Source organism: Heterocephalus glaber, unplaced genomic scaffold (assembly GCF_053883595.1).
Source record: "Heterocephalus glaber isolate CG9 unplaced genomic scaffold, H.glaber_assembly_v1.0 deba00001072, whole genome shotgun sequence".
Classification (NCBI taxonomy): domain Eukaryota; kingdom Metazoa; phylum Chordata; class Mammalia; order Rodentia; family Bathyergidae; genus Heterocephalus; species Heterocephalus glaber.
The window spans coordinates 5,630,765-5,696,539 of NW_028258189.1; the positions used below are offsets into that span (position 1 = coordinate 5,630,765).

A 65,775-nucleotide genomic window follows, 5' to 3' on the forward strand; every position below is an offset into this window, starting at 1 on the left:
CCACCCACCCACCCATCCACCCATCCATCCATCCACACACCCATCCATCCACCCACCCATCCACCCATCCATCCACCCATCTATCCACCCATCCATCCACCCATCTATCCACCCATCCATCCATCCACACACCCATCCATCCACCCACCCATCCACCCAACCATCCACCCACCCATCCACCCACCCATCCACCCACCCATCCACCCAACCATCCACCCATCCATGCACCCACCCACCCATGCATGGATCTTTCTACCTACCTATCTTTCCATCCATCCATCATCTATTTCTGTCAATCCATTCACCATTGCAGATCCATGTATTTCTGGATTCATCTACCTGTCCCCTTGCCACGTGTTACCTCTCTTTACCCAACCGTCCTGCTACCAGCATTGTTACCATCAGTGGATCTCTCCAAAGTGTCCTTTCTCCTTAATCCCCGTGCTCGTCATCTGTCTTGTAATTTTCCCTCCCGACTCGACTGTTTCATACACTCACAACACAGTCAGAGGCTTTCTCAGGTGACGCGCATAAATGTGCCTCGTCCTCACCTCTCATTTCTCCATGACTTCCGCCTGGGAGGGCTCCGAGCTGCCCTTCTGCTCGGCTGAGTTTTCCGATTCTGGTGCCCCCTGGTGCCCGCCAAAACAGATGCACAGTGCACATGCACCCCGGGGTCCAGGATGTCTCAGCCCAGCGAGGCACAAGTTAAAGGAGCAGCCACGGCTTGGAGATGCGAGAGTGGACAGAGGACATGGTCCTTCGCAGAAGAGAAGGGGACCGAGAGATGCAGGGAGAGCAGGGGGAGAAAGAAAGAACTGAGATGTGTCAGTGCGCGCACCCGCTCCCCACCAGGATGCGGTCATTGTGCACTGCACACCCAGACCGAGCAAAGTGAAAATACACCAAAGAAAACAGCAGGTCCAAGCGTCAGCCGCACCTTGTCCTTCGTGCATTCGGCCACCAGAGGGCGCCATTGTCCGAGGCTCGCTCAAGGCTGGAGCCGGGAAAGCCCTTTAGGCTGCTGCAGGGTTACCGTGTAACACTGCAGGTTACAGAGCATGCAAATGCGAGCTATGCAAATGCAGGCCATGCAAATACATCGCACGCGGAATGCAGGATTAGGCCTTTGGGACGCAGTACTAGGAGGGGATACATCTCAGAATAGGATGGTGTTAGCCTGCAGAAGAAAGCTATTGGAACAGAATTAAAATAGAAGCTACTTGACCCGTACAGCTGTACGTACAATTCTATACCTTATGTCGGTGTATGTTACACTGTATGTGTAATACAGTATCACATAATTATGTAATGTGATATACATTTACATAATATGCGATGTGCAGTAAAATGCAATAATGTGTGTAGAGTATTGTACCGTTATAAGTACGGTCATATATACTCTGTATATATTATATTATAACATACTCATATATTGTAATATATATTATATATATGGCAGTATATATACTATCATATAGTACATATACTATCATATATTAATGTTGTACTATGTCAGTATATTCCCATTAAGGATTTATTGTTATGTCATTATTATAACAAGTATGACAATGTGTCATTAATAGGGATATATTAATGTATATCAGGTGTAGTGTAATATCTATAACAGTATAAACCAGATTATAATACTACATAATTATGTAGCTATGTATTGTATGGTATATGATGAATATATAACATATTTATAATATATTACCTTATTAATACGCTACATTTTGTTGATAGTATATTTTGCCTATTGTACAGAATTTATAATTATAGCTTCTGTTTCATGATAGTCAGACACAGCTGTTTTTCTCGTAGTGGTGGCAGAGATTGAACCCAGGGCCTTCACACTGAGCTCCATCCCCAGCCCTTTTTAAAAATTTTTTACTCCTTTACGGGGTCTCCGTAAGTTGCTTAGTTGCCCCGGCTGGAATCTAGTTCGCCATTCTCCTGCCTCAGCCTCCTGAGGATGGGGCTCAAGGCGGGCACCACCTCCCCCAGCTGGGGGTGTTCATCTTCAGGCCCTTCACGGCCGGCAAGTGACATGGAATAGAAGAAGTAGGCGTGGGTAAAGGGACCCGGGAAAATCAGACTTTTAAAACTGTGCTTTGAGGAAAAGCCGCAGCTTCCGGACACAAAAGCTGCTCCAGGCTGGTTCCCTTCTCTTCTGTCTGTTCTCCCCGATTCAGTAGTTCAGTTTCCCCTTTTACCTGCAAGTGGCCCTTTCCACCTGAGCATGGAGGATCTCTTCACGCCTGTAAACTGCACTGTCTCCCTCAGGGTGGATCTCCGCTTCTAGCGCCCGCCCCAGGGTGTGCATTCTGACCCAGCCACGTGGGAGGAACGCGTCCCCCCCAACAGGCGCGCGCACACTGTATCCTTTATTTGCTTTTCTGAGGCAGGGTCTCGCCATGTAGTTGAGGCCGGCCCTGAATTCACTGCGTAGCCCAGGCTGGCCTCAACGCCATGGAGATCCTCCTGCTCCGGCCTCCCGAGCCCTGGGATGACAGTTACGCATGCCCACTGTTTTGACTCCCCCCCCATCAACACAAGCAGCTCCGGATCACAGCATGCCCCTCTGTCTCCAGGGCCTGCGCTCTGTGTCTTTGAGGGGACTCTTACGTTTCTGCCTCACAAATCGCTTCGAGCCTCTTCCTGACCATTGGGAACCAAGAGCGACCACACCTGCAGCTGAGTTGCACAGGTGGGGAGCTCTGTGGAGCTTCCGGGACGCCGTCCGTCCGTGAAACAGGGACTGAAAGGGGAGGAAGACAGACGGCTGTTGGGTGCCGCGGAGTAGCTAGTTACGTCTTCGTGCCTTCCCCTTTCATGTCCCTCCTCCCGTCATGATGTGCTGCTGTTTGTCTCCGTGCTGTATTCCCTATTTCCGTTCTTTGTTTTGCCTTGAGGTTTTCCTACTCTTTGTTTTTAGATCGTTAGTGTGCACGGTGTACGGATGACCTTTCTGGGGCAACTGTAAAATGTGACCCCGAACTGTGGCCTGAAATAACACGAATCACCCTCTCCCGGTTGTGGAGCCCAGGAGGCTGAGACCGAGGGAGACCCTCCCGCCTCTGCCTCATCCTGGGCTCCAGGTGGCCCTGGGCTGTGGCCCTGTCACTCCCGCCTCTGCCTCCCAAGTCTGCACGCGGCTCCTCCTCTGTCTGCGTCTCCTCCTCTGCCTCTCGTGAGGACGCTGCCGTTGGATTCAGGGCCACCCCGACCCTGGATGGCTTCGTCCCCAGATCCTGCTCCAATTCCCTCTGCAGGGGCCCTGTTTCCAAATCAGGTCCCGTCCCAGGTCCTGGGGTCAGGACGTGGACACATCTTTGGGGGCCCCCATGACACCCACCAAGCTCTGTTCTTATACCAGCGAAATTCAGGAAGTGATTTGCAGTCTGCATTTTGCCCGTCGTACTTTGTAAGCATCCATCAGGGTTCTGGGTGGAGACTCCGTGCTGCCTTTCCCTGCAGCCATACTTTTTGTTCATGACCGTGCTGCGGGAGACATCATTGTAAGTGCCAGTCTTAGGCCAGATGAGAAGATTTCAGAAGGGCAGTTGGTTCCCGGGGACTCGCAGGAAGCCGAGATGTGCTATTAGTTAGCTTCTCGATTTCCTCAGATTTGTATATGTTTTCATTACAGTTTTAACTTTAACGATCCCTTAGTTTCCTTAGGAGATTCCTTCAGGACCTTGCCAAAAGGAAATCTGCAAATGCTCAAGTCCATCCTAGAAAATGTCCTAATAGGTTGGGGGTGGTGGCACTCACCTGTCATTCTAGGGCCCAGGGAGGCTGACGCAGGAGGATCCCCAGTTTTAGTGTAACTGAGGCAAGTTAGCAAGGTAGTGAGATCCTGTCTTAAAACAAAAAATCAGCTCGGGCTGTAATTCAGCGTGAAGGCCCTGGTTCCAGCCCCCAATACTGCAAAAAAAAAAATGTGGGTTTTTTTGTTTTTTGTTTTTGCATGGGAATAACTAAAAGCTTTATTAGATATCATTTTCAAATAACAGCAATGTGAAAATTGGAAGTATCAATTCAAAGAGTAGTGAAGTCTGAAATTTTAAAAAGTAGACTATCATGGGACCAGAAAAAGGAAGACAAGAATCTTAATACCGCTCAGTGCCCAGTAGCTCCTACCTACAGCTGCTCCATTTTTATGTCATTGATTTTATAGAATAATGAATTCCCTTGAAGCAACCTAGGGTATGCAGTTGGTGTCCAACATGGGGGCAAGGAGTAGAAACATTTGATCATGAGCTTTTTACCCACACATTTTAGCCAGAGTTTTTCTTTCTGCTGAGATTTTAGTAATAAATTCATAAATTAAGAAATGCTTTCATTCCTTCCTTCAGGGTTAAAGTAGAAAACGGAACGGTGCCGACAATAGTGGCTTAATTATTGGCATAATAAGAAAAACACAACAGATTTTCTTAATTATGCATTTGAAATATCAATGTGTGCATTTCATTTTTACAGTTACAGGTGTTCTAATCTGTTTTAGACAACAGCAGGTAATAGTTTTCGATTGATTGAAATGTTGCTTTCAACTTGAAATCTTGTGAATAGGTGTGTATAAAAAATAAGTCAAAGCCGGGTGTGGTAGCACACACCTGTAATCCCAGCACTTGGGGGGCTGAGGCAGGAGGATCACCGTGAGTTCAAGGCCAGCCTGGGCTACATAGTGAGTTCAAGGCCAACCTGAATTGTATACTGAGACCCTGCCTCAAAAAAGAAAGGCCGGGGATTTAGCTCAGTGGTTCCGGCGCCTGCCTTGCAAGCGCAGGGTCCCAAGTTCGATCCCTGGTACCAAAAAAAAAAATAAAATAAGCCGATATCTGACTCATCTGACAGATGTTTAGAGATCAATAAAGGGTTATTTTTGAACATGCAGTTAGGAGGAGAGGTAAGTGGGCCAAGCTCACTACAGTGTCTTGCTGCTGGCTTTTTTTTGCAGCAGTGTCAGTAGTGGTTTTTGGAAGAAACAAAACTATCCAAATCAAGGCATCGTAGCCGAATTAAGTTCTTTTTCATGGATTGCTTTTATAGATGCTTAGCCATGCTCTAAGATTAACTAACCCTTTGAGAGCAGGATTTTATATCCAATTTACATGTCTTAGGTGCCACCTTATTTGTTACAGTAAGGTCTTGTACCCAAATATCTACCTACCATATACTCAGAGCTTTAAGAAAAAATCAGGACACAGAGGGAGTTGCCATTTTTAGCACCACAAATTCAGTAGGTACAAAATTGCTAGTTCATTTTTAAATCAATAACTTGAAAATACCCCCATTATACCCCTTTTATAAGCAGCAGACATCTTGCAAAAAAAAAAAATGTTGAAAAAAAAATTTTAAAGGCGTAGTATTTGAATGTAAACTATGCACATTCTCCCACATACTTTAAATATTCTCTGCATCACTTATAACACGTGATAATACCTGAATCCCCTGGAAATAGTTGTTAATCTATGTGCTTTTCTTGCCAAGAAAGGCAAGAAAATTAGTGAATTTATAGAGCTGGAATCTGCAATTATGAAGGACCAACTGTATATTTCTTTTTTTGAGCCGATTTCAAAAATAGTTTTGTCATCTCCACTATTAGACAATACAGGTCTGTTGGTTGATTTTTCTTTTTCCCCCGTTTTTGGGAATCGAACTCAGGACCTGGCGCTTGCAAGGCACACGTGGTGGCCCAGAGCTAAATCTCGGGTTAGGTCTGTTGGCTTCTATATGAGGATCGTAATCTTTTTCCAGTGGCAGCGAGCAAGATGTAGTAGGACTGTCTTTAAAGTTAGGGTGACCTCTTGAGCTTTAGCAGTTATCATTCCTCTTTACAGCTCTCTCAGTGTAGACTGCACTTCCCCAAAACCGAGGCCTGGTCTTATGGTAACCACCCCCCCGCCCTCAAGACACAGTAGGGCTTATTTTCAGGGGATATCGTTATTTTTCTCATGTGCAAAAATCTACATTTATTCCACGACGGTCGTGCGATCTCTTCTCGGAGCATGGGCATAATTCAGTGTGTCCGTCGTGGGGAGCATTGGATGCATTGCTCAGGCTGACCTTCTTAGCCGTGGCTTCTGGGTGCTCAGGCTGACATGGTGAGCATCCTGGAAAATCATGCTGCAGAGACTTGGTCTCAGTTTAGGGTTTATTCTCAGGGAAACAGGCTTCTCATCTTTCCTGCATCACACGCGATCACAGCGTTCTTCACTGCGGTGAATCAGAAAGTGTGTGCATCAGCCTTTGGGCACTGTAACAAAACACCTGAGACCATGAGGTCGACAAGACAAGCCTTTCTTCTGGCCCAGAGTCTGGGATCCCAACATCCCCTTTGGGGCCACGCCCCCATGACATCACTTCCTCCTTGAGGCCCACCCCTTCCTGTAGGCCCTGCTTAACACGTGAGTCTCTGAGGACATTCAACATCCAAATGGTAGCATTGAGGAAAAATATGTAGCTGAAGACCACACAGTCTCTGTCACCACAACCACATCTTCCTTTGGTCCCTCTGAAGCAGCTGCAGTTAGTATGCAACCAAATGAGCAGAACTGTGTGCCAATAAAACTTTATTGACAAACAGAAGCTATGGGCCATATATTGCTAACCTGTGGGAATTGGTCTTTGCTGTCTAAAGGTACAAGATAAAAACAGAGAGGGCTTTCCCTGACCCTCCCCTCGATAGGCATGGTTTAAATTCATCCGTATCAGATACTGGCTTCTATAATAGTATGGAATATAGTTATCATGCATGTCCAACCATGTGCATGTAACAAACTGTAACCCCGTTGCCTCCGTTTGCCCTGGGTACATTTGTTGAACACCGACTGTATGTGTCTGTCAGGGTTTAGATCCAGAACATCACCCAAAAGACTCCTGGCTTCAGAGCTGGGGCTTTGCAAGGTGACTGGCTCATGGGGCGCTGTGCTCATCAGTGGATCATCATGGATGAGCTCCTGGTGAATGAGCTGTAGGAGGTGGGGCCTGGCTGGAGAGGTCACTGGGGTGGGACCTGGAAGGGTGAGTTCTTGTCCCAGCTCCTCCCTGCTCTCTCTGCTTCCTGGTCACCATGACGTGAGCATCTTTCCTCCTCTATGCCCATCCACTGTTATGTTCCTGCCTTGGAGCAGCCGGCCATGGACTGAATCCCCTGAGACCACTGGAGCAGCCGACCATGGACTGAACCCTCTGAGACCACTGGAGCAGCCCACCATGGACTGAACCCTCTGAGACCATTGGAGCAGCTTATCATGGACTGAACCCTCTGAGACCATTGGAGCAGCCAACCATGAAACCTGAAACTGAATGAAATTAAACCTGTTCTCCTTTAAGTTGTGAGTGTTGAATATTTTGTCTAGTGACAAGAAAGCATCTAGACAGGAAGCTATGAGGAGTACAAAGGACCTCTGTTGTCAGCCAGTGTGCTTGATGTTTCTCATGCTGTACTGCCTGTCTCAGTGTGGTACCAGGAGATCTTGAAGGCAGAGAAGGTCCTGCTGGGAACAGAGGTACAAGGAAGCCATCGGAAATCTCTTATTCTGGGCCAGAGCATTGTGTTCACACTAACCTCAGGAGAGCATTTCCATAGGGTACTGACTTAGGGAAGGGTCTAGTGTCACCACTTATATGAGTCACTCCCATTGGTGGGACAAACTACCTGAAACCCACTCTGAAAGAGGAGAGGCTGATTTTGACTCATGGTCTCACAGGGTTCAGTCCATGATCGGCTGCTCCAGTGGTCTCAGGGGGCTCAGTCCATGGTCAGCTGCTCCAATGGTCTCAGAGGGTTCAGTCCATGGTCGGCTGCTCCTGGCTTCTGCCAGGCAGAAGTTTCTTCCCGCTGTGGCACCAACCGACCCCTGCCCTTCCGACCAACCTTCTGCTTCAACTGGGGCCTCTCTGTGACCCAGCACCATCTCTCTAACTGAAAATCGATGTTTGTTTTCCTCTCAGGTTCCCTCCATTTTTCGATGACAATCCATTTGGCATCTATCAAAAAATCCTTGCAGGCAGAATCGATTTCCCCAGACATTTGGATTTCAGCGCAAAGTGAGTCCGCTGTTTCCCCGTCCTCAGTGTGTTTATTTTCGAAGAGTCTAGGCTGTGTCTGAACCCTGTCGGGGTCTCCTCCGTCCACCGGAACAGAGAAGGTTTTAATGATGCCCTGTTAGCAACATTTGACCTGGGGTGACCCTCTGTCTGCCTGCCTTCCTTTCGAGATAAAGAGCATTGGAAATTAGCCACTGAAGGGTTCCTCGGGGATTTGGTGAGAGAGCACCCTGGAGATTTGTTTGCTTCTGCTCAGTGGTTTTTGTGCTTGGCAGAACTGTGGATGTCTTTAGCAGAGTTTATCTTTGACTTTTCCTAAAGTTATGCTCATCCAGAAAGAACTCTTGAAGCCAGATATCCAGAGCCCTGGGCACTTTGCTCCAAGAATGTTTGCATGTGCTGAATTTTAATAACACTGAATGTGCATGTCCTTAAAGTTGGGGCGGGAGGGTAGAAAAACATAACTTTTTTTGTGGTATATACGCTGTTTTGATTGTCTAGATGATCCCTGTTGTCCTCTTTTGGGCATTTTTTTTTTCTTAAACCATGATGAGCTTTGATGTCTACTTATTTCGCTGTGTTTCTTCAATGAGTGGATGAGTTTGCCGATACCTCCTGACCAGGAAAAAGCTCAGGGCATCGAATGGAGAAATGAACTGTTTATTTTCTTGGTTATTATGTAAAAAAAGAATTGGGCGTGATGGCACATGCCTGTCATCCCAGCACTAGGGAGGCTGAGGCAGGAAGATCATTGCAAGTTTGAGGTCAGCTCGGGCTGCAGAGTGAGTTCAAGGCCGGCCTGAACTACACAGTGAGACCCTGTCTCCAAAATAAGAAAATGGGAAGAGAAGGAAATTGGGAAAGAACTCTAGGAAGAAACATAGACGATTCCGTGAATCTTTGTCAACACCCAGACCCCACCCTAGCTGGGTAATATTGTTTCCCACAAACCAAAAAGAACTTTTAACGACTCCAGGTACACATTTATCCACACCGTGGCAGTCTGTTTTCCCTATTTTAAAAAATATTTGTGAGTCCCTGTTTGCAGGACACAGTGTTACGTTCCTTGTGAGCTGTTGGTGCAGGGACATAGCAACCCTAGTTCTGTTTTCATGCCTTCCACTCTCCCTCCGTGTCCTGGTCCCCACCTCATATGAGTTAGATCTACCTCCATGCTTCCTGTTGTCTGTTATTCTGTTCTTTATTTATAATTGGGGTTTCTCATGTAAGAAAAACGATGTGATATTGAAGCTTGTGAGTCTGATTTATTTCATGTAGCATTATGGTCTCAGTGCATCCATTTTCCTACATGTGCCTCAAACGTATCCTTGTTCACGGCAGACTAGTATTCCCTTGTGCATAAGTACCGTTTCCTTGACCAAAATTTAATCAGAGCTCTTCCTCTGAACTCTGTCTGTGTGCTCAGACAACCTGGCCTCACGTGAATGATGTACAGGGGGACGAAGACAGGAAGAAATAAGTTGCTAGGGGTGGAACTCAGTCGTAGAGCATTTGCCTAGCATAGGTCAGGCTCTGGGTTCCAACCCAGCATCGAATCACAAAAAAGAGAAAGAAGGAAAGGAGGAAGGGAAGAAGTGGGCAGAAGGATGGAAGGGGATGGAGGGGGCTGTGGGCCAGATGCGCATGCATCCTCCATGCCTGAGGCGCCTCCTTCCCATTTATCTCCCCCAGAGACCTCATCAAGAAGCTGCTGGTTGTGGACCGGACGAGGCGGCTGGGGAACATGAAGGTGGGTGTGTGGGGCGTGGGGCCGCCTCAGGCAGATGCTGCCCTGTGCACCCCACTGTCTGCAGCTGCAGCCTGGGCTCGGGGTTTCTCCCTCTTGCCTGCTAACTCGCCAGGGGCACGTGGTGCTTTTTAAACTTACCATTTACATTATCTGATTGAATGATTTCTGAGACAGAGTCTCGCTGTGTGGTCCGGATGGCTTTGGATTCACGATGTAGCCCCGGCTAGACTCGAACTCACAGTGGTCCTCCTGCCTCAGTTTCCCCTGAGTGCTGGGATGACAGGCACGCACCACCAAGGCCAACTGTCGTTATTTATATTTTTAAAAAAAGCCTTTTTGGGGTCGAATTCAAAAACTAAGAACCAGTTAGTTCACTTAAAGTAATTAATGCATAAGTACCTCATGATGTTTCTTTTCTTCTGGGTTTTTTTTTTATCGTATTGGGAATTGAACCCAGGGCCTTTGCACTGAGCTACATCCCTGGCCATTTTTACTTTTTATTTTTGAGACAGGGTCTCACTAAGTCATTGAGTTGGCCTTGCTGGCCTTGAACTTGAGGCCCTTCTCCCTCAGCCTCCCACGGTGCTGAGAGTACAGGTTTATGCTACCACTCCCACCTTACTGGCTTTTCACGTAGGCACAATATGTAGACCCCTCACCATGGTCAATTCTAAGTGATTTTCAACACCTCAAGAAAATAAATCCAGTGCCCGCTGTCTGTCTGCTGTGTTTTCCTCTAATCCCCCTTCCCTAAGAAACTACTGTCTACTTACTGTCTCTGTAGATCTTGTTATTCTCACTTTCCTGTAAATGGAGTCATATAAACATGGCTTTTCTGTCTGGCTTCCTCAGCTTAGAGTGCTTTCTTGGTTCACTCTTGTCTGATATTGCACTCCTTTTGATGACTGAATACTATTCCACAGTGTGTTTTAATCGCATTGCCTTTACCCAGTCATCCGTCGTGGACATTTATTTCCCTCTTGTAGATGTGCTAGATATCATCTTTATTAGAGTAAAAGCCACGAATCCCCTCAAAATCCTCCCCAGCTGTGCACACCCTCCTCCCACCGTCCTGGCTGCTGCCTTCCACACGCAATGCATGGCTCGAGCGCGGGCGCGGCCTCCTGTCCACCTCTCCTGTGCGCTCACCTGCATCTCTCTCTGTTTGAAGAACGGGGCCGAAGACGTCAAGAGACACCGCTGGTTCCGGGCCGTGGACTGGGACTCCGTGCCCCAGAGGAAGCTGAAGGTCGGTCCCACCTCACGGCGGCGGTGCCGGGGTCTCCGGTCGCCTGTCGTCCCTGCTCTCTGGCAGGGTGAGGCGGGAGGGCGGGCAGTTTCAGCTCAGCCTGGGCAACCGAGCAACCTGGCGACTTCCATGTCTCCAGAAAGACAAAGGAGGCTGGGAAGGCCGCTCAGTGTGAAGGCCGCGGGTTTGATCCCCAGTCCTTAACCCTCCTAAAAACACCCTTTTGGGATAGATGAGATACTAGGTGGCTATTTCCCAAGCCAAAACCGCATGGAAAGTTATTCCTGGCCCACTTTGGCTTTTTGCTTCCAAACCACCTGTCGGCCATCGCTTTTATTAGGTTCTTCCCTGTCTTCTTCCGGTTCCTTTACACTAATAAAACTCCGTGTCTGTCATTTTCCCCCGCCCGCAGCAGACACCAAAGAGTCCTAGCCTTGCTTTTTGACAGCTCTAATCTGGACACTTTTATCCCTTCCTGTAACCTTTTCCCTTTTCATTTTATTTTATTTCATTTTCTTTTTTGTGGCCCTGGGCCTTTACGCTGAGCTACATCCCTGGCCCTCAAGTTTTAAATTTTGAGACGGGGTCTTACTGAGTGGCCCAGGCAGGGCTGGAGCTGGCGATCCTCCTGCCTCGGCCTCCCGAAGAGCTCGTTGTTCTCCAAGAGCATCCTGCGCCATCACGGGACTGAATGTCCGGGCCTAATCGTGCCTCAGTTGATGGTTGAAATAACTGAGTTCTTGGGCCATGTCTTCCCACAGCAAGTACCTGTGGCTCATTTCATGGAGACGAAGAGAAATTTCCACACTTCAGATCCTGGGCCCGAACGATAAACGCTCCTGAAATCTGACTGGCTTTGAAACCTATTTCTCCATAGAGACTGTGTTTACGTCCTCTAGGGAAAGAGTTGCGAATCCTCTCTTCTCCCCAGTCCCAAAAAAGGGAGCTGTGCACTTCCACCCTTTTGCCAAACTGGTGGTCAAAATGAAGTGACTTGATAAAATTTTACTCGTTTAATTTGTCCCTGTACTGAAGATTCCATCTGGGGCCTTTGACCTGAGCCCCATCCTTAGCCTTTTATTTTATTTTATTTTTAAAATTTTGAGACAGGCTAGGCTCGAACTTGAGTTCCTCCTGCTCAGCCTCCCAGAGCCTCCCATAGATGCCAGGTCTGCTCTACTATGCCCAGCCACGTTCTGGTCTTACTTGGGGGCCCTAGCATCACCTCATAATCCTTGTCCTGAATTAAAGAGGGCTAAGGGGAGAAATGGCTTCCCTCACACTCAAGAGAAAGCTCTCAATAAAGCATAAGACTTTTGTGGGAGTTTAGAAAATTTAGTTGGGATCTGTGTGCTTCCCAGAATCTTTGGGTTGTATGGGGCTTGAACCGTGATCGATCCAGAAATCAGCAAACTATAAACTGCAGTCAAAACCTGGCCCTTTGCTTTTGTTGATAAATAAAGTTTTATTGACACAGCCACATCCATTTCTATGGGAGCATCCGTGCTCCAAGGGCTGATTTCAGTAGTTGCAGCAGAAGTCCCAGTGCCTGAAACACTGAAAATATTGGTACTAGGGATTGAACTCGGAACCTTGCGCTCGCGGGGCAGGCACTGGAACCACTGAGCTAAATCCCCAGCCAAAACTGAAAATATTGACACACTGGCTGTAGTTGGGAAATGCCTCTACCTCACGGGTCCCTTTAGTAATGTTGGATTAGACTGATCTTTCATTAATGCTGGCTAATTATATCACAGTCACCTGAGACAAAAGGCCTGACATCCTCGGCTTAAAGGACAAAAGATTTAAATTGGCTCATGGTTTCAGAGGGTTCAGTCCATGGTCAGCTGCCTCAGTGGTCTCAGAGGGCTCAGTCCATGGTTGGCTGCTCCAATGGTCTCAGGGGGTTCAGTCCATGGTCAGCTGCTCAGTGGTCTCAGGGGGTTCAGTCCATGGTCAGCTGCTCAATGGTCTCAGAGGGTTCAGTCCACGGTCAGCTGCCTCAGTGGTCTCAGAGGGCTCAGTCCATGGTCAGCTGCTCAATGGTCTCAGAGGGTTCAGTCCATGGTCAGCTGCTCTAGTGGTCTCAGAGGGTTCAGTCCGTGGTCGCCTGCTCCAAGGCAGGAACATCATGGCCACAGGGTTTGGTGGAGGGAAAATGCTCACATCATGGTGGCCAGGAAGTGGAGGGGGCTGACAGGAAGTGACGAGACATGAGACATACTCCCCAAGGTGTTGTACACAATGTCCAAGACCCCTCGTTTCTTTCCAAGCATGACTGTGTTTTCGTGGGATTCCCACAGCCCCCCATTGTACCTAAGTTATCCGGCGACGGCGATACCTCCAACTTTGAAACGTACCCGGAGAATGACTGGGACCCGGCTCCTCCTGTGACAGAGAAAGATTTGGAAATCTTCAAGAATTTCTGAGGGTGGAAAGTCACGTCTGAAAGGTATGTCTTTATTTTTAGGAATTAGCAAAAAATGAGGTCGATGCTACCTCACATCAGGGTAAGGTATTTACAGAGTACAGAGTACATCTTTTTGTTCATTCAGGTAGAAATAAAGAAGCAGAAGAACTGAAAGTATAAACTGAGCATGGTGGAACATACCTGTAATCTCAGCTACTCGGGAAGCCGAAGCAGGAGGATCCTGAGTTTCTGGCCAGCTTGGGGAAGTTAGCAGAACCACCTCAGACTAGAAAACATTAAAGAAAAGGGGCTGGGGATGTAGCTTAGTGCTCCCTGGGCTCAATCCATAGTAGCTCAGACAAAAAAAGAGCATGCAGCAGTCCCATCTAATCTGAAGTGTTTGTACCAAAATATTAAATGGAAAATTTCAGAAATCAAAAATGTGTAAGATTTAAATTGTGGTTCTGAGTAGCACTACAGAAACTCAGGATTTTGTGCTGCGTTGTGGCTGGGAAATGAGTCAAGTCTTTCTCATATACACTACCCAGCCATTGGTCGCCATCTTGGTTATCAGACCATTTGTCATTGAATGGATACCATTAAGAAACCTTTCTGTAGTAGCTTAATGCTAGTGCCAAAGCATTGGTCATTCACCATGTAGGCTTGGTCCTAGCTCCCATTATTATGAAAACAAAGATGGCAGTAATTTACTCTTCAGGGAGACAAGACCCAGACATGGTGGCACATGCCTGAAAACTCAGCTACTCAGGAGGCTGAGGCAGGAGGATCGCCAGCTGAGGCCTAGCCTAGACAACTTGGCAAGACTGTGTGTCAAAATGAAAAATAAAAAAAGGGCTAGGTGTAACGCTCAGTGTGACAGTCCTGGGTTCAGTTCCTGGTAGAGGGAGACAGAGTAGGAGCACATTCACATAACTTATTAGACTGTTACATTCTACTGTTGTTAATCTCTTAATGTGCGTAACTTGTAAATTAAGCTAGCATAGGTATGTATATGCATAATATACCATATATGGTATGTAATATATAATATATACTAAAAACACTATACACAGAAGTTATTTCATTCATAATCCAAAGCACTTGTATATCAAAGCGAGCGAGAGAGAGAAACAGTTGTAATTCTGAAACATTCAGCATGACATGCTACTTGTATTGGAAGATCACGCTTGTTTATCAAGTTAAAATTTCTTAGAAATGTTTGGTCTTCTTGCGGAACACAGCATGTGCAATCCAAAGTTTGATTATATATGCTTTGGGACATTGTATTAGTCATCTTTCCATTATCTTTGTAAAAATACTTGAGGGCCAGGGATATAGCTCAGTGGCATAGCACCTACCTGACCAGCCCGTGAGGTACTAAGTTCGATCCCTAGTTAAAAAAAAAAAATACTTGAGAAAAATCAGCTTGAAAGAGGAGACTTTCATTAAGCTCATGGTGTCAGAGGGTTCAGTCCGTGGTCAGCTTCTCCAGTGTTCTCAGAGGGTTCAGTCCATGGCCAGCTGCACCAATGGCTTCAGAGGGTTCAGTCCATGGTCGGCTGCTCCAGTAGTTTCAGGGGGTTCAGTCCATGGTCGGCTGCTCCAGTGGTCTCAGAGGGTTCAGTCCATGGTCAGCTGCTCCAATGGTCTCAGAGGGTTCAGGCCATGGTCGGCTGCTCCAGTGGTCTCAGAGGGTTCAGTCCATGCTCAGCTGCTCCAATGGTCTCAGGGGGTTCAGTCCATGGTCGGCTGCTCCAAGGCAGGAACATCATGGTGGACGGGAAGCAGAGAGAACTAGAAAGGAAGGAGTTGGGGGCTGGATATTGTCCCCAGATTCACACCTCCATGATCTATTCCTTACCTGCGTTTCCCTCACCCCCAGTAATGCCATCAAAATTAATGATTCATTGGTGAGTTAATCTATCTATGAAATCAGAGTCTCATGATCCAATCAGCTTCTAGCGGCCCTACCACATCAATTTTTTTTTGGCAGTTCAGTATCGAACCCTGCGCCTTTGCCCTGAGCTCCACCCCCAACCTCTTTTCATTTTTATTTTGAGACAGGGTCTCTCTGAGTTGCTAAGTTTCCCAGCCTGGACTTGATCTGGACATCCTCCCGCCTCAGCCTCCTTGTGTGCTGAGACCACAGGGTCTGCTCCACCATGCCGGGCTTTATCATTTTCAGACTTTGTGGCCCCTGAGGACAGAAACTGTGGAGAAGAAAACCAAGCCTTAAGGGGGTTCCTGTCTTACCAGTGGCAAGGGAAGCTGCACATCATTACTAAGATGATGAGAGTTGGAAAGTGGACCCTGGTGTTTAGAAAGCAAACACACCCAATTCCCACGTGTCGGTTTCTTTTGCTGTTGATCTCCAGTTATCGGCACTATGGTCTGATAATATACAGGGGATAACTTCAGTTCCTTTGTACTTACTTGAACACCTTCTGCGAGCGAACATGTGGTCTATTTTGGAGAAAAAGAATGTGTCCTGATTTTGAGGGGTGGAGCACTCTGTAGATATCAATCAAGTCCATTTGTTCAGAGGCTCGGTTCAGTTCTAGTGTTTCGTTGGTGATCTTCTGTCTAGATACTCTCTGTTTGTGGCAGTGGGGAGCTGAGGTCCACACTGCTGTTGCATCAGTGCTTATTTGGGTTTTCACTTCCACTGAGATTTGTCTTGTACAGTTGCAGGCATTCGTATTTGGTGCATATATAGTTATGAATGTTGTCTCTTCCTGTCTCACTTCACGCCAGGAACACGGCGATTTCAGCCCAGCTGTGCTGAAGACCTGGACACACACAGAATAACCGGAGAAGAAACCTTCCCTCGGGGTGCTGAAGGTCCCTCGATTTCGTGCACAGCCGCGTCCCTGTAGAGAGACAGTGGGGAGCGGTTGAAATCTGCGCCTTGTTCTTACTTCAGCAACTGGAGATGCACTGCACTGCGGCGGGTTTGCCAGGCGTCTTTGGCCATCCAGTTTCTCCCACCTGGTAGTACTGCTCCTCTCACCTTCTCTTTCCGAGGTTGAACTGGATGCGTTCAGCTGTGACCATGGCCTGTGAGTGTGCGCACGCACGTGTGTGAGAAACAAGTGAGCCTCCTGCAGAAATTATGCGCTTTTGTACTGTTCTTACCTTGTGCAGCCTCTGGGGTTTGTTGTTTCAGCGGTTCTTCTTCTCTCTCTTGGGGACAGAAATCTGCAGCGTGTGATGTATGCATTTTAAGGGAGAAAAACAATCACCTCATGTGCATTGTACAGACAAGTGAAGAAAATAGTACAAACAGGTCTACGTCGAGTTTCCACCTGGTGACTCGAGACCCGGAAACAAGCAAGAAAAAAGGGGAGAAGTGGGAGTGGATTTTCACCTATGAGGAATCGGGGACATTCAAGGTGCTGGGTAGGAATCATCTGTCCCCCAAAAGAAAACCGCAGCGCACAGGCAGCTGGCTCCCCACGAAAACTCTGGTTTCTGGATCTTAAGTCAGTTGCGCTGCCCGAGATTCACCAGGACCACTTCTTGCTTGCTTTCCCCTCCTCTTCTCTGTTCTCCCTCCTCCTCCTCCTCCTCCTCCTCCTCTTTCTTCTCATGAACTCTTAGAATCAACCCAGCCACGTGGACAACTTTTGCACAAAGATAATTTTGTACCTTTACCTTTGCAGAAAGTAAGAAACACCTGACCTGTAGGTTGCGAGCCTCTGGTGCTGTCAGAATCAACACTGATTTCCCCTCTGCTTCCTCTTTAATTTTGGACCATCTGGTCACTGACGGTGCTGGATTGTACACTTCCTTTTCTGTTTTTCTTTTTCAGACAGGTGTGTAGTCCAGGTTGGCCTGGACCTGGAACTCACTGTGTAGCCCAGGCTGGCCTCCAGCTCCCAGTGATCCTCCTGCCTCAGCCTCCTGAGTGCTGGGATGACAGGCGTGTGCCACCACGCCTGACTCCCTGCCCCGATTCTGACCTTTGGTGTAAAAATCTCCACAGTTTCCCCGTGCTGTGCGTACTGAATCTTGGCACCAATATGGTGTTGCTAAAATCTGTGGTTTTGCAGCTCGTGCTTCCTCAGCTTTGCTGGAAGTCAGTGCATTTGAAAACAAAAACAGATTTCTGAGTCTGTCGTCGCTGTACTCCGGGAGGCTGAGGCAGAAGGGTCGGAAGCTGGAGCCCAACCCGGGCACCTTAGTGGCTTAGCAAGACCCTGTCTCAGAATTTTACAAAAGAGCTGAAGATGTAGCTCAGGGCAGAGGCCCTGGTTCTGATCCCCGGACTTGCACAGAGAAATGAAAATCAACTGAGACAGGAGCCAGGAGAAGAGGACAGGTGGATGCCATTCGGAGCCTCTGCTTTCTCCAAGCTCTGGGGTGCGTCTCCCCGGGGAAGTTTCGTTTTCCTGAGCAGCAAAATAGCAAAGACCATGTGACCCTGCTGTCGGTTTCCCCCGGGGTGTTGGAAGGCGTGGAAAAGCGGTGGGATTCCGAAAACCCAATGCCCTCCTGTTGTCCCATGACTTTTGTTTCTGTGTTTTGGTTTTTTTGCCTAGAAGTCAGCTGGCTTCACGAGGCGTGAGCAGCTTTGGCAATCTAAACTCTCGGCCTTGAAGGACGTCAGGAAAGTTCTGTTCAAGTGCTGAACCCAAATTGCCTAAAGTTTAGCCTGCAGTCTTTGAACTGTTTTCTGTTTGTTTGTTTTTGTGTTTTGGTACCGGTGATCGAACTCGGGACCTTGTGCTTTCGAGGCAGGCTCGGAGCCACTGAGCTAAGTCCCCGGCCTTTAAACTGTTTGTATACCTATACTGTTGCTGTGTTTCGCTTTTAGTCATTGCTGGGGACGGTAGGGTATGCACTAGCACCCAGCTGCAGTCTCTGCACTTTCCTGTCAGGGAATGTCAGATGCTCCTGAGAAGCAGACAAAAGAAAGGGGCCAGCTCGGGTCCTCTGCCTGTGAATGGTGACTGAGCCGTTTGCTTCAAGAAATAAATGGAACTCCACCCATAAATGTAGAGAAAGCACAGACTTTCAGGGTTGGGGTTAGGGTTAGGGTTAGTTTGCGTGCCTTTCAGGTCTCACTCTTAGGGTGTTGAGGTGGAAATTTGCGTGCAGAGACCTGCAGTGCTTGGCCTTCATCCTGAATGGCAAGAAGAGGCAGCACGTGAATCCCTTCTTTCCAAGGCCCCTGCAGACACAACCAGTGAACAGTGGAAAGCAAACCCGGGGAGAGGAGAGGGTGTGAACACCAGCTGCAACGGTCGCTGGAGTCCTGGCTGTGCCTTCGCTTCCATAATTTCACGATTGCATCGTGAGATCGGTTTAATCACAACGAGCCGGGCACATGGATCGGTCGCCGTGTAATCACAGCCTCATTTCCTTGAATTCCATTCTGGAAAGTTCATGGAAATCATCAGATGGAATCACTGTGTTGACGCTTGAGGGTAATCATGAAAATTTGTATCCGCCAGAAAACAAAAAACAAAAAACAACCCCTAGATTCATCTTGGTTCCTCTGATTTTAAGAGTCGGCAGTATATCCTTAAGTAGGAATACCATCGCAAGACTGTTTCCAGGAAGTGCGCGTCTTAGAACAGAGTATAATGGGGTAGGTTTCTGTCTCCTCAGGGAAAAGGCCAATTACTTTCTTGGACGTGCTCCTAGGACGTCAGGGGAAGGACAATCACAGCTCCTCACAGCATATTTACTGCACCTTGGCCTTGGTCCATTTCTAATCTCTTCAGAACCGAATTCCAGCTCCTCAACAACTATCCTTAAGCATTAGCCTGTCAATGGGAAAATCGCAGGTTTTTATTTTTATTTTTGCTCTCTGCCTAAGGCCATAAGCAAAGACTTTCCTCACGCAAATAAAGCACAAACAAAAATATACCACCCCCAAACAATCCAGAACCCAAACCCAAGTGACGGGGAGATGGGACCCTTGGCACCCACCCCCAGATCCAGGCAGACTTCGCTTGCCCTCATGCCGGAAAGCAAAGCACCAGTCACTGAGAAGCGCGTTCCTAGCGCAACGTCTGCATGCTGTGGTGAATCTTTGCTTAACGGTTAAATTATTCACCATCCCCAGGACAAGGGCTAAGCAGCTGCGCAACATCGACTGCATTTGCCTTTTCTGTCTCACCCGGTTTCCCGAGACCCCGGGGCTCCACACTGTTCCCTATGAGCCCCGGCTCTGCAGGCTCCGTGCACCCTGGCACTGTGCACCCTGTCTCACCCTAAACATCAGGTCCTTGCTGCAGCTCCTCCCGGAGCCACAGGCAAGAAAAATGCCCTCTGGGTTTTATTTTTGCATCATGTAGACAGTGAAGAGAGCCATTCCTGCAGCCCACTGTAGAAATCCACATAAGGTGCTTCGTTATTTCCTAGCCTGGCTAAAGCCCACGCCTTCTAACCAGGCTGCCTTGAGAGCTGGTTGGTGCGTCTGATGAAATGGGAGAAGCACGTGGATGCTGCGTGTGTGCGAGCGTGCACGGTGGGCAGAAGGGATGTCCCCAAGTGTTACACGTTTTGGTACTGAGCAGCTTTGCAAACCTGACTCCGACAAAACCGCCCTTCATCGTAAAGCAGGGATGTTTGTGTTCATCACTGCACGTCATGCTGTCGTCAGAACCCCTTGACCCTGGCTTTGCTTTTCCTTGCCAGGCCACGTTGGCTATTTCAGAGTCAATTCGTATGTTTTTCTGTTTGGTTTTTTTCAGCCTGTCCTTGAACGTGCTGGGTAGCCCAGGCCGGCCTCGCTCGACCTTGCAGGGACCCCCCTGACTCAGCCTCCCGAGTGCTGAGATGGCAGGCACGCACCACCAAACCCAGCCCACTTGGGTTCTAGCAGACGGGGGACTAGGAATTTTCCATCACCTCCTTCCTTCCTCTCTGCAGATCCACGTTTTGCTTTGCCCAACTCTTGTACCTTTAGAGTGCGTGTGTGCGTGCGTGCGTGTGCGTGTGTGCATGTGCGTGTGCGCACAGCAGACTCCAGGCAGGTTCTCACCATGTTGCCTCTGTGTCCCGTGTCCCCCGAGTAACTGCGGTGGCTGCCGTGTACCCGGGCGGCATGACCTTTGCAGCCCCCCAGCGAGCCTGACTTGGGGCCGCCTGCAGGGCTGCCGAGATTCTCCTGTGGAATAAGAGAAGCCTGTTCCTAACCCTGCCCACCCCTTGCACAATGGGAATCACTGTGATTTGTACAGATACCTGCATCCTATATATATAAAGGCCCTAGGAAAGTTTTGTTGCCGTCTAATTTATGTAATAATTCTGCTGATTCCAGGTTTGTTTAATAAAACTTTGTATCTTTTATGAGGTCAGATTCTGCTCTGCCTTTTAGTTTATCTGTGTATGTTTGGACTCTGAATAGGTCTCCCCCCTCCTCCTCCTCCCCCTCCTCCTCCCCCTCCTCCTCCCCCTCCTCCTCCCCCTCCTCCTCCTCCTCCTCCTCTTTCTTCTTCCCAGGCTGTCCTTGAGCTCACAGCGATCCTCCTGCCTCAGCCTCCCGAGTGCTGGGATGACAGGCGTGCACCACCACGCCTGACCAGAAAGCTCTCCCGTTTTCACTTCCATCCAGTCTCCAGGTCGTGGTCTCTGTTGCAAAAAGCAAATGGAGACCATCTCTAAAAAGAGGTCGTGCACGGCTGTGTCGCAATAGTTTTATTGTCAAGAAAAGTTGGAGGGCCGGGTGTGTGTTCTTGGTGTACATGACAGTCCCTGGGAGGAGGAATTAGCGGGTTGGCCCCAGATAGCAGTGGAGCCACAGTGGACAAAACATCTGCACCCACTCCAGGCATGCTCCTGGTCTCTCCCGTTTCCCACCTTCCCGTCCTCTAGCCCTTCTGACCCACCTGCTTCTAGCCATGCCTACATTCCTGTTTTTGCTTTTCGGTACCAGAAATCAAACTCAGGGCTTTGCTCTTGCCAGGCAAGCAGTGCTGCACCACTGAGCTGCATCCCTGGCTCCTGACAACCTGCTCCTTCCAGCAGGCCTGTCTCCAGGGGCCTTGAGCATCCTGGAATACAACTTTGTAGCTCGGTTTTCCTTTGTGCACATAGCATGGCTCTGCCCAACACAATGGCTTCACCACCCTGAGGGGCTGCAGACCTGAGAGCCCGCTGTCTTCTGTCCACAGCGCCAACTTCCGTCTTCCTGAGCTCCTAGACGGACATCTACACCTCCCAACTGTCCCCAAGACCCCCTCCGGAATTCACAGGGGTCCGGGTGTGGAGCGCACGCCCATCTTCCCAACACTCAGGAGGCTGAGGCAGGAGGACAGGCACCTGTTCAAGACATGCCTCGGCTCCTTAGCGACACCTGGCTCAAAAAACAGTGCAACTGACATGGGGAGCGCTGTGTGTGCTATGGAAGCGCCTGAAATCTGGGCTCTGCCCACCACCCAGGGACGGGGCCTCGGCCCAGGTCGGGCAGTGGGTGGGCTCTGTCCAGCTCAGCCAGGGTCCGGGGCCCGCGGGAGGCGGGGACCACAGGCTCTGCGTGGGACCTTGGCCCACGGAGCCCACCTCTGCCACCACGGTCTCCCCATTTCCTTCTCTCTTTTCCTCCCATTGCTTCTCCTTTGTCTTCCCGTCCGTTCTTTCCCGTTCTCTCCTCCCCTTCCCTTTGCCTTCTTTTCCTTGATTTCCCGCTTTCTCTCCTCCTTTGCTTGTCTTCCTTCCCTTCTTTCTGTTTCTTTCCTCTTTGCTCATTCTCTCCTGCCTTTCCCTCTCTTTACTTCTGCTTTGCCTTTTCTTGGCCTCTTTTCATTTTCTTTCCCTTTCTTTTTCCTTCCCTTCCTTGCTATCCACCCTCTCTTTCTCTGTCCATCTTCTTTTCTTTCTTCCACTTCCTTCTCTTTGCTGCTTTCCCTTTCTTTACTTTCTTCCCTCATTTTCTTCATCCTCTGACTTTCCTGCACTTTCTCTTTTCCCCATTTCTCTCCTCCTTTCCCTTTGTACTTTCCTTCCTCATTCTCTTCTTCCTCCACTCCTTTTCTCTCTCCCTCCGTGCCTTCTCCTCTCATTTTCTTTTTCTTTTCTTGATCTCCATCTCCTTCATCTCCATCTCTTCCATCTCCTCCTCCATTTCTTCTGTTTCCTCCTCCATCTCCTCTTCCATCTCCTCCTCCTCCATCTCCTCCTCCATCTCCTCCTCCTCCGCCTCCTCCATCTCCTCCTCCTCCATCTCCTCCTCCTCCTCTTCCATCTCCTCCTCCTCCATCTCCTCCTCCTCCTCCATCTCCTCCTCCTCCTCCATCTCCTCCTCCATCTCCTCCTCCATCTCCTCCTCCTCCATCCCCTCCTCCTCCATCTCCTCCTCCTCCTCCTCCATCTCCTCCTCCTCCATCTCCTCCATCTCCTCCTCCATCTCCTCCTCCTCCTCTTCCATCTCCTCCTCCTCCATCTCCTCCTCCTCCATCTCCTCCTCCTCCTCCATCTCCTCCTCCATCTCCTCCTCCTCCATCTCCTCCTCCATCTCCTCCTCCTCCATCCCCTCCTCCTCCATCTCCTCCTCCTCCATCCCCTCCTCCTCCATCTCCTCCTCCTCCTCCTCCATCTCCTCCTCCATCTCCTCCTCCTCCTCCATCTCCTCCTCCTCCATCTCCTCCTCCTCCTCCTCCATCTCCTCCTCCATCTCCTCCTCCTCCTCCTCCATCTCCTCCTCCTCCATCTCCTCCTCCTCCATCTCCTCCTCCTCCTCCTCATCTCCTCCTCCATCTCCTCCTCCTCCTCCTCCTCCTCCTCCATCTCCTCCTCCTCCATCTCCTCCTCCATCTCCTCCTCCATCTCCTCCTCCTCCTCCTCCATCTTCTCCTCCTCCATCTCCTCCTCCATCTCCTCCTCCTCCATCTCCTCCTCCATCTCCTCCTCCTCCATCTCCTCCTCCTCCATCTCCTCCTCCTCCTCTTCCATCTCCTCCTCCTCCATCTCCATCTCCTCCTCCATCTCCTCCTCCTCCTCCATCTCCTCCATCTCCTCCTCCATCTCCTGTCTCCATCTGCTCCTCCATCTCCTCCTCCTCCGCCTCCTCCATCTCCTCCTCCTCCATCTCCTCCTCCTCCTCTTCCATCTCCTCCTCCTCCATCTCCTCCTCCTCCTCCATCTCCTCCTCCATCTCCTCCATCTCCTCCTCCATCTCCTCCTCCATCTCCTCCTCCATCTCCTCCTCCTCCATCTCCTCCTCCATCTCCTCCTCCTCCTCCATCTCCTCCATCTCCTTCATCTCCTCCATCTCCTCCATCTCCTCCTCCATCTCCTCTGTCTTCTCTGTCTGCTCCTCCATCTCCTCCTCCATCTGCTCCTCCATCTCTTCCTCCTTATTCCCCCCCCCCCCTCCCCGCTCCCTCTCTTTCCCCATTAGTTCTCCAACAGCGAACCGTATGTTCATACGTGAGTCAACATCAGCTGTAGTTTACTAAAATTCACCCTGGATGAGCCCCACGTGAACAGAGGCATCCTGAAAGAAATGAAGCACTATGACTCTGGGGCACTGAAATGACTTCTTCAGAGAACAAAAAGTGTAGCATATTTTCAATGCCAAATAGTGATGTTACTTTAGGGTTTGGCTACATAGATATAATATACGTTGTTCTTTTTTGTTCCCTTCATCACTCTCCCTTCTCTGACTTCCTGAACCACTTCCCCAACTCTTTAAGATTTTACCTTTAGTTTCCTGTCATGTATTTATTTATTGATTGATTGTTTTGGGTTTCTCATATAGAAGGAAACATACTAATTTTCACAGTCTAGCTCATCTCACTTAGCCTCCTAGTGTCTGTTTCCATCCATTTTCCTCCAAGTGATGACTTTATTCTTTATAGCTGTGTAGTGTTCCATTGCATACATATACCACATTTTCTGTACTCTTTCATCTAAGGGACATCTAGGCTTTTTGCAGAGCTTAGCTCTTATGAACTGTGCTGTTCTATCACATGGGTGTGCAGGGATTACTACAGGTCAGTGTCTTTGGGGAGCACACGTACAAGAGTTACAACTAAGTCAAGTGGAAGTTTTATTTTCAGATTTTTGAAAGTATCTCCATACTGATTTTCATAATTATTTTACATTCCCATCAATAATGTAAGAAGATTCAAAGCTTTGACTTGTGCAGTGTTTGATGATGAAACAGAACTCATGAAAAAAAATTAGATATGACCAAATACGACTCAGACACAACTTTTTTTCTTTCTTTAAAATTCATGTCTTCATATCATCTCTTCCACCAAGTCATGAACCACAGCCACCAGAGAGCACTCTTTTTTTTCAGTTTTTAAAATATCACGTATTGATAACATCTCGTCCACCAAGGTACGCACCAAATCAAAGGCTAGGTCTTCACTAAAGTTTTCACACATGCAAAGATAGGAATGCAATTATTCACTTCCCTCAGCGCTGGAGATAATCTGGTAGCAGAAATTCGAGGCGTCTCCTACCCATGGCTCCATCTCTGGCCCCCCATGCTCCTGCAATTCCTAGGGCTGGGCCCAAATCTTCCAACACATCCCCTAGCACTTGGTGTCCTCCAATCCAGTGCTGGCTTGCTGCCTAAGTGACCAACGGGTCAAATTATGCTGCTGCTACCTTCCATTCAAACATCCGTTTGTTTCCTTCATGAAAATCATCTCGCTCCATTCCCTGTCTCTTTGGTATTTCCTGCACATGCTAGGCTTTGGAACTGTCGGAATACATACATGTTAGCCCTCTATTTCACGTTCCATCATCTTCCTAAGGAATGTGAGTTTTTTCACATGAGGAGGGCAATGTTTAGGTAACAGGATCCGTACATGTAGAAATATAAGACCGAAGAAGAAAGATACAGAATTACACAGGGTGGTCCAGACAGGATAAAAATGTGAAGATGGGAGTTAGCTGTGGTTGGTGGTCCTGTATTAAGAGTAGTGTTTTGTGCCCAGTTTGCCTTGAAATAACTGGGAGGAAGGGAAAAGGACCAGTAGGTAGGCATGTAGCTTAAACACGGTCTACCAGAAACAGATACCTGGGAGTTTATTTATCTCAGTCTCTTCTCTCCTGCCATATTAATAATAGATATGTGCATTTCAATCTATATTGATACACTACTGATCAATGTAGAGCGCTATAACATTTCAGTATACATTAAAATCCCCACGATAAAACAGTTTCGAAGTAATATCGTTAGGAACAGACAAACGGTATGACCATATAGGAGCCTAGAAACAATCCAGCTTAATAGCTGATGAATTAGACAATGTATGTGCCTAGTGATGAATCAGATTGGCAAAAAGAAAAATAGAGACAAAGGTATTGAAGATGATCCCTAGGAAAATGAGAACTAATCAATAAAAGGTCAGGGTAATAGTGTCATCATAAATAAAACACACACACACACACACATACACACCGACATCTTACATCAAATCCCAGGTGGCTTAAAAACATTTAAATGTCAGGTCCTGAGTTTGATTCCCGGCACCAAAAAACAAAAACAAATAACATTTAAATGTCTATAGTTAAATAGGAATAAGAAGTTCTGGTATGCTCTTGCATAGGGCAGCTGTACACAATCATAATGCATTTTTGTGAAGCTAGAAGAAAGATTTTGCGTATTTTAACTGAGATGAAATGATACATATTTTACAGGAAAAATCCATTTAAGCATGACACATTACACATGTATATGGGTATTGCAACATCACACGGTATCTCATAAACGTTCAAAATTTTTCTTTGTGTCACTTAAAATTTACTTTAAAAATTAAAATTAAATAACAATATTGAAATATACATAAAGCAAAAAAGTACTTTTTGTGTGAGTCAGCCATGAGCTCCTGGTGCCTCCCATGCAAAGGAACTGGGGAAGAGAAGAGACAGAGCTTCAGAGTGAACCCCACTTATGCCCAGTCAGATATGGGGTTTCAGCGTGTCTGCATGGACACAAACCCAACATGGAAACCACCAACTGGAGAAAGCTCTGCTGGGATCATGGTACTCAAGCCCAAATGGATATTGAGGTCCCAGATCCATAAAGGGGAATCCAGTATAAAGGAAAAAGGTTTTGTTTCTATTGGAGGTTGCCCTTCATGCATGGGTAGACACATTCCTTCTGTGCTCTGTTGGGGATCAGGACATTATGGCGGCAGTGGGTGGTGGAGTGAAGCTGCTCACTTCATGGTGGCTGGGAAACAGGAAGAGGAAGTGACTGGGGTCCCAATATCCCCTTCAGAGCCACGCCCCCAGTGACCTCATTTCCTCCCACTAGACCCCACCTTTTAAAGGTTCCACCACTTCCTAATAGTTCCAACCTGGCAATCTAGCTTTTAAGTTTGTTTGGTTCTTTTTGGTACCAGGAATCCAACTCAGGACCTTGTGCTTGTGAGGCAGATGCAACACCCTTGAGCTACATCCCTGGCCCCTATGGTTTTTAATACATAAAGCTCATTTGCCTTTCTCCTTCTGGCCATACTTACATGAAATTCAGAGTTTTGTTTTCTAGGCTGTTTAATCTGAAGTGAAATGTAACACACACACATGCACAGACACACACACAAAATGGAAAATTAGTTCACAGTGTTTCCTTTTGTCCAAGGAACTCCACCTGTACAAATACTCTGCAAAAATAGAAATGCGTTCTTAGGGTTATAAAGCCTTAAAGATAGCAGGAAGGAGATTTTTGTGCTCATTTTTCAAAACAGCAATATTTAGATCCATTGCAACTTCAAGAGTGGAGATGCAAGACTCTAAGTTAATAGAAACTTAAATGATTTAGGGCTGGAGATGTAGCTGAGGGTTTCCTTCCAATGTCCAAGGCCCTGGGATCCATCCCCATCACTGCAAAAATAAAAATTTAGAAAGATTGCTAAAATAATATGATCATGTCTTGCAGTAGTTATTCCACATAATGTGGAACTCCTTTAGGATTTTTTGTGGTATGGTGTTTGCTTGCACCAAATGTCCTCAAGAAATGTCTGACCATTTCTCTCTCTCTCTCTCTGTCTCACCCTCTGCTTCCTGGCCACCATGATGTGAGCATCTTTCCTCCTGCATGTCTGTTCACTGTGATGCTCCTGCCTTGGAGCAGCCGACCATGGACTGAATCCCCTGAGACCACTGGAGTAGCTGACCATGGACTGAACCCCCTGAAATCTTTCCTTTATGTTTTTTCCCCTCAGGTATTTTTCACAGTGACACAAAGCTAGCACACTGTTCACCCCTTGGCTTTAATGTACGGGAGCTTTGTTCTCTTATTAAGGTTCAGTTTCTTTCAGTCCATCCTATTTAGGCTTCTTTCTTAGTAGAAGCGTACAAAGACAGCTCAGTGATGACTCACCAGCCACCATGTCCTGTGGACCTTTTTACCAATGTAGGTTGACTCAGCTGATGAAAATACAGGGCTCCCCTCTGGGTAAGTATAATCCCAACACCATGTGGGATACACTTATCCTTAAAACAGAAATTCTTGTTTACCCCAAATTCTAAGTTAGCTGGTGTCCCCAGCTCTGTCTTTCCACCCTGTTTTTATGAGCTGAAACAATGGTTGTTTTGTTTCCCCAAATAAGGAGCACAGGGTCCTATAATTATTCTATTTTAACTCTGGAGAAACAATCATTGGCCTTCAGAGGACGCTTTTGAAAGCCAGGCATTATGTGGGCCCAGGCGCTGAGTGCGGATCCAACGGATGTCATTTCCCAGGGTTGGCTCCACTGCACGTGTCCACACCAATTGCAGATGGCTACACACGCCACTTTCCAGGCCTGAAATGTGACCTCCCATTGTTTCAACCTCTGGAAACGAGAATACATCTCTTAAAAATCCTTTTGCTTTATAGTTGTTGTTGTCTTGAGACAGGGTCTCACCGTGCCATTCAGGCTGGCCTTGAACTCACTGTGGAGCCCAGGCTGGCTTCAAGCTTGGGGCGATCCTCCCGCCTCAGCCTCCCAAGTGCTGGGATGACAGGCACGCATCACCATGCCTGGGTAAAATCTTTTTTTAAGATCATTTTTAACTGGCATGTAATAATTATACGAGAACCCGTCTTTTAAACGTGACTGGCTGTGGAATCGAAGTGGATTTCAGAGGTACAAGTGGCCTTGACCTTCCACAAATCCCAGAAACAAAGTCAAAACCGTTGGGTGTCTGAAACGCCGTAACCCCAGCCCCTCCTGCAGTCCCGGGGAAATAATAAACAGACCTCACGAGGTCCAACAGGCCCCGTTTCGAAAAGAAGCCAGGAAAACACAGAGTCGTAATTACTCTGTCCTCGGTGACCCACTGCCAAAGTGTAGTCATTCCCGAGACTCCTGTCTTTACAAATGTTGTCGCCGAGATGCGTAATTACGTGGAAAGTACCCTCTGCATAATACTACTCCTCCAACGGTTCTGTTTTTGTGTCTTTTATTTTAGTTTCTGTTGCCTGGGCCACCTGCCAGGGTTCTCAGCTCGCCCAAACCTAGCCCGCCCAAGCAAAATTTTGGCTCATTGTGAGAATTCTAATTCTCCTTTTCCTCAGTTCTTCCCTTTGGCGAATATACTTTGAGTGCGTAACCCAGGTTCCTAGCTGCCCAGTGGCAGGATGGTGGGGCTGTAAAAATGTAGGTGTCCAGTTCTGCTGGAACTGAATCAAAATAACAGTAGTGCAGTCAGAGGGTATTTAAGGCCATTTTTATTGTCTGTGTTTTCAGTGCACACGGGTCACACTGCTTGCATGGAATGTGTGCATCCACAGAACATGTTTAATTCTCTTTCCATCCCTTTCCCTTTGAGAAAGATCTCTCCCTCTTTCCCAGCATCCGTCTTTTCCTTTGCTCTTTATTTAGATTCAGGTTTCTCACGGAAGACAAACCAGGCCGTGCTGAAGCTCGTGTGCGTGATGTATCCCACTGAACACCTGCCTCCCATTGTCCTGCTGGAGTTTGTTTTCATGGGAAGGAGCAGCCAGGTTGGGGAAAGTACCTCTGAAAGCTTTTCCCCCAAAGATCACAGCTGAACTCGGGGGCCAGACCTTAGAATAAAACACAGGAAGCCCCCCCGGGGAGAACTCAGAGGTGGGACTTCAGCCACGTGGCCGGGTACTGCAGTTTCGATTTTGCTGGCGATGTTTGCTTTGGCTTCATTGTCAGAATTCACAGGATAAAGAATAGAAGGGTGTTTTTCTCAGCTGTTCCCTGCCGGTGCCTGTATCTTTCCAGTCTCTTAAATGGACACAGAAAAATGGCAAAGTCTCCCTGGTGTTTCGTTTTTATCTAAAATGACTCACATCGAACTTGGGGTTCAGCTGCTTCATCTTTCACAATCAATGTGTCTTCGGAATCTCTTTCATCTGGAATGGACTCTTTCTGCTTTTTAAAAAAACAAGTACATCTGGTTCTTTATATTATATGTATTGTGATTTATTTTCAAATACGCACACCACTGTTTTTTTTTTTTCTTTTTAGTACGGAGATTGAACCCAGGGCCTTTGCACTGTGCTGCATCCTCCCCGCGTTTTTATTTTTTACTTTGAAACAGGGTCTTACGAAGACTCTAAGTTGCCCTGGCTGGGCTCGAACTTGAGCCCCTCCTCCCTCAATCCCCCACACTGTTGGCATTACAGGCATGCAGTATCGTGCAGGGGCGGGACATCGCCACTTAATTTTATAGTAATTTCTCAGACCATTTTTATTCTTGTTCTAGTTAACAGCCTATTTTTCAATAAAGAAATGTAAAAATAAACAGAACTGTCTGATAATCCCACCGCTGAGGAACTGCTGCTACTGATTTTGGGGGGGGATATGGGCAGTTTTTGAGAGGTATGTTATGGAGTTGAGGCAGGCCTTGAACTCACTCTGTAGCCCAGGCTGGCCTCAAGCTCAAGGCGATCCTCCTGCCTCAGCCTCCCGAGTGCTGAGATTACACGTGTACATCACCGAACCAGGCTGTCGCTGTCTTAAAATCAGCGGTCTTAGCACTGGGTAAGAAAAATTCCAACAATCTACCCTTTCTGTTTCTATGATTTGCATTGTGCAAGTGAATCAGTAAAAAAAAAATGATGATAAGTGATTAGCCACCTGCATATTTCAAAATATCAAATGATCTATCAGTGGCTGGTGAGACACATATTTTTCAATAGAAAATAAAAGGAGGAAAAGAAAAACAGGCAAGTTGCAGGGACAGCTCTGTCATGCATCCAAAACACGACATGTAGGAAATGACAGAGAGACGAACTCCAGTCACTCACACAGGCAAATTCAATGATTTTTCACTCACATCGTTGGCCACAGAGCTTCACATAAAGCTGCTCGCAAAGTGCACTAGCCCTGCAGCAAAGGTGCGAGAGGAAATCTTGTGTGCGTGTGTGTGTGCATGCACATGCGTGTGCAAGCCATTGCCCCAGCGTGAACAAGACGCATGCTGTCCGGTTGCCTGCGTGCCAGTCTTTGTCCAAATGCAGAACGTGCAGAAGGCAGAGGTTCCAGGGCAGGAAGCAAGCCAGGAAGGGTCCTGTCTTTCTTCTTGGGTTAATGTTTAAAGAGTGGCTGGCAGAATTCCCGGAATCCACATTTTTGCCACATTCCTGAGCTGCCTGACTCTGGCCCTGCAGTTTCTTTCTCTCTCTCCCAGCAGGGAGCAGGCGGGCTATTCAAGGAGGAAGACAAGAAAACCCCAGAGGAAACCCTGGAAGCCGCAAGTCCTCCCAGAGCAAAGAGGGCCCAGCAATAAAAAGGGAGCAGTGGTCTTTCTTCTACAAAGAGCGAATGAGACGCAACGTGGGCCCAGCCTGCTCTGCTTCCACCTCTAGCTTGAGCTCTTTGTCTTCCATTTGCATTTGCATTTTGCTAAGTCTGTGTGTGTAGTGCTGAAGTACCCCAGCGCTCCTGGGGACCCGGCACAGTGTTATTTACAAGGATTGCCTTATCCACGAAGGGATGATCATCATTTCTACATCATCACTATGGGAGGATCCAACACTGCTTCACTTCACTCTGGCCTCAAACGTGTGCTTGCTAGGGGTTCGAGGAAGGTCAGCGCATGCAGGTCTCACAGGGCTGCGTAAAGTCGGCTTGGGGTCTTTGCCGAGCCCCAGCTGAGATGTAGTCTGAAGGAAGCGTAGAGTTATTTTCCATGCTGGACGGTGACTACCTAGTTTCCTTGTGAAAATGGGGAAGGATTGGATGGGAAAAGGAAACGGAAGGAAGAACAGAGAGAGAGAGAGAATAACTTCCTTGTCTTTCTTTCTTTCTTTCTTTCTTTCTTTCTTTCTTTCTTTCTTTCTTTCTTTCTTTCTCTTGTTCTCTCCTCTCTTCCTCTATTCCTTTCTCTCTTTCTCTCTCTCTTTCTCTTTTTCTCTTTCTTCCAAAGCACTGGATTTAAGCAGCCTGTGCACAAAGTCCTGATCCATCCTGAAGAATCGCTCCCGGGCCAGCTGCTCTCCGGAAGACGCCTGCACGGGGGTGGTAAAAGCTCCCTTTGCGGCCCGCTGACAGCCAGGTGTCTGGGAACTGGATGGGAGAGGAGGAATCGCTTCTTCCCGTGTCCTTCAGAACTAGGAACAGTGGGACCCTTGGGAGGTGGCTGTGCGTCAGGGAGCAGGGACATTGGGAAGGGGCTTCTGGTGGGAACCCACTGCCCCTGACCCAAGACGAACCCGTCCTAGAACCCAGAGTGCAACAGTGTGACACTGTTGAGCACATTCTCCTGCTCAAGTGGAAACCGGCCGAGACAGCACATCTCTTCCCTCATGTTTTCATGGTGATTTATTTATTTATCTGTTTTTGAGACAGGGTCTCGCTATGCAGTCCAGGCTGGTCTTGAAACTCATAGTGATCCTCCTGCCTCAGCCTCCTGAATGCTGACATTACAGGCATGCGCCACCATGTTTGTTCACCATGTGGAATCCCACAGCCCGGGCGGCTGACAGACAGCAGGGCTTGGTGCCCAGTCCTGGAGGCTGAGGTCCAAGGTCCAGGCGTGGCAGAGCCCGTGTCTGGTGAGGCTGCTTCCCGGGTCACAGGTGGTGCCTTCACTGTGTCCTCACCTGGTGGAAGGCGGGGGCTCTCTGGGGTCTGTGAGGAGGACGTGGATCCCATCCGTGCGGCTCCACCCTCAGGACCCCAGCACCTCCCAGGGCCCCAGTCCTGACACCACCTTAGGGCTGAGGATTCCACATACAGATTTTGGAAAATGCAAGATTTCAGACCAGAGAACTAGATGACTGCTATTTTTCAGATGTGGAAGTAGTTTATTATTTTCTCCAAGCATCTTCATTTTGATAATGTCAACCAAATGGCAGCAGTTCTTTGAAGTCTTGGTAAATCGGTTGCATTCTGCCTAGTAATGTGGCTCACTCTGGGTGATCTATGGATCTATACCCCCAGCATCACCCTTTCAACTCATCTAAGAATTTGGTTCGTATTTCCATATTCAGGTGTCTCCATTTATATTATATATGATGTGAATTTTACACATCTGATAGTGCCTTGAAATATGATGGTGGGAAAACAATACAAATTCAGTAGAAACTGTCCCCCAAATTTTGAATTTTGATCTTTTCCTGGGCTAGGGAAATGGAGTACAATAATATCCCACAACGCTTATCAGAAGGTTACTGGTGGGGGGGAGGGATTGGCACTTTACAGGATATTTTGTTTTGCTGAGCTATGGTGCTTTATAGGTTCGTGCATTTAGAGAATTGTGTGTGTGTGTTTACAGGAGACTGAACCCAGGCCCTTCCTGCTGAGTTACATCCCTAACCAAGTTTTTAAAAAGTTTTAAAGTTTAACAGAGCACCTTTGTAAGTCGCCAAGTTGCCTTGGCTGTGTTTGAACTTGAGATCTTCCTGCCTTAGCCTTCCAGAGAGCTGAGCTTGGAGGAGCATACCACCCTGCTTGTCACTAATGCATTTTTTACTTAATGATGTTTTCAGCTTGTAATGAGTTTATAGGGATCCAACCCCATCCTAAATCGAAGAACTACTGTATTTATTATTTATTTATTTTGGTACCGGGGATTGAACTTGGGACCTTGCACTTTCGAGGCAGGTGGCGGAACCACTGAGCTAAATCCCCGGCCCTCCTGTACTTATGTTAATTCTTATTTTTCTTCTGTGCCTACGATATAGTCACAACTTAACTATTTTTGCCCTAAGTTAACTTAGAAAAGGGCATTGCTTTTATGGGATGATACAGATCTTACTGAGAAGTACTGTCGACTTACCTGATTTTATGTTTTCATTAAACCTCCTATCTTTTTCTTTATATAACATGCAAGTGTACATGCGCATTATGAATAACGAGGATGCTTATTTTTTTCTTTCTAGTACTGGGGATGGAACCTAGGGCCTCCTACATGCCAGGCAAGGGCTCAACCACTGGGCTACAACCCAACCAGAGTTACTTTTTATTTATTTATTTATTATTATTATTTCTTTGGTACCGGGGATCGAACTCGGGTCCTTAGCTTGCAAGGCAGGCGGTGGAACCACTGAGCTAAATCCCCGGCCCTGTTACTTTTTATTTTTAAGCAGGGTCTCACTCTGAAATCCTCCTGCCTCAGCCTCCCAGAGTGCTGGGATTAATGAACACTTCACCACCCTTACCTTGAGTCTCTAATCTTTCCTCTCTAAACGTTTCTCCAAAATATTCCCTAATTCAGGCCAGACATCACTCTTTGTAATGCCTACATTATTGCATTTATAATATAATGATAATAATATTAAAGTACTAATGCTGTGCCACGTCAAGAAAGCCCTGCATGTTCCTCTCTCTGTGCAATCACCACATCATGTGCTAAGGCCTCCGACTTATTTTTTTTCCTGGAGAACAGCCAGTTCCGTTGAACCCTCAGTGACAGATGGCATGAACAAGAAAATATTCCATTTCACCCTTGAGCTGAAGACAGAGCCTAACCTATTCTTGATCAGACCCCACTGGGTAAAAACTTGCTCGTGTTCATGAAAACCAAGGGTGGAAATAACTTCAGCACATACCATTTGCTAAGGAAAGAATGAGACAAAAATAAGATTTCAAGGCCCATTCTTTCCTCTGCCACCCACCGCAAATCGATCCAATCGGAATGTAACTTGGCGTCTCCAACGCTGTGAACCTCGTGGGCTGCGACATCAAAATAAAGACCCCCAGAATGGCAGATTCTGGGACAGATGCCTCAGGAATAGATTACACACCTCGGAAATGTGGTTGGTGCCAGCAGCCACGAGCGGCTGGCTCTGCCCATGCCTCTTGCAGAATGCTGAATCACGGTCCAGGCTGTACGGGGCTTAGGTGTGGTTTGCTCAGACACATGCATTGTCTGACTTTATGATATCATGAACACCAGTATCAGTGAAGGGCGGAGGCCACATTGATACAGAAAGACTCGGTCGCTGAGACTGGTTTTGACTCTTTCCCTGCCTTGCCTTTTGTGTGATTTGTGGCTATTTTAGTTTCACGACAGTTCCTTGGATAAGACTGTTTCTGGCCTGCATCACCAGGGTGTGAAGCCCACAGAGGCTACAGAAGACTCAAAATTGTTCTAAAAATTGGGACACATCCATGGAAAACGTAAAACTGCAGATTCCTGTTTGCAGACAGCAATATCAATATGCAAAGGAAAATTCATTGACATGTTCCAAAAGGCTGCTGTTACTGTCATGGAGCATTCCCCAAGAATGCTGGTTTCCCAGGGAGAAAACGTTCCTGAGTTCACAGTCATGACACATTTCTTATCTTTGTCAAGGCGGTGTTGATGAGGGTGTGCGGTAGTCAGGTTTTGTCTCTGTGGCATATACTTGAGATCCTCAACTTTAAAACAGTAAAGGTTTACTTTGGTTCTCCGTCATGGAGGTGTAAGTGCAGGATTGGCTGTCTCTGTAGCTTTCGTCTTGTTAGGGTTTAGATCTAGATGTCGCCCAAAGTCTCCTGTGCTCAGAGCTGGGGCTTTGGAAGGTGATTGGATCATGGGGTGCTGTGCTCATCATGGATTCATCATGGATGAGTTCATAGCTGAATATGCTGTATGAAGTGGGGCCTGGTTGGAGGAGGTCACTGGGGAGTGACCTGGAAGGGTGAGTTCTTGTCCCAGCTCCTCCCTGCTCTCTCTGTTTCCTGGAGATCATGATGTGAGCATCTTTCCTCCTCCACACCCATCCACCATGATGTTCCTGCCTTGGAGCAGCCGACCATGGACTGAACCCTCTGAGACCACTGGAGCAGCCGACCAGGGACTGAACCCTCTAAGACCATTGGAGCAGCCGACCATGGACTGAACCCTCTGAGACCACTGGAGCAGCCAACCATGGACTGAACCCTCTGAGACCACTGGAGTGGCCAACCATGGACTGAACCCTCTGAGACCACTGGAGTGGCCGACCATGGACTGAACCCTCTGAGACCACTGGGGCAGCTGACCATGGACTGAACCCCCTGAGACCATTGGAGCAGCCAACCATGGACTGAACCCTCTGAGACCATTGGAGCAGCTGACCATGGACTGAACCCCCTGAGACCACTGGAGCAGCCGACCATGGACTGAACCCTCTGAAGCCATTGGAGCAGCCGACCATGGACTGAACCCTCTGAGACCATTGGAGCAGCTGACCATGGACTGAACCCTCTGAGACCACTGGAGCAGCCGACCATGGACTGAACCCTCAAAAAACCGTAAGCTAACTAAACCTCTTCTCTTTCACCTTCTAGGTGTTATTATGTCCCTGTGATGAGAAAATGACTAGGACAGGTCCCACATTGGGTCTTCATGGGGTGGGGGTCGGGAGGTGGGGTGGATGGCAGATCAGAACAGCTCACCTCCGGGACACAAATTGAAGGACAGGAACAGAAAGAGCCTATGTTCCCACAATCCTCTGCAAGGCCATGCCCCCAATGACCTTACTTCTTCCCTTAAGCCCCTCCCATTAAAGGTTCCATAGGCTCCCAGTAGCTCCAAGCTTCAGACCTAGCACTTACTCATGGGCCTTTTAGGCACACTCTAGATCTTAACTGTGTCAGGTTATGCCATGTTGAAGCTACCGGCCTGCTGCATGTCTAATCTAAAGAGTGTCTTTGAGAATGTGGGATGATTAATCAAAGCACTCCACACAGTAAATGAAAATGTGTTCCTAAGGGGTAATTACTAGACTGGGGCTCATCGGGAGGTACAGGAGGGAGATGCAGGGACGTTTGGCATTCCATTTTGTTTTCCTTTAATATTTCCCCTCATCTTTATGACATGGTTTCAATACAGGATGGGCTGGATTTTCAACATGTGAATATTTGAGATATCCCCATACGAGAGTCATTCCCTTTGAACATATGGAGATGCAAACCGCAGCACGACAATGTGTATCTTCAGCTCACCAACAGAGCATGTGTGTAAAGCCATCTCTTCACAATTCGAAACACACACCATGAGCCCCAGCGGGAGCGGCCTGGGATGTTTGGCTAGGGGTACAGTGACTCACAGACACACAGGATGAGAAGCAATTCAGAGAGCACACAGCCAAGTGTCCTCCAAAATCTATCAACAGTGCTCACGCACACCAGCATGGGTCTGAGGTGTGGACGCCCCACTTGAAATTTGGCATCGTGATTGGATCTGAAAGGCTTCCCCGAAGCTCATTATATTGAAGTCTTGTTCCCCACAGAGCAGTGTGCAGAAAGGTGCTGTTTGAGAAGTGATTGTGTCCTGAGAGCTTTAACTTCAGCAAGTTGATCACCCCGTCCATGAGTTTGTAGGTCAATGGCTTTATGAGGAACTATGGGGATGTGTAAAGCGGGTAACCGGGAGTGGACCCCAACAGACCATATCTGGCCCCCGGTCCTTTCTTATCTCTCTGTCTCTTTCTTCCCTTTTTAGTCACTGTGAAGTGAACAACTTTGCTCCACCATGGCCTTCCGCCATGACGTTTGTACTTCACCACAGACTTAGCAGCTGTACAGCCAGGCAACCTTCTGAAATCATAACCAACATCAACCTTTCCTCCTGTAAGTTGGTTTCCTCAACTATTTCAGCATAGCAGAAAGCTAACACATTCCATTTGCTCCCACATTAGAGACTTGAATATATTTATGTAGCCTTATAGAATGAGAGGTCTGGAAAGAATCTCAAGTAAGTCCTGTTTCCCCAAAATTCTATCTAGGAATAAATGCATGAACCCCAAGGTACATTTGAGAATGTGTGGCAATGATGATATTTGCCTAAGACTTCCCACTGGGGCTTAGACATGCCTTAACATTTAGCATCCACTAAAAAATGTCGTATGCATCACAATGATCTCAGTGAAAACATAAAGCAAACATGAAATTAAACCTGCCTATGATATATTAATGCCAGGTAAAGATTTAATATATTTAAATATATTAGGAGGTAGAAGCACCAATGATCAATGTTCTTTGATGGCTTCCAGTTTTCAAAAAAATCAAATACACACTTGTAAGTTTCTCAGCTAGGGAGCTTTCAATTGGTGGGACGAAATACCTGACATACACAATTTAAAGGAAGACAGGTTAATTTTGACTCATGGTTTCAGAGGGATCAGTACATGGTTGGCTGCTCCAATGTTCTCACAGGGTTCAGTCCATTGTCAGCTGCTCCAATGGTCTCAGAGGGTTCAGTCCATGGTCGGCTGCTCCAATGGTCTCAGAGGGTTCAGTCCATGGTCAGCTGCTCCAATGGTCTCAGAGGGTTCAGTCCATGGTCGGCTGCTCCAATGGTCTCAGAGGGTTCAGTCCATGGTCGGCTGCTCCAATGGTCTCAGAGGGTTCAGTCCATGGTCAGCTGCTTTAAGGCAGAAGCACCATGGCAGATGGGTGTGGAGGAGGAAAGACGCTCACATCATGGCATCCAGGAAGCAGAGTACAGAGCCAGAAAGGAAGAGGGTGGCAACAGATAGACCTTTCCAGGTTGTGCCCAAAGAGAATTACTTCCTCAAAAAAGACCCCACTTTCTAATAGACCATTCAGGTAATGGCCTCACCAATGGGTCAGTCCACTAATACATTTAGAGCCCTTATTATCCAAGCACCCATCTAGACCCCATCTCTGACAACTGCCACAGTGTGGACCAATCCTCAACACATGAGGAGGACACTTCATATTTAAGTGTGACAATTTTCCTTGTAAAAAGCTCAAAAACAGGCCGTTTCTTACACTGACAGTTTATTAGTTTGGTACCCTGATCTGTAGGACACCCAATGAAATTGTTTTTCTGAATACCTGTTCTCATGCCTTGCTTACTTTACAACACGAATGTCTTCAGGCAGTGGATTCTTCAGTTGTTGGTGTACAAATCTCCACTCTTCAAGCTGGGCATAAAGAGGTCTTCTTCATAGAGACTTTATGAGTTCACCATTGAGGAATCTCTCTCTCTTTTTTCCTCTTTCCCCGTTGTGCACAGGGAAAAATATTGGTTGCTAGCTTATAGCATAGATGCTCGTTAATGTATGATGAGGTCCCATCCAATAAAGCCATCACCAGTTGAAAAACATTATAAGTCAGAATGCATAGGGTAAACTTAGCCTGATAGCTGATTAGCATAGTTTAGCTCAGAACCCTCCCATTAGCCCACAGTTGAACAAAGTCATCTAACAAAAAGCCTGTTTTGTGCCTTGCAACCACAAGGTCCCAAGTTCGATCCCCAGTACCAAAAAAAAGAAAGCCTGTTTTGTAATAAAGTGTTGATGGCCTCAAAATCATCAAATATTGCAGTGGTTGTGGAAAACAGAATGGCCAAAAATATCATGAAAGTAGAACCCTAATCAACCGGGGAGTGCCTGTCCTCATTTGTGGCCCTCTCTTCCCAACACGCTGTTAACTCCGTGTACACAAGGAAAGAGATGGCTCTAAAAGTTGTTGAAACACCAGTTGAATCCATCGAAGACATATCTCACGTTTTAAGAGGGGCGTCGTGAACACCCGGTACCCAGATGTATGGGCAACGTGAGCTTCCATTTTTACAATTTGCTACGAGTGTGGAAACTAACCTCCAAATGTGTGGAGCTTATGTGAGGCCTATTTATAGCCAACAATTTGGGCTCAGTATATTGGGGGATGACTTCACTCGCTAACCATATACATATCCAGCACAGAAAGCAAATTCCACTCGGGCTGCCTCTAAATCGCTCCCTGGTGGTTTCCTTTCTGCCACGTGGAATCTCCTCTTTGACGTGCTCTGGCTAATTTATTATATATCAAAATTCCCCCTGTATATCTATGGCAAAACAACAAAACGTTCCTTCTGGTTTATCTTTCAGGTGCTCCGTGGATTTTGTATTAGGTTGATTCATGGGGATTTTTTTTTGGATGGTCAAATCCTAAATGTAAGGTGGTGTAGTGTTTACACACAATGTACACACATGCTCCAATGTGCTTCAATAGATGACTTATAATACCTACTGCAATGGGAGTGCTATGAGAGTGCTATTCTTTAGAGAAGAAGTATAAGAAAGAAGTCTGTAGCTGGACTGAGATTACTGCTACACAAAAATATATCACCAAAATATATAGGAGAAAAGGCATGCTTATATCAAATAAAATAGTGTTCGTACAAGCGCAAAAGGAAATTTCCTTTTTTTGTGACCCCGAGAACAAAACCTGCAATATTTTGGTGCGTGCTAAGCAGTCTGATTTTTATCCGGTGAATGTTTCCTGCCATAAACTAACGAAGACTGATTCACCGGAGAAAAGACCCGTGTGCATGTCGCATGACAGGAGGCAGTCGCGTGCTGTAACTGTCCACTTCGCAAGAGGATTCTTCCCATCCACGCTCCTCTCGCTAGAAGGCACAGTGAATGTAGGAGATGTGGGTGACTTAGGAGCTCATGCACGGTCATTTCAGCAGCTCACTGGTTCTGAAGGTAGACGGGAGTACTTGGTCAAATGATTCTCTTTCGAAATTTAAATGAAACCAAAGGAAAGATGCTATCTTTGTGACAGTTCATCCTGACTTGACTGGATTGGCTGGGGAGATGTCAGGGAGGTCAGCAATTCGTAGTGGGCTGTGGATGTGTGACCATGGGTTGACATCTTCTCCTGGTCCCTTTCTCTCTTTTCTGGGTCCCGTGAATTATGCATCATTTCTTCTGCTGTAGTTTCTGCCCCAAACGTCTGAATCTCAAAGCTAAATAAACCTCCCTTCTTTTATATCGTGAGCGGTGGGTATTTGGGGAAATACCGACGGGCAAGCTGCCCAGTAGAGTCCTTCTGGGGGAATTTAACCCAGCAATGATCCTGTTGGCACGTCTTCCTTTCTGACCCACATCGTGAGGTTTCCAAACCGGGATGTGAAGGGATTGTGTTCTCTTTCAGGGTTTGATGCTTGTGCCAATGAGAAAATTCCAGACAACTTCGGCAGGTTGGAGGTGAGAGGAATAAGACAAAATTAGAAGGATATTCCTCGTGAGCTTGTTTTTTGAAGACTTTTAAATTTCCTTTAAATCTAATTGCTCAACATGCACCAAACAATATCTTTTGGGGCTTTGCTTCTCAGAGTTCCAACCTTTGTTTAAAGCTGGTAAATGTTGGGGTTGGTTGTTAGGCAGCCATCGACAATGCACCTTTAGTAACAGGTCATGTGGTGGAAATTTCAAAGCTCCCACCCACAAGCTTACAATTTATTCCCACACCAAAGAGAAGCACACCAGCTCTGGGCATGGTGGTGCCCGCCTGTGATCCCAGCACTTGGGAGGCTGAGGCAGGAAGATCGCCACGAGTTCGAGGCCAGCCTAGACTACATGGTGAGACCCACATCTTCGGGCGTTCACTGAGCTCCTCAAGGTCTCATTCATTGGATTTCCCAACGAAGGTCTCAAACTGGCCACAGTCAAGATTTCTTCAGGTTTTGACTTTTGTTAGGAAGCCTTGTTCCGGGCTCTGAGGTTTCCAAACATTTCTCTGCTGGTGACAGAGTCCGTTTCCGCTGATCTTCCGGCTGCTGTGCCTTCTATTCCTAGAATTTAAATGCTTCTGTCATGCAAAGGCAGATGCACTCTGTTTCTGATTTATTTTCTATTAACTCACTCAGTACTTTTTTTTATATGTACAAGAACTCTTCTGAGACCATTTAATATACTATTTTGATCTTTCTTTCCTAAAAGCATGAAGCCGTATACATATATACCCCCCCCACACACTTAGGGTAGAGATCTGGAATAGATTTACGTGATGATCCAAACAGCCAACTCATGCATTTTGAATGGTACCTAAACTTGGAAAAAATAAATCCCCTAGACTTTTTTATTTTCTTTAAGAGAAAAATCTGATCTTGACTCTCTGGCCTCGCTCAGAATGTGCTTTGTGTTTGTTTTTTCATCATTCCAAATAAGCTTCAATATTGTACAGTACAGCATCCCTCCCACTGGTTATATTTAACCACTTCGAAGCTTTTCCAAAACAATGAGAATGAAGCTTCTGCGAATGGAAATGGGAACAAGACTTGGAGAGAGCAGGAAGGGAGGAGAGGGAAAGAGACAAAAAATCAAAGAATTAAGGTGTGTAATGTACATGCACCAAATCCACACACAGACTGAAATCATTATGCAGTGCCAACATGGACTGAAATACACGTAACCTAAAATGTAAACATGGGTGAGTCGTCTAAATGATAATTGTGATCCCCCAAATGGCACAGGGAAATACTAAAAATATCATATATGATTTGAACCTGGTGATAATTTTCTAGGAAAACTTGGTCATGTTGGGAAGTGGGAGGGGAAGGGGAAAGGAAAGAAGGGAAAGGAAAAAATATGAGAAAAGGAAAAATGGAAACCAAGTCTCTGTAAATAGGGAAGGGGGGAGGGGTGAAGGGAGGGCTAGGAATGGGGAAAAAATAAGAACCAAGATCCATCATGTAAAGGTACAAGATCCCAATGATGAATGTAACTGTACTGTATACCTAAATTAATTTCCTTATAATCCTCTGCCTTGCTTTGGACACAGTTGGATAACCAAGATACATCATGTAAAGGTACAACTTCCCAGTGATGAATGCAACTGTATTGTATGCCTAAAATGCACCAATAAACTTAATGGGGGAAAACAATTAAACAAATGAAGGTGAACACAGACAGAGACATGAAAGGTGGGATTATATATATCGTCAGTTGGGAGACTGGTTGCGTCAGTGGTACAAATCGTCCCCTGGCCCCAGAAAATATGAGTAAAATTCCCTCAAAGCGCCCCAGCTCCGATATAAGCGTATGTGCATGTGCAAGAACCATGACGATAAGACGCTTAACTTCCCGTGCCCTGAAGTAGAACCAGATCCCCGATGAAAGAGCAGTAGACAAAATCTGGCAGGACGACCCCTATTGTATCGCACGTTATGCTAAAGGGAATTCGAGGCATGGGGCACCTTTCACCATCTTGGTTTTTCCAGCAAGTTTCTGGAGCTGGAAGAAAGGAACCAGTTTGGCACCTCCCCTCTGATTTCCTGGATCGTAGTCTGTAGACGTCAGCACTTTGATCACCTTTTTTTCTCACGTGGCTGCCAGGAAAGGAACGAAGTAGGAGGACTGTTCGTTTTAGGAAACATTTACTCAGTGGCACCGGCTGCCAGATCGCACCAGGTGTGTGTAGCGGGGAGGGAAGGTGCTGTAGGTCTCAGCCTGCAGGGGCTCAGAGCGTGTGGGTGAAGAACTGACGCTCTTGAGGGGATCCCAAAAGAGGGAAAAGACAAAGGGATGCTCTCCTCGGAAATGTCCCCTGGGAACCATGACCTCACTGTCTAAATCAGGGTGAATAAAATGTAAATAAGGGCAATGTCTGAATGTCTGTGCTTGCCGTGTGACTCGTTTTCTCAAAAATGCCTTCCATTGTAAATATTTGTTCATTTTATAAATCTTTCATTCTCTCCCTGTATCTATCAGTATGTATGGTATGATGATAAATACACGGTAAGAACAAAGAGAATAGAGAGAAAATAATATATTAGAAGAGAGCATGTTTAGATCAATCAGAGAAATAGTGTCAATAAATGGATAGAATTCATGGATGGATAGAATGCATGGATGGATGGATGGGTGGGTGGCTAGCTGGATGGATAAATAGATACAATAGATGAATAGATGGGTGGATGGATGCATAGGTATGTAGATGGATGGATTGATGCATGGATGGATAGATGATTGATAGATTCAACAGATGATGAATGGATAGTTGGATGGACAGATAAATGAATGGGTAGATGATCCAACAGATGAATATATGGATGGATAGATATATAGAGAGATTCAATAGATGGATGGGTGGACAGAAAGATGGATAGATTTAAAATAAGAATGGATGGATGGGTGGATGGATAGATAGGGTCAATAGGTAGATGAATGGATGCATAAATAAATTAAAAGGTAGATAAAAAAAATCTCAGTTTGCTTTCTGAGCATAACATTGATTTTAGACAATAGGGGAGTTTCTGAGACCACTGAGTAATATACCATGTGTATGATGCCATGCTCCAGTTCATTTCTGTTTTAATAATGAATTTATTTTAATTGACAAAATTTGGATGTATTTATGGTATATGACATGATCTCAAGAAAGATGCATACATTGAAGAATAGCTAGATTGAACTAATTAACATATGCATTACCTCACACACTTATAATTTTTTTCTTTGTGGGGAGAACACTTTGAATGTACATTCAGCAGTTTTCAAGAGCCCAAAATATTGTTATTAATGAAGTCATAATGTTGGCTCTCAACTCTCTGGAACATATTTCCACAGTGCACCAGTGAGCCACACACACACACACACACACACACACAAACGGTACTGTCTCAGAATAGCCATGGAACTGTGAATGAAAAGTCCCACATTTAATTATTCTTGGGTGCATTTCCAATCTGAAATTCTATATTTTGTACGAAGGATGAGTGTATTTGGGGGCAGGAGACCAAATAGTCTTAAACATACACTCACACCAAACTCACCCGCCGAAATGACAAAATTGCCTGTAGTAAGATCCTATTGTTTATTTCATTATTTTAAAAAAATTTTATTTTTATTTTATTCATTTATTTATTTTGGTACTGGGGATCAAACTTGGGACCTTGCACTTGTGAGTCAGGTGGTGGAACCACTGAGCTAAATCCCCGGCCCTAAGATTCTATTGTTTCTAAAACACTTGCTACACATTTATCTGAAAATCTTAGCTGACTTAGAAATTGTCTTTTGAAAAAAGTTTCCAGTTTTATCAGCAGATGACTGCAAATTAAAATTGCGTCTATTTAAGGGGAAGAAAGTGTTTCTTTCATCTCTCTCTGCCTTGTGGAGTGATCACTCAAATCAAGCAAATTAGTATCTCCATCACCTCAGATAATTAATTACCACTTTTAAAGATGAGAACATTTAATATCTACTCTTTCACCAAATTTCAAATTTATGGTACAGTATTATTCACTATGGTTGCAAAGCTGTCTACCCAGCATTCAAAATTTGCTCATCTTAAAGAGAACTGAAAGTTTGTACCCTTTGACCAGTATTTTCCTCTTCCCCTGATCTTTGAAAAATCATTCTATTCTCCCTTTTTCTGGATTTCCATGTGCCACAGAAGGAATCTGGACCCCTTCCTATCTTACGCCGTATTAAAAAAAAAATGAACTCAAAAGGGATGACATACTCATAATGTAAAACCTGATACTACAAAATTTCTAAAAGAAAACAGGAAAAGAGCCCCTTCATATATCCTGGGCAATGAATGCTTTTTTCACAGAGAACAAAAGTAAAAATAAAAAAGTAGGACTACATCAAACTAAAAATCTTCTTCACACCCAAGCAAATAAGCAATGAAATGAACAGACAGCCAATAGAGTTGGACAAGATATTTGTAAATTACATGTATTCATGAATATCTCACCACTGGGACAGCCACAATATAAAGGAGGAGAAGTTTATTAAGTTCATGGTCTCAGAGGGTTCAGTCCATGGTCGGCTGCTCCAGTAGGCTCAGGGGGTTCAGTCCATGGTTGGCTGCTCCACTGGTCTCAGAGGGTTCAGTCCATGGTTGGCTGCTCCACTGGTCTCAGAGGGTTCAGTCCATGGTTGGCTGCTCCAATGGTCTCGGGGGGTTCAGTCCATGGTCAGAGAGAAGGGAGGAGCTGGGACAAGAACTCACCCTTCCAGGTCACACCCCAGTGACCTCCTCCAGCCAGGCCCCACCTCCTACAGCTCATTCACCAGGAGCTCATCCATGATGATCCACTGATGAGCACAGCGCCCCATGACCCAGTCACCTCCCAAAGCCCCACCTCTGAATACAGGAGCCTTTGGGGACATCTAGATCTGAACCCTAACACCAAATACATACCGGATAAGTGGGTAACACTACTCCTACAACCAAATAGCAAACAAACCAAAACCAACAAAAAACCCAATGAAAACATTGGGCAAAGGACCCTAATAGATTATTTTCTAAACAAGATACACAAATGTCTATCAGGTATTGAAGTGGTGTTCAACGTCACTAATCAAGAAAATGCAAATCAAAAACAGTGAGATATCTCCTTATTAAAAAAATTAAAAATACTATCAAAAAGTCCAAAAGAGGGCCAGGGATTTACCTCAGTGGTTCTGGCACCTGCCTCACAAGTGCAAGATCCTGAGTTCAATCCCCAGTACCAAAAAAAAAAAAAAAGTCTAAAAGAATTCTCTTACGCTGAAGGAGAATAAAGCCGTATGTGTTTGTGCTAGGATGAATGCTTTACAGATATCCTTGTAGGAAGGTGAGCTGATAACTCCAAACTATGAAGAAGGAGAAAACATCAGTCAACCTAATGTCTTTGCCACTGGTGGAATGGGTTAGGGTTAGAGTTGATGTTTGTCTCATATGGATTTGCAATAAATGACACCCAACATTCAAATACTATCAAACTGCATTGCTGTCGAGATTTTTGCCTGTGGGATTGTTTTTATCAAGGATGCAGAGGTGCATATATGTAGGAGAAACATGCCTAAAGATGTAGAATCCTGTCTTTGTACAACTACAAAGATGAAGATGGTGGATTGTATTCAAGATTTTCCCAAAATATGTAGATTGGAGCTGCCCGAGATAGGACAGAAGATGAATACATAAGTGAGGTGATGGATATATTAATTTCTTTTACTACACTGTTTGATTATTTATGTGCACCTTGTAGAGTCATGTTGTATATCTTAAGCAAACACAATAAAATTTATTTTTAACAAGCTTCACAATTCAGAGAACTATATCACTGATTTGCATTGCTTCTGGTTTGTACATTGTTTAAAAAAAATTTGCCTTTCTTTTTCTTGCTGGGGAAGGAATCCAGGAGCTCATGCTGGCCAATGTGAGCTACATCCCTGGCCCTTTTTTTAGGTAATCCTCAATGCAAAATAGACTGAACAGATGTGAATGTTTGGCTCCTATTTTTGGAAAGGCTCTTTTTTTTACTGATAAATTTTCTTTCCAAGTAAAATCTTGCAATCCAAAGGCCAAGAGAGTTCCAAGGATGTTTATTTTTCCATTTTTCTCTGTCATCCCCCCCTCCCACAAAATCACATGGAATCATAATAGCACAATTCCAGATGCCCACCTTGACATTTTTTACAGCAATTCCTCAAGTGGTTTTTAAGCTTCTCACTGTAGGACCTAATAAGCTGGGCAAAACCAGGTAATCATCAAGGGAAATACTGTGTGTAGTTTCTCCCTACTTCTGTGGCCTGGAAATGGTACTGCCTTAGGCCTCTCTTCCGACATTCCTTGTGCCAGCACCACGTGGGACAGAAAATCAGGCTTGCAGGAGAGTTTTCTTGCATCATCCTGAGTCCGTCCGTCTGTTTCCTCGGATTTCGAGAGTCCTGTGATTTATTAGGCAGCAGGCCAAGGAGTCAGTGGCCTTACACACTCAGGGCTGAAAACCCGAGGGTTCAGTCCCATGTCGGGAGGAGGAAGCAGAGTGTCCTGCTCTTGGGGATTTGAGAAATCGGCCGTGTACAGTTCTCTCTTCACCGTAAAGACTGGGTGAATAGGTTAGGGAAAGAATGAATGAAGGGGGAAACAGGGAGAGCAGCGGAAGTGGGAAACAGTTGTGTTCTCCCCACGAGGGCGTTAACGAAAAGCCTGTGCTGATGAGGAGAGCACGGGGTGCTCTGCAGCAGGCTCCAGGTTTTCCTAACAAAGCCAAACCTCACTTCTTTTCCAGTAAAGCTGTTTAAAAAATGAAGGCATGGAGGTCTGATCCTTGCTTTGGGGAGGAGGAGGAGGAAGAGGAGGAAGAGGAGGGGGAGGAATTCTGCCAACGCCAGGCTGTGTGAAAAAAGCCAGACACCCCAGACAGCCTCCTATCTGATCGGGCTTACAGGAGGGACTGGAATTCGTAAATCCACAAAGTGATAAGTGGCTGCCAGGGCCTGGGGGTGGATAACAGGGAGCCAATGCTGACTGCTATCGGGGACATGCCCTGGAGCTACGTGCTGAGTGTGAGCAATGCCACACAACTGAGCTCTTTCAATGGGTGCTTTCTGGCTTAGGTGAATTTCCATCCCACTCCATAAAAACCAACCAACCAACCAACGGGTGCTTCTCTTCTGCCTCCATGAAGACTTTTAAGACAAAATTGAATTTCGACACAGGTTCTTGCTAAATCTCTAAGCTGCCCGGGCTGCAATGGAACCTGCAATCCTCCTGGTTCAGCCTCCCAGAGTCCTGGAATGACAGGCGGGTGCCAGCATGCCTGCTCGAAGCTCCGTGTTTGTATCTGTGTCTGTCTATCCACGTGTGTGTCTGCACGATGCGTGTATCTCTAGATATCTATATCTCTGTACTACATTCATCCATCTACAGCTATTCCATATTTACCTATCTGTACCGGTACTAGATCTTTATCTCAATCTACATGTTCATATCTGTAAAGATATTCAATCTATACGTCTATATATTTGATATATTTATATCGAATCTGCTTATGTCTATACATTGATATCTATATCTAGACGATATTCTACATATACATTTGTGCCTGTATCTATATTTTTATCCATGTCTATACATTTATTTACTTATATGAAAATACAACATAGATATACATAGTATAAATACAGATGTAGATACGGTGTAAGTATCAAAATATATAAAATACATAAATATATAGAGATGTATAAATATAAAAGAATAAACATATATACATAGATATAAATAGGGAAATATGGCACCAACATAGATATATAGATCAGTAAATATTATGCATGTCTGTATATCTGTATTTATAGCTGTCTATATCATATACTACATTTATCTATCTATATGTAGACCATATTTACATATCTGTATCTATATTTATACTATAGCCACATCTGCATCTCTATATTTATATCTACAAATATTTATATATTTATATCTAATATCTTTATATCTTTGCATGCACAACTAATTTATCTATATTTATATTTATAAATCTATGTCAGCATGTATATCTGCATATTTACAGTTATCTATACTGTGTAGACAGTTATCTTACTATGCTTATCCATCTGTCACCTCTCTCTCTCTCTCTTCATATATATATATATATATATATATATTTTTTTTTTTTTTTGGTACCGGGGATCAAACTCGGGACCTTGCACTTGCAAGACACGCGGCAGAACCACTGAGCTAAATCCCCAGCCCTCCCACTGCTATATTTAAATCTATACCATATTTACCTATTTATACCTGCATCTTTATTATATCTACAATTGAATCTGTATCTGTATATTTATGTTTCTCTCTGTATATCTATTTTGTATCTGTAATTTATCCACATCTATTACTATCTATAGTATATCTATGTTCATATATATTATATATAGCATATTTCCTGCTTGATACATTTATTTATAACTATATCTATATCATATCTATAGCTGTAGCTATATGTTTGTATCTATGTCTGCATATATCTATATGTTTTTATGCACTATATCTGTATCTATAGCTATCTATATTGTATCTGTACTGTATATATATCTGATATATTTATATCTTTGCCATATATGTATACCTACCTATATATCTCCATCTATATCATATTCATCTATCTATATCTATTTCATATTACACCACTTCATTGACCTGTATCTGTATATATATTTATATAGTTATATCTATATCTGCATTTATACTATATATATTATTTTCATAGAAGTAAATAGTATGTACAATATTACTGTATGTACTATTGTATATAGTGCATTTATCTATATACTATACATATATATCCTTATATCTACATTATATTTAGCTCTATCAAAATATCTATATTTATTTGTATCTACATTTCTACTATATTTATCTACATTTATCTCTATATATGTATTGTATTTCCTTATAGGCATAACCCTACTGTGCTTATCTATGGATCTAGCTATATCGTATGGTCACTCTCTATACTTATGCTATTTTTATCTATGTCTGTGCCTACATCTATATCGTCTATCTATATATCCACATCTATGCCTGTGTCTACATTTATATCTACCCCTGCATTGTTCCATACCTGTATTTATAACATGTTTCTGTCTGTATCAATATCTGTATCATCCATCTATGCCTACATCTTTGTGTCTGTATTATCTATCTATCATCTATGGATCTGTAATCTACCATCTCTCTATCATCTGTCCACCTCTACCTCTCAATGTGTCTACCTGTGTGTGATCTATATCTTTCTGCATCTGTGTCTGCGTTCTCTATATCTTTATCTATACCCATTTCATCTGCTGTCTCTCTATTTCAGTGTCTATACATCACCCATCAATACCTGTATCATGCTTATCTCTTTGTCTGCATTCCCACCCTCCGAGTTCCTCTATGTCTGCCTCTGCCTGTATCATGTCTGTCTCTCCCTGTCTACGTGTTTCATCTATTTTCTCTGCATCTGTGCAACCCATTTCTCTCCATATCTGTGTCTGTTTATGTCTCTGAGTACGTGTCTCACCCACATCTCTGTGTCTCTCCTCTCTCTCTCTCTCTCTCTGTCTCTCTGTCTCTCTCTGTCTCTCTCTCTCCCTGTCTATGTAGGTGTCTCTCTCATATCGGTCTCTCTCCATCTCCATCTCTGTCTTGAACGCGTCGCTGAGCTGTGCCAGCCTTTGATGACTCTTCTTGCTGGGCTGAGGTGGAATCTCAGCATTGCTTCAGTTCACATTTCCCTATGGAGACTCCTCCAAACAACTGCAACTAGAAATTCCACTGCACCCAGCTGTTCCGCTCCTAGGTGTCTTCCAGAAAGAGTTAAGGACATCATGTGACAGTGATCCGTGGGCACCTGTGTTTATAGCACCACAACTCATGATAGCTAAATCTTAGAAGCAGCCTCAGTGTCCATCAGCAGGTGACTGGATAAAGAAAGTGTGGTGTTTCTACACAATGGAGTACTACTCTGCCACGAAGAAGGATAAACTTCAGTCATGTGTGGGAAAGTGGATGCACCTTGAGGCCACGATGTTAAGTGAAACAAATCAGACACACACCTTTCAATATCACACAGTTTCTCTTATAGGAGAAACCCAAAGTGGTAAATAATTTACAGAGCAAAATAGAGAGTAGGAAAAGGAAGGCGAGCGACAGACAGATGTAGGGAGCGGAGGAAGCAAACACTGCAGCTGCGTTCAGGGCGCGCACCAAGTCCCCACCAGAGCTTGGTCGTCATGTGCTGAAAACGTGGACAAATCAAAATAAAGAATCATAAAAACCCACCAGGCCCCGTCCTCTGCTGCTGGTGCCTTTCCCTCCGTTACCAGTCCCAGGAATTCCTGCCAGACCTTCAGAGATAAGCAGACCAAACATGATAAATCAGAGCGTTTGAAGAAGCAGAGTTCCACCATTGCCTAATCCTCAGAAAAAGAAACCGTTGACTTTAGCCGCGGGACGCTCCACCCCTTCGGTCACTTGCATGCCATGCGAGTTATTTGCTGAGGGTGCTAATTGCGGTCGTGTGGCTTGTTAGGCAGCTGCGATGCATCCAGTGACAGGGCCGAAGGATTAGGTGGCTCCCCGACATCACCACACGCAGCCTCGGAAGACGGATTCCGTGGCAGACGCCAGTGGGTGCCGATCTTGGTTTGCAGAAGGTGCGGGGCTGCATTCTAGGACGCTGTCCCCGGGGAGGCGGGTGCGTGGGTGTGTGCGTGTGTGCGTGCGTGCAACAGCTTCTCTGTGCTTCCAGTAGAACTTCCCAAAGCCAGGCGTGGGGGCACGTGCCTGTCATCCCAGCATTTGGGAGGCCGAGGCAGGAGGATCGCTGCAAATTCAAGAAAGAAACACAGAGTTCTCTCAAAAAGCCCACATTGCTTCTCAACCAAAGCTTGTGTTTCCTACGTGACGGACCCAAAGTGTAAGTCATTTTAAGACCGAAATAAAAGCTGATCAGAAGCAGGGAGGTGGACCTTCTGTGGATAAGGAGGGAGGAGGAGGGAAGGAAGGAAATGAAAACAGAATGAGATGACATGAGTGTACGCATGAAATCATTAAGTACTACAAACGTACACTAATAAAAATGGGGAAAATTGAAAAAAAATCGTATCTACGAGGTAGTGGAAGAATCTGGTTACAAAACAGAGTATACACAGTCTCCTTTTTCCTTAAAAAAAGAAAATAGAAAGGAACCAAAAGTCCACCAAAAGCCGAACAGCAGAGTCTTGGTGAAAATGCGCATTTCAGATGGTGTGAGAACGTTTGATGTTCAGCTCAGCTCGTGGGGAATTTTGTGATAGCAGTCTTTATCTTCTTTACACAAAAGCTCATCTATGCCAAGTATAGCTATGGTAGGTGAGAAAAGTTCAGTCCTGGATTCCAGAGCATGTGCGAAAGAAGAAATGAGTTATAAAACAGAACGTGAGTTATATTTTTCTATAAAACACACAATCGTACGTTGTGAGGTATAAATAAACAGAAACAATCACGCTGCCTAGGGAGAGTTTTTTTGTTCTGTTTTTATAAAATTTGTTTCTTAGATTTTTGAGACAGGGTTTCGCTATGTAGCCCAGGCTGACCTAGAACTTGAGACCCTCCTGCCTTGGCCTCCCCAGTTGGTGGGATATCAGATGCATGCCATCACGCGATGGCCCGTGTGCTTGTTTCTAAACATCGGATCCCCTGGGCTGATAAAAGCTTCGAGAAATGTCTCCATAGTGCATGAGGTGATGGTGAGAATCCGTGGCACAGGGTGAAAGGCTTCCTTGTTACTTTTTGGTTATTTGTGCCAAACAAAACCTTCAATTGATTGCATGCTGTGTGATTGAATATGTTTGGCTTGGTGGAACCTCTGGGTTCCTGGCCATGACTCAGTTTCCAGCTGTTTCCTATTATCCATCTTTATCTTGCTCTTTATTTATGTATTGGAGTTTTCATATAAGAAAAACCGTGTGATACTGAAGTTTGTGAGTCTGACTTATTTCACTTAGCATCATGATCTCAAGGTGCGTCCATTTTCCTACAGGTGACTCAAGTTTCTCCTTTTTCATGGCAGAGTAGTACTCTGCGGTGTGTAAACCCCACATTTTCTTTATCCATTCATCTGCTGATGGACATAGAGGCCGCTTCCACAATGTAGCTCTTGTGACTTGTGTCGCTACAAACACGTGTGTGGCCGGATCACTGTCATATGCTGTCTTCAATGCTTTTGGGAAGAAGGGGAATCGCTGGGTCGAAGGGAATTTCTAGGTGGAGTTTTCTGAGGAATCGGCCTGGTGATCTTCTTGGCGGACTCATTTCCTTCGCTCCAACAGCGCAGAAGGGTCCTATTCCCGCAGCCTGAGCCGCCCACTTTCTGCAAAAGACACAGTGCTCTTCTTGTTGCTGTCAGATGCCCTGTTTTTCACGCTAAATGCTGTCTCTCACCTGGCCCAGGGAAGTAGAGATCTGAAGCTACCGGTCCAGGTTTCACTTCATTCCCAAACACCGAATAAAACTCTGTGCGTTCTCCTTTCCTGGGACCCATCCAAGTGGATTTTACTTCTCCACCAAGATGTCCAGCCAATCTACCTGTCCTCATTTCAGGTCTGCTTGCTCCTGCTACTTGCAAAGCATGCCCTGCACGTTCTCCTTCTAGATAACACGCTGCAGGCGTTCCACGGGATCCTCCTGGCTATGGTCATCAAGAGCCAACATCCATATTCTGGGAAGAGAAGGAGGCTAAGCCTTGTGCGCATCTCACCTGCGAAGTGCCCGTGCTGGCCGAGACCCTCAGCCGTCCCGGCCCCGGCCCCTGGCTTCTGCCAGTGAAATAGCTTAGCGTCTTTAACTCTTGAGAGCTCACAGATTTAACGTCACTGGCTGGAGATGTCTTGCGTCTTCTTGTAAATTGCATTTTTTTTTTTTTATTTGTTAGCAAGCGTCATTTTGTCACCCACACTTCTTTGCCTGGAACTTGACAGCATCGAGGTTACATGTGTCTGCACTGATCTCTTGTGGATGCCTTTTTCTTCAGGTAATGTCCCTCGCAGATCAACACAGCCCGACAAAATGCTGGCCATAACCTGAATGCCAGACAATGAAAATATTAAGGGGAAACAGAAGAAGAAAGAAACTCACTGCAATCCTGAGATTGTAAACGGAGATTGACTTGTGACAAGGAAATGTGTTTCCACTTTCTGCTGTTGGAAAATTGGCCACATTCCCCAATCTGCCTGAATTTCCATTCATTTAAACATAATGTGCAGACAATAGGCAGGTGTGCTGCTGGCTTGTAATTCTAGCACTCTGGGAGGCTGAGGCAGGAGGCTTGCCAGTTCGAGCACAGTCTGGGGGACTTGAAGACTCAGCAAGAGCTTCTCTCAAAACTAAAAACAAAAGGGCCGGGAATTTAGCTCAGTGGTTCTGCTGCCTGACTTGCAAGTGCAAGTTCCCAAGTTCGATCCCTGGTACCAAAAAACCCACAAAAACCTCCCTAAAAACAAAAGAAAAAAGAAAAGAAAAGAAGAGAGCTGAGGATGTAGTTCAGTATGAAGACCCCAGGTTGAATCCCAGTACTGCAAAAGAAAAAAGATAAAATGATGGTCACAAATACACCATAGTAGCGTTGGGGACAGTGGGATGTGATATAGCTGAAAAGCTCAGTACTTTGCTTTGGAAATATAAGGGAAACCCAAGGTGTCACGGTGAAGTTGGATTGTGTCAACCTGATCGATCTGAGAGACACCCAAGGAACACATGCTGCACACTTATGGCGTGTCTGGGTGGGTCATGGGGTCTTAACTTTGGAGATTCTATCTGATCCCTAACCCCTTCCTCTCTGGCACTGTTTTACTCTGCTTCACAGCCACCATGACTAAGCATCTTTCCTCCTCCACACCCATCTGCCATGATGTTCCTTCCTTGGAGCAGCCAACTATGGACTGAACCATCAGACACCATTAGAGTAGCTGACCATGGACTGAACCCCCTGAGACCACTGTAGCAGCTGACCATGGACTGAACCCTCTGAGACCACTGGAGCAGCCGACCATGGACTGAGCCCTCAGACCACTGGAGCAGTCGACTATGGACTGAATCCCCTGAGACCACTGGAGCAGCCGACCATGGACTGAACCCCCTGAGACCATTGGAGCAGCTGACCGTGGACTGAACCCCCTGAGACCACTGGAGCAGCCGACCATGGACTAAACCCTCTGAGATCATTGGAGCAGCCGACCATGGACTGAGCCCTCAGACCACTGGAGCAGCTGACCATGGACTAAACCCTCTGAGATCATTGGAGCAGCTGACCATGGACTGAGCCCTCAGACCACTAGAGCAGCTGACCATGGACTGAACCCCCTGAGACCACTGGAGCAGCTGACCATGGACTAAACCCTCTGAGATCATTGGAGCAGCCAACCATGGACTGAGCCCTCAGACCACTGGAGCAGCTGACCATGGACTGAACCCCCTGAGACCACTGGAGCAGCTGACCATGGACTGAACCCTCTGAGACCACTGGAGCAGCCGACCATGGACTGAACCCTCTGAGACCACTGGAGCAGCCGACCATGGACTGAACCCTCTGAGACCGTGATCCACAGGCAATCTGTCTTCCTTTACATTGTGCATGTCAGTTATGGTGTCCTAGTGATGGGAAAGCTGACAAATACACCCAAAGTTATAAACTTCAGGATATCATCACTCAAGTGGAAGGGAAGATTATCCTTTAATCCCCAGCAAACTAGAGAGCCAGTGAATGAATGGAAAACAAAACATTCAGACTCCTTCCAGGGCGTTACTTACTAAAAATCACAGCGCAGCTGTATGTCTCCTCCTCCTCTTCACCTTCAATTGTTTCTTTAATGGGCTTGTGAATTCTTCACAGCTCAGTATTTGCCCTTTTGCTGAAGGTGAAAGTTGGCAGGAAAATAACCAGGACCATGAACCAGATGTTAGGAAGTGCACATCTATAGTTATAAGGGACCAAGAGCTTTTTACTATCCACATTGGGGAAATGGTGCTGGGTCACGGGTTTCACAGCTGTGCTGAGGAACTGCTGATTTTTTTAGACTTTTCTGGCCAGTTCTGATTTAGAAGGGAATGTGAGCAAGAGGCTCTGGGAAGAAAAGGAGAGTCTCTTCCCTTTTCTTCCTCTTGCCCGACTCTGTCTAAATATGCACAAGCACACATACATGGGTAGTGCTATTGGTAGCGTATATACACCACAGACTGACAGTTACTCAATTCCATTTGTGGACCCAACTTGGAAATTGTCAATGTCATTCAATCACAATAGTGTTGCACAAACCAGAAGCTTGAAAGCTAGAGTGAACAATCTTGAGAAACACAGTGACTACAAAACTGAAATCACAACTGAAGAAAGACTAAGAAAGTAGGCAGTGTACACTTATCCCAGGCAGATGTTTCTGTAGGATGCACAGCATAGATTTCCTTAAGATTATAAATAGACAACAAGTGCCATTTGTAGAGAAGGCCAAAATAGTGAAGGCAAACAACCACCAAAAAACTCCAAAGAATTCTGGGCTGGGCGTGGTGGTGCACAAGTATATCTCAGCCTTTGGAGGGGATCTTTCTTCCTCTTCTTCTCTGCTTCCAGCCACCATGATGTGAGCATCTTTCCTCCCCCATGCCCATCCGCCATGATGTTCCTGCCTTGGAGCAGCCGACCATGGACTGAACCCTCTGAAGCCATGCCCCAAATTAAACCTGTCCTCCTCAAAGTTGTGTACATCAACATTTTGTCCCTACAATGGGAAAACTGACTAATACAATCATAGATAGATGATAGGTAGGTAGACAGATAGATGATAGACATATTGATTGATAGATGGCTGATTAACCCCTACAAACCATGAATTTCCTGTCTGTATTCTCTAGATTTGCCTCTTCTGGATTTCCTTTATAAATGTTTTATTAGCTTTATGATTGTTGAGATAAAGTAGACACAACATAAAGGTGGAGAGATCCACTTGACTCATGGTTTCAGAGGGTTCAGTCCATGGTCGGCTGCTCCAATGGTCTCAGAGGGTTCAGTCCATGGTCGGCTGCTCCAGAGGCCTCAGCGGGTTCAGTCCATGGTCGGCTGCTCCAAGGCAGGAACATCATCGTGAACAGGTTGGGGGGAGTAAAAATGCTCATATCATGGCAGTTATGAAGCAGAACAAGGGAACAGCACCAGAGAGGAAGGGGCCAGGGACCAGATAGAGACCCCAAGATCAGATCACATCCATGAGGTACACCCTAAAGTGTGTTTACCTAATCCTTGGTCGATTCTCAAACCAATCAAGTAGATACAATCAAACTTAATTATCACATTGGGGCAAACGAGAAAGATGAAGTCAACAAAGAAAAATGTACCAAGTTGGGTATTAAAGGCTAAGTTTTCTCCATCATTATTTTGGGGGGAATGTGCATTCTTGAGGCTTTTTGCAGGACGGTGGGGTGTGCAGTTGCCTGCTGGGATGCACATTTCTCCTAGGAGGTCCAAAGGCAAAGATTCTTTAAATAAATGAAAAAGGACCTAGTTGGACATAGTTGTGGGACTGGTAAAAGGGACTGGCTCTTGGCAGAGTGACCTTGCAGATTCCACCCGACCCTTGGTTCTTTTTTTCTGGCTCTCTCTCTCTCTCTCTCTCTGAATCTTGCCCTCCATGAAGTGAGAAGATCTTCTCTACCATGCCCTTCCACCATGTTGTTCTTGTTTCACACAGGACCAAAAATAATGGATGTCCCCTTGACGGAAGCCTCTGAAACCTTGAGCCCAGATGAATCTTTCCACCTTAGAAGTTCATCATTTCAGGTGTTGTGTCATAGCGATAGAAAGTTAACTAACATGGGCTACTTACCGGTGTATCCTGAAGAGACCATTTTAAGGGTCTTGGGAGAGAACCAGGAGCCGATAAATGAGGGAGTAAAGAGTCTGTATTGAATAAAGACAGGCACTGCCTTAGAAAGTCAGAACTCACACAAGGTAATCACACACACACACACACACACACACACACACACACCACTAAGGATGACCAACTCAAGAGTTACTCTTCCGAATCACTGGTAAAAAATCCAACTTGGGATATCCCTGGAGCAGCTACGTTTTTTTTTCTTTTAACAGAGTGTCTCAATGTCAGTCTGCATCTGCAAAAAAATGCCGTAGTTGGAATTTATAATCAGTTTCCTGTTTTTCTTTTCCAAGGACTGGTTTTTCTGGAACAGCTACACTCAGTTTATCTCATCCTGTCTGTTACAGGGCATGGTTTATCTTTCTTGCAAGTGATTCCACCAGGTTCTCAAGACCGACAGCTGGGCCTGATGACATCGCAGGCTCCTTAGTAATTCTCAGTCCAGTTATCTATGGTTACTTCATGATAAGATAAGCAGAAAACACTGGAATTTCTCCAGCCCCTTGTTGTTAGCAGTGGGATGCCTCCAGGGCAGGAATGGCCATTGCCCCAGGAGGATCCTGAGCTGGCTGTGGCAGGAACTTCATTCTTTGTGAAAGTGTATAGAGCTTTTGTAGCTACATTGTCTCTGCTATTTCCTCTCTTAAATTATTCTTCCTGGTTCTCCTCTATCTAACAACTGCTTTGACTTCAAAACTACCTTGTATTTTATTTCATCCCTGTCTATCATGCTCGCAGTGCAGTTGTTGGGTGAGCATAGGGATTTTGGAAAGTCCTGGACTTGCACTCTAGAGAAGGGTAGGCTTTGTCATGGCTGTGGTCAGAATGTTGATGTCAGCGGTGGCGAATCCATGGCACGTGCTTCACAGCTGGCTGTTCATTGTCACTGAAAGCTCTAAAAGGCTCACCACCTCTGGGCTGTGTCCACCTAAAGTGCACGTGTTGAATCCTCACTCTAAGGTGCTGGCGTCAGGACTGGGGGCTCTGAGAGGTGTCAAGGTCCTGAGGGTGGAACCGGATGGATGGGATCCGCGTCCTCCTCACAGACCCCAGAGAGCCCCCCACCTTCCACCAGGTGAGAACACAGCAAGAAGGCGCCACCTGTGACCTGGGAAGCAGCCTCACCAGACACGGGCTCTGACATGCCTGGACCTTGGACCTCAGCCTCCAGGACTGGGCACCAAGCTCTGCTGTGTGTCAGCCGCCCAGGCTGTGGGATTGCATATGGTGGCCCCGATGGACTGAGGTAGGGACAGACCAGTGCAGTGGACCTCAGCCTCCAGGGCTGGGCACCAAGCCCTGCTGTCTGTCAGACACCCGGGCTGTGGGATTGCATATGGTGGCCCCGATGGACTGAGACAGGGACAGACCAGTGCAGTGGACCTCAGCCTCCCAGACTGAGAGCAACACATTTCTGTTGTTCCAAAGCTGCCCAGGCTGTGGGATTTTGACAAAGAAACCAAGCTTACCAGACAAGCCACAGCCTGAAATACCCCATGGATTGAGTATTGGACGCATTAGGAGCAAAGTTGGTGAATGTCTTTCCTTTCAGTTCAGTCTCCACACTGGCTTCTCTCCTCAAGATCATTTCTCAGTGTAATTTAAAATAGTTGAAATGCATGTGCACTATTCTTTTATTTCTGCTGCAATCCTATCTTTTGCTAACTCAGAGCTCATATTCTATTCAGCATTGATAGACATGAAGAATGGGAATGATTTGCTGTAGAAGAAATGTGCATTTCAGGTGCTTCAAAATAAGTTCCTTATCCAATTTTCTACATCTTTATTAGATGAAAACCTTAACTTCCAATGGATAATGGGCTATGGAAGGTCTATTCTCTATGGCTCATTGTCTAACTCGTTTGCTGTAAGCTGGAGATTTGATGAAAAAAAACCCCAGAATACCTAACATGGTGATGTATTCAGTGGTTCCATTAACACACAGAGAGACTGAGCAAACTCCCAAGTGAGGGCCCCTGAACGTGGGATCCCACCCATTTCCAACCCCACTGTGGGCGTAGGAAAATATCCTTGCCGATTCTCCTGGGAATGGGCTGTGTATCCGTGGGAGGCTTTGGAATCGTGCAGCTCATTCGTCCTTCTCAAAGTTTATCTTGGGTAATTTTCTTAACATACACAACGCCTTCAAGCCAACATCTGCCTAGACAGATGTGTGCAGCTGGAAAGGGACATTTTGCTTCCTAAGGGCCACCATACAAAGAGCATCCCAGCCTGCAGTCAGGGAATACAGAGCAGTAACCATGACCACACACATGTGCAATTCAGTAATGCAAGGAAAGAGATGTTGCCTCCATAGCCAGCAGAAAGGGCAGAGGTGAATGGGCGTGGGGAATCTCAACCCTGGAGATCCTAACTTTGTGGGAGAGAGAAATCCAGTCTGAGTTGCACCATGGAGACTGAATTTTCGTTGCAAAATAATCATTAGTGTGCTCAGAACATGCAGCTCCGTGGTCCATAGAGAAATCTCTACAGCGGGGACACATTTCCTTCCAACCTGCTAGAGCTAAGACTGCTTTTCCTCAACCTCAAGCACGTGAAGTGTAAACAAAACCAAACAGTGAGAAATTCCACCTAGAGGAGCATTAGGTCCACCTCGATGTATGTTAAGTTCTCCTGCTTCAATCTTTTGCCAAGGCAAAATATCCTAATTCATGATGGATAGTCCTAAAACTACCTCCTCAGATTATAGATCTGAGATTTACAGAAATGAAGGTTTGTGTAATAACTCACGGTGAAAAAGCAAACATTTTCGTTAGCCATAAACAGAAATCAAGGACTGTAAATTCAGATGAACTGTAATTATCTGGACCTTTTAAGCAAAAAAAAAAAATCTCTTCATTCTTTCTAAACAACCCAACATTATGATAGAAAAACATCAGATTACCTCAGTCTACACATAGATTTCATTTCATTGGCATTGAATTAAATTGTCTAATAAGGAAATTGCTCATAAAATATTGAGTTTGGTAGATGTAATTATTATCATTAATATTATTTTAGCCTATGTAAATGTTTTAGGAATTTTTTGTTCCCTTTAAACTATTGAACAGAGTATTGGAGAATATCTAATTTGTTAAAATGTACAATTTAAAAGTTGACAGTACAGTGCATGTCTTTAATCTCAGTCTTCTGGGAGGCTGAGGCAGGCGGACTTCACATTTGAGGCCAGCCTGGGCAGCTTTGTGCCCTGGCGAGACGTTGTCTCAAAATATAAAATGTAGGGGCCAGGGATTTAGCTCAGTGGTTCCACCGCCTGCCTTGAAAGCACAAGGTCCCAAGTTCAATCCCCAGTACCAAAAAAGAAAAAAAGAAAGAGAATATAAAATGTAAATATGGCTTGGGGATCTAGCTCAGTCAAAGGTTATCAGTGTAATTCTTACTACTGCAAAAAATTATACGACAAATTTGACAGTGTCTGAGCTGGCCCAATGTTCTGCACTAAGTAGGAAACATCTGCACAGTCATCCCCAAACACCTTACATATAGGTCCAGAAGAAAGAAGCAATAGTTCACTCAACTGTCTTTAAACATTCCCAGAATTGCATATGTCCAAGGCAGCCTGGGTTGATAATCCTGATGGTCAGACACTACATTAGTCACTTTTCAATTTCTAGGACAAAACATCTTACATACACAATGTGGAGGAGCAGAGATTTAATTAGGTTCCTGGTTTCACACAGTTCAGTCCATGGTGGGCTGCTCCAATGGTCTCAGAGGGCTCAGTCCATGATCGGCTGCTCCAATGGTCTTGGGGGTTCAGTCCATTGTGAGCTGCTCCAATGGTCTCGGGGATTCAGTCCACGGTTGGCTGCTCCAATGGTCTCAGAGGGTTCAGTCCGTGGTCGGCTGCTCCAAGGCAGGAACATCATGGTGGATGGGCATGGAGGAGGAAAGATGCTCACACCATGATGTCCAGGAAGCAGAGAGAGAAGGGAGGAGCTGGGACAAGAACTCCCCCTTCCAGGTCACACCCCAGTGACCTCCTCCAGCCAGGCCCCACCTCCTACAGCGCACTCACCAGGAGCTCATCCATGATGATCCACTGATGAGCATAGCGCCCCATGGCCCAGTCGCCTTCCAAAGTCCCACCTCTGAACCACACTAAAAACCTCGGAACACAAGAGCCTTTTAGGGGACACATTTGATCCAAACCATACCAACTTCCCCTGGTAGCTGGCTTCAGATTGTTCTGGTTCTTCATCTCTATCTCCTCAGGTCAGAGTGCTCCAGGCTTCCATCTATGGTGGTTGTGAAAATCAAACATGGAACTCACTCACGATGGGAAACCCAGGACACTGTGGTCTTGCCTTGTTTTCTGCCTCTTGGGGTTCAATGATTTAGGGGCTGGAGTCAATGCTTTAAAGGCATTCTTTCATATATTGTTGGCTGTTTCTTTTTTTGGTCATCAGAGCCGAGTCAGGCTAGTTTCTGTGACTTTATCTCAGTCCCAGCCTGAAGCTGGCTTAGCATGTTGTGCGAGTTTGCTCGTGACTTTGTCCATGCTACGAGCGAAGGTCACATCTACATTATGGTGTCACTTTAGCCCTAAACTCTTTTTTTCTCCAGGTCCTAAGGATTTAACTGGGCATTTGCCCTGAGCTACATGCTCGGTTTTTAGAATTTTTAAATTTTGAGACATGATCTCACTAAGTTGCCCAGGGTGAGGTCCAATTTGCAATCCTTCTGCCTCAGCCTCCGGGGTACTTTCATTACAGGCCTGAGCGTCTGTGCCTGGCTTAGCCCAAACTCTTAAGTTCTTGGTAAATCAGATGAATGGTAAACACTATGAAGTCTGGGTGACATTCTTTATTTGAAATTCATTTTTTAATTAACAGAATTTTTATATTTATAGGGTACAGTGTAATAATACATTACATGTACACAATGTATAATGTTCCAATCAGAGAAATTAGCATTCCCATCTCCTTATAGAGTTATCTTTGTTATGTGTTTATTTAGAACCTTCCAACTCCCTTTTTCCAAAAGTGCAAACAATATTTCTTTTCATGTTAGGAGTCTCATTTGATTTATTTTTAAATTGTTCATTACTCTATATTTGCAGCACATCAAGTGTTCATTCCTTATGTGGAGTTGGTTCATGGATAGAAAAAAACCATCATTCCTTTTTAATTCACTTCCCTCCCTTCCTCCACTTTTTGATTACTTCTCATTTTCAAAACATCTTCTACTTCTACTCCCCACTATTTCCTCCTTGTCAGTCTCTTCGTCTTCCATCTCCTCTTCCATCTCCTCCTCCTCCATCTCCTCCTCCATCCCCTCCTCTTCCATTTCCTCCTCCTCCATCTCCTCCTCCATCTCCTCCTCCATCTCCTCCTCCAACTCCTCCTCCATCTCCTCTTCCATCTCCTCCTCCAACTCCTCCTCCATCTTCTCCTCCATCTCCTCCTCCATCTCCTCCTCCAACTCTTCCTCCATCTCCTCCTCCATCCCCTCCTCCTCCATCTCCTCCTCCATCTCCTCCTCTTCCATCTCCTCCTCCATCTCCTCTTCCATCTCCTCCTCTGTCTCCTCCTCCACCATTTCTTCTTCCTCCATCTCCACTTTCTCCTCCATCTCTACCTCCTCCTTCATCTCCTCCATCTCAACCTCCTCCTCCATTTCCTCCTCCATGTCCTCCTCCATGTCCTCCTCCTCCATCTCCTCCTCCTCCTCCTCCATCTCCTCCTCCTCTTCCATCTCCTCCTCCTCCATCTCTTCCTCCTCCATCTTCACCTCCTCCTTCATCTCTTCTGTCTTGAAACATGTAAATGTTTGTTGTAAACTCTCCTTATTTACCCTACTGTGATATAGAATGCTTGATCTTATCGCTCCTATCCAACTGTATTATCCTCTTTTAATTTCCTTGGTTTTCTGATTACTGATCCATAGTCCAGTTTACTTTTTTTCTGTCTTAAACACCTGCATAACAATCACTTGTATAAGAGTCACACTGTTCAAATGGCTAAGAATGAAAGGTGTTCTCTCTCTTCAATGCCTATTCTCCAGAACTTTATAGTTTATTTTAGTGGTTCTTGAACTATAACAATAGATTTCAGACATGTTAAGCTAAAGAACATGAAATGTTTAACAGACTCCTCATGTATGGTTTAACATCAGGACTGTCTTCCGAGGGATGCACTGTTAGAGTGTTTTGGCATTGTGTGATGTTGTACTTTGCACCTGCAATGTCTACCACGAGTCAGGAGCTGAAAGCTTGGTCCCCGACACAGTCTTGGGGAGCTGGTTAGACCAGGAGGGCTTTGAGCGCATCTGTGATTAATCCACAGTCATGGCTGAGGCCATGCTTGCGAGGTGGAAGTGCCCTCAGAGGTGGGACCTAGTTAGAGAAACTGGGTGGTGCCTGCATGCCATTTCCTGGGTTATTGCAGGACATATCTTTCATAACCCTGAAAAGCACTAGTTTCCAAGTAAAGAACGTGTTTGTATGCAGATTCCCCTCAACCTCTTTGGACTTCGTTTCTTAGCATCCATTCCCACAATTGCAATCCCTAATCTTCCCTCCACCCCTCCACCGCAACCGCTGTGTTTCCCCTCAACTCCAACAAATGCTGGCTTCTTCAAGCTCTGCGCTTCTTCCTTTGCCTTTTACAATACACTTACTGCCGCCCATGGGTCTTCCTAACACAACAGCCTAGGTGACCACTGACAGGTGAACAGATGGAGAACACGTGCTCTAAAGGCACATAGTGAATGGTCCTCTTTTGAATTTGAGGTGAAAGGGAGCTGGAGGAGGACTCGCAGGAGAGTTGGGGAGACTCACACGGAAGATATTTGGCATGTAGGAGGAGGAAGCAGACAGTGTCTGCGGCTGCTGTACCCACGCCAAGAAGCACAGAGAGAAGATGAATTTCACAGAAAGATCACCTGCATTGTGCTAACAGGCAGCAGCTGAGGAGCATTCATAGGTATCTGCACTTCCGCCTTTCCACACCCCAAATTCAGGGCTCCCTGGGACCCTAATCCTTGCTGTTTGATGCACCTTTTAACCCTGATGCTGTGATTCTTCACAGAGAGTTCCTAACCCAAATTACAAACCAGAATCCCGGTGACAACATCGTCCAAATTCCTGCACCCCACCCACCCTTGCCTCCCCTGACAACGGCATTGAGTAGATTTGGAGGAGCAGAAGAGCTTGTTTAATTCTTGCACTGGGCATGCTGAAAAAGCCACCCTTACAGGGCAGAAATGCACTTCCAGACAGCTGTAGGGCTGGCGTGTTGTCAGCAGAGGAACACTGGCCTTGCATGCCTGGGGCACTGGCTTCCCCAGAGTGAACAAAAAGTAGTCCATTTTCCACTTGAGCGTGCCTCACCACGGTGCACATGATAATAAAATGGCATAATCCATTAGTCACCGGTCAAGTTCCCCAGATGATTTCCTTTGGGACCATCATGAGCAGTCATGGGCAATCTGATGGCCCAGCCAGTTACTGCAGAAGCTGGGGTTTTGGTCCGCAGCTGCTTTGCAATGGACACACCAGCCACTGAGCCTCTGCTGGGCCAGGTGCAGATGGCCCTGTCCAGTGCAAGACCAGAAAACAGGATAGGAGAGTGCTTGGGAGGGAAGGAACTCAGCCTGGGCCAGTCTCTGCCAGGGTTCCTGTTCTCAATCCTCCCAGGCCGGGCTCTTCAGAGGCAGTGAAGGCCCACACAGGGCGAAAGTTCTTCCCAGATTTCCATGGTTTGATCCCAAAATACAACAGATGATCAAATGTTACGGTAACAGAAACCTTGTGATGAATCCCCTCAAAATCCTCCCCAGCTGTGCACACCCTCCTCCCATAGTCCTAGCCACTGTCTGCAGCAGCTCTGGAGTCCTCTTTCCTGAGGGTCTTTAGCTGCACCGTCCTGGCTGCCTCGATGTCCCGAGTGGACTCAGAACGGTGACCTTTCCTGGTCATTCTGACCTTGGGGAGAAGCCAGAAGTCACAGGGTGACTCAGGTGGAGGAGGACACAGTGTTGTGTATTCACGAGCTGCCTTTCCACTGGATGGCGCTCGGTGGCAGCAGTCACCA

General features: G+C 46.0%; 1 protein-coding gene and 1 long non-coding RNA gene across 5 annotated transcripts in view; both read left to right on the forward strand.

Moving 5' to 3' along the window:
- The window catches only part of Prkx (protein kinase cAMP-dependent X-linked catalytic subunit), a 52,322-nt gene extending 31,545 nt beyond the window's left edge, over positions 1-20,777 (forward strand). For all 4 annotated transcript variants that reach the window (XM_087209943.1, XM_087209944.1, XM_087209945.1 and 1 more), the window contains 5 exons: positions 7,963-8,058; positions 9,751-9,808; positions 10,980-11,057; positions 13,361-13,509; positions 16,222-20,777. In XM_087209943.1, coding sequence (XP_087066069.1) covers positions 7,963-8,058; positions 9,751-9,808; positions 10,980-11,057; positions 13,361-13,486 — 358 coding nt within the window. In that variant the 3' untranslated portion in view covers positions 13,487-13,509; positions 16,222-20,777. The remainder of the gene's footprint in view (positions 1-7,962; positions 8,059-9,750; positions 9,809-10,979; positions 11,058-13,360; positions 13,510-16,221) is intronic.
- A 10,953-nt stretch (positions 20,778-31,730) lies between these two features.
- On the forward strand, positions 31,731-43,380 carry LOC147828456 (uncharacterized). The gene is made up of 3 exons (XR_015450797.1): positions 31,731-36,065; positions 37,258-37,385; positions 39,653-43,380. It is a non-coding gene; the product is annotated as an uncharacterized LOC147828456 (long non-coding RNA).
- The last annotated feature ends 22,395 nt before the right edge of the window (positions 43,381-65,775 follow it).